The sequence below is a fragment of the Lissotriton vulgaris genome, chromosome 2_1, assembly GCF_964263255.1.
Source record: "Lissotriton vulgaris chromosome 2_1, aLisVul1.2, whole genome shotgun sequence".
Taxonomy (NCBI): Eukaryota; Metazoa; Chordata; class Amphibia; order Caudata; family Salamandridae; genus Lissotriton; species Lissotriton vulgaris.
The window spans coordinates 1,883,845,702-1,883,917,790 of record NC_141687.1 but is presented as its reverse complement, the minus strand read 5'-3'; the positions used below and the strand labels follow the sequence as shown (position 1 = coordinate 1,883,917,790).

The window sequence follows — 72,089 nt, the reverse complement described above, 5'->3', positions numbered from 1 at the left end:
GCTCTCCTCCACCAAGTGCCGCTCGCCCATCGCCTCCCCGGGCGTTGGCTCCACCCCCCTGCTGGGTGTCTGGACTCCCTCATCCCGGACCTCCCGACCTCCAAGTGCGAGGGTCCGGACATCAAAGCACCCCAGCCCTATAACTGGGGCAGCTCCAGAGCAGGAAGGCAGTTGTATCTTGGAGTCGAGAGACGTAAAGAGGAACTCATCCTAGGCCGACTACTGGCGCTGCCGTAGCTCTGTCTTGTGCACCATCGTCCTGCCTGTTGGCGCTGCCACAGCCTTCGCAACCTTCATCTCCTTCATCGTCGTCGGGACCTGCTGGCGTGGCCGCGGACCGTTGTAACCGTCATCTTCACCGGGACCTGCAGGCTCCGCCGCGGACCGTCGTTTTTCCTTCGTCCATCTCGGGACCGGCTGGCTCCGCCGCGGCCCGATCATCTAGAACGCCGAGCTCGAGGATTGAGAGCTATTTTCCACTCATTGGTAACAAGACTGTCCCGCTACCCCTTTTCCTAAACCAGAGACCAGAACCGAGGGGACCCCTGAGTCCAGACCTCCTTGTATCATATCATCGTAACCTAAGAATTGCATATAAAGCCTCGTTAAACTTCAACCTTGTGTGGTGTCCGTCTGTGGGGGGGAAGTTACTTGTCTGTACAGTCGTTGGAGACGGCTCTCCCCGGAGACCTCTCCCCGTAGTCTCGGCCGACCCTCCCGGTCTGTCTAACAGAACTACAATGTGAAAACATCTTGTTTTATAGCTGACCAATGAATGAACCCAATAGAATATCAAGTTACCTGTCCTTGTTCGAAACGGGCTGCATGACAAACACTCCTCCTGTGTTAGTGCAAGAGTAAAAACTGGGCGTAAGTGCCGCCCATGGTTTTTGGAACGTCAGATTGCGTAACATGACTATGAGGAAGAAGAAAGACAGACCCAGTTTGTGAGAAATATCTAATCTATCGTGAGTGTAAACAGAATTCGATAAGAAAAAAACAGGATCAAAACAGAAACATGCCTCTTGATGCGCAGTGACTGTTTTTCAAAAACATTACCACACATAGAATATCAATTCAATCCCACAGAACCTGGTAGTTACAACGGGTTTGAGAGGGCTCCTTAACATATGTGCAATTAAATGAAAAATACAAACACATCCATAGTTGTCATAGACCCAGCTCCGGAAAGCACCGGAAAGCACCAGCACAAATGAAGCACTGCCATTATCTCTTTTAAATTAATTACTGGAACATCAAAAAAGGGTGACTGCAAGTGGGAGCACTCATTTGTGGCCTTCCCTGCTTCACCCTCTGACCTTGCACATAAGGACTCAAAACCTCTGCCCCTGCAGTTTTCTACTGCTAAAACGGCAATAATTTTATCGCCTATCTTGATAATATGCCCCTTGTATAGTTAAATAAAACCATCACCCTTTATATAATTAGCAAAATGTGCATCTCTAAAAGATTCACAAGTGTCCATTCTGCAATAACTGATATATGTGTGTGTGTATAGTATATATATGTATATATATATATATATATATATATATATATATATATATATATATATATATATATAATATGTATGTATGTATGTATGTATGTATATATATATAAATATATATATATATATATCTATATATATATATATATATATAGATATATATATATATATATATATATATATATATATATATATATATATATATATATATATATATATATATATATATATATATATATATATATATATATATATATATATATATATACTAAAATACTAATTAATCCTGAGAGATTAGTATAAAAACGTCTAAAAGATATCAGTACCAAACCTGATAAAAACAAGCCTTAATACAAAGCCTAACTTTCACACTGGGCCAAGCTAAAATATAAATATTTTAAACTCTACCAAACCAGTATAAAATAGAATAGTAGAGAACCTGTAGTCTCTTTATTGTCACTCTTGGATCAAGACCCTAGACCCAAGAAGAAAAGAATGAACCCCTCAACCAATGTAGCATTTTCACAAATCTAAATACCAACACAAATCTGCAGGCTCTGACACTCAAGTAATGAACGTATGGGACTGCATAATCTAAAACGGTCTGTGTAAGTGAGGAGATCTCTGATTCAGTCTTGAAATATATATAACTATGAAATCTGATCTGCAATGTATGGAAATACACATATCAGACTCAATGTGCAGCTTAGTCTCTGGGATATTTTCTGAAATTGCAATTTTCTATGAAATTGGGCAACACACTTTGCCGAGAGCAATCACAGAAGAATAATATGTGGCATAGGTGTGGACCCAAGATTCTGTGGTAAAATGGCTGCTTTTTTCTGGAAGACATGCAGTCTGAACATACGTGATGTCAATGCTGTGCTTTTCGTGCGTTGTGTGATACATATTTTTATTTTGGCAGGTAATTGCTAAGACTGAATGCTGTGAGTTTGCAGTGAATTGTGTTGTATTTTGAGTGACTGCAGAGATACATGACTTGTGTTTCGAGTGTAAGCATAGGGACATAACAAAATACGGTCCATTGTGGTGACTGGCAAGGCTAGATAATGGAATTGTAAGGAAATGCAAATTCATTGAAACTTAAAGGGGTCCTTTTAGAGGTAAGATATTTTAAAAACATCTCTAAAATTACATTAATCTTGGGTAAGATTAAGAGTTAGTGGGAGTTTTTGGGTTTCAGGGAAGGGTGCTGTTTAGGGGTGAATGAGGATTTTTATGGTTCAGGTATGGGTGGAGTGTAGGGGTGTTGAGGAGTTTTTAGGGTTCACAGATGGGCCAAGACTAGGGATGATGAGGGTTTTTAAGTTTCAGTGATGGGTAGAGTTTGGGGAAGGTGAAGGGAATTTAGTGTTCAGAAATGGGTGAAGTTTATGGGCACAAAAAGAGTTAGGGTTTAGGAATGGGGGAGTTTAGGGTAAAGAGGGGTTTTAAGAGTTCATGGAGTGGTGGAATTTAGGCATCAAAAGAGGTTATAGCGTTCAGGTTATGGGCAAGTGAAGAATTTTAGGGTTCAGGGATGGGTCGAGTTTAGAGGTAGAAAGGAGTTTGGGGCTCAGGTATGAGTAGATTTTAGGGGTCAGGGATTGCTGTTGTATAGGCGTGGCGAGGTGTTTGTAGTTGCAGTCGTACAGACCAGATGCTATTAAGGATTCAAATACTTGGATTGGCAGGTGTGAATGTTGTCTCTCATCACCCTCATTCTGTGTCAGTCTCATTGAGTGAAGTCGGTACTGTTTCCAGGGGTGAAGAACTTCCGGGCAGCATTGTGCTGCATTCGTGCTGCTGGTGCTGTGGCTTCGAGGCACACAATCTGCGACTCCTTGCCCCTCCTGAGGCCGACACACCAGTGAGTAGGACAGTGTGGAACAGCTGAACACCGCGGAGCCCCGGAGTGGAGAGCCAACATCCTGTGCATAGAGCGGGGAAGGGGCTAGTGTAGCTGCTCACTGCGTTTGGTGTGGAGGCGGCTGGCATTAAGCTGATGCAGCTTGTACCTATGGAGGTCCGCTTCCCCCTCTTCCACCGCTGCCCCCGCCACGGCTGAAAATTCTATCTACGTGCCCAATTTTGAAGCACTACACATTTTAAATCCCTCCTCTACATTTTGTAAAGATATAACATTCCACAAGAGATACATTGATGACATCTTCCTAATATGGAGTAATACCGAAAACAGACTACTAGAATTTCTTGATTCCAACTTAAAATTCACGCACTCTACAAGTCGGGAGAGCATCACTTTCTTGGACCTGGATATAGAGGCACAGAGAGGCATTCTTACCACCTAGACTCATTTCAAACCGACTGCAAAAAAACTCACTTCTATGCTTCGAGAGTTTTCATCCTAGACCATTGAGATAAAATTTGCCTTATGGTCAATATCTCAGATTAAGACGCAATTGTATTTAAATCAGAGTCAGATTCACTCACCAAAAAAACTGAAGAACAGGGGTTATCCTGACAGAATCCTCAATAAAGCCCAAAAAAGAGCTAGAAACCAGAACCGGGAGAGCCTCCTAGAGAATACAGAGAAGACCGAATCTACCATCCGTTAACCTGTGTGACCACGTACAACTCAATCTCAAACAAAGTTACCAAAATTATCCAGAATAATTTGAGAATTGTCACATCTGGAAAACTGCAATGGGAAAAACCATTATTCCCCTACAAAAGATCACAAAACCTATGAGACAGCTTGGTATCCACATGCTCCAAGAAACTGACTCCAACCAACAATACGGTGATAAATGCATGGGGTCTACCAAATGTCGCTGGCCACTTTTTATGTGGCAATTGCAGTGTTTGCCATTTAACTAAGACTACGAAAACCCTAGACCTTGAACAAGGATAAATATGGCATATCAGAAGACATACAAAATGTAATTCAGCTAATGTGGTTTATCGAATTACGTACCCATGTCAACTTAGATACGTGGGCATGACCAGCGGAAAGATAAACACCCGGATATGCAAGCATAGGAGCAACATCCGGTGCAAGCGGAATACCACGAAATTGACAGACCATTTCCTAACTGTGGGACATACGACCAACGATATGACCTGAGTGGTCATTGAACAACGAGATGAACAAACTAAAAATCAGCAAGACCTACTTTTAGAAAAAGAGCAACGTAGGGTTTATAGACTCTCAACCCATACCATAGGTCTCAAGACAATGTCCCATGGAATACAATACAGAGAGCATAAACCAGTTCAACTCAAAAGTCCCTACCAGACATACATATATTTTTCTCATAATTCTTTGATATTTGCATGTAATACCGGTCCACATCATTATATTCAAACTAGTCTACTGGTCATCTCTGGCACACAGTTCATATGCTTAGGAAAGGGATCCATAATCATTATATCTTGCGTAATAATCACACTGGACTAACCACAAATACATCTTCCAGTGTCATGTCCGGTGCAGAGACCGTATACCTATACTAGGGATCCATTATCATCCTTACTGTAATCACCATATAGGGTGTATGGCGATTAACCCCAATGCATCTTCCATGTCTTTGGCATAAATTTTCTAAAGAAAACATACTAATTGTCAGTATGCCTTACCGCAATTGGTTTAACTCTGTTAAATACTAATACATCAGTCATGTCACTTCCCAGGACACACATTACCACCTATAGAGTGCGATGTCCAACTGTACATGCCTCTATTTCATTTTCCTGGAAGTCTTCCTGAAGTATATTGTATTTCCAAATGCGCAGGCGCATCCTCACAATGTGCCTCAGTTCCACCTAAATCAGCGCTCTAGTTTTTTGCGGACGTAAGGGGACTTGTTCTTCCTATCACGTGAGGACGTAACCACACCCCCCTCCTACAACAAGCATTGAGACCCACGATACACTGCACAACGGCGGGATACGGTCCACAACGTATGCCACAATGGTCACTATCCAGAGACAAAGGTGAGTACATGCGCCCGTTACTAGAACGCTGGATCCACGATGCGTGTGAATTCATTACCGCAACTTGGATCTCAGCTTTTATTACTTCCATAGGGTCCTGGAAGTAGCATTGTGCGACTGGATCCATGTTTTGATATACACACAGAGTTAAAGTGAGCCTGCAATGATGTTGTTTGTTAGTTTATCCCGTTTGTCCACCCATCTATGTTCAATGTATTTCCTTTCTTTTAAAAAACCACGCGCAAACCATAATCACTGGATACTAAGTTTTAAACTTCACCAAATGTGCCATAACATGAAACATTTGATGTATAAAAGTCTACAAATATTGATAACCATGCATAATTCTATAACAAGTATTTTTTGCAAATATCTTTGACTCGCATCTAAATATGCACTTCCCCGGCACATTGTAGCCACGCATGGTTACTGTTCAGATAGCTATTATGCATTCTATCACGATGTCACATGCATGAGGTCTTTTTTCCAGTCTTTATAGCCATGTCATCACTACTCTTCGCATGGAGGAGCACAAATACATAAGACATGCATGATACTAAATATGTTTGTATATAAATAGATATGTCGTATTGTACTTTTCCTTTACGGGTACTCCCCAAACAGGATCTGTAAGTAACAACATCCCACCACACTCACAGCACACTTTAGGGCATGCGCTGATATGTACACCACAGTGGCCTTCTAAAACTTTTTTGGTTACACACATAGAATTGGCCCAGAAGAAAGCCTCTTGAACACACCTTAAGGCTGAAACTAGTAGACCTACACCTTTTAAGGGACATAGAGGCACATTGTAACCTCATGCATATCCCCACCATGTTTTACCTATGTCCTAGGACCCTTCTATTAAAACCTTTACAAGGGTATTTCCTGGAGACATTTTTATCACTTATTTCCACTTCACATAGCACTTTCACTTTTCACACAACAACCTGCTCCACTGTAAATCAGGCATTGAAGCACAGCTGGTTGGCACTCAGCAATCAAGCTGGACCGCGATGATGAAGCATGTCACCTACTAGGTAGGTGGGGGAGGGGTTTCCTAAAACAACCATCTATTGTTTGCGTTCCTCTACGAAGGTACAGGTCAAGAACTATGACCCTAAACCTACTAAGGACTTGTCCGCGTTGTTTATTTCTCAGCCATGACATTAATGGCTCTTTATGCCAAGCATATATATATATATTGTGATTGCTACCCCCCTTTATGGCAATGAAGTGCTTTATGACGGGTAGCACACAAACTTTGCACCCACTTTTGGTGGATCTCCAGTGGTTTTTAGCTATTGGTTATTAAGATTAGCCTTGAGCATAATATAACATGTCATGCATTCATGTTACCTTATTTGTTGTAAATTAAGTTAAGAGTTGGGTCTGAGGTGAGGGCACAAACACTCCTGATCATAAAGCTTCAATGTACTGCAAGTTCCTCCGGGTCAGCCAATTTCAAGTGTTCCACAGAGTGGTGGTAGCGTTTGTAGTCACTCTGCAGTTATAGTTAGATTTACCAGAGGATAAGAATTCCTCAGATTTTTCACCATTATTAACTTTGTGTCTGTTTGTCGGATCTCCACAAAACGTTGCAGATCTATTCTTCCTTCTACATTGGCAGATGGCACAAAGTTTTGCAGCGATTGGTCAAAGGGTTGCAAAGATAAAAGAGAGGTCCCAAAACACATTTTGTCACCAATGCATTTCCAATAGACTTTTGTGACCCTCGTAGCGTGAAACGACTGAGCGGATTTATGGTATGCAAATTTTTCTTTTGGATATTACAGGTAAGGAGCGTAAGAATTTGTTATAATACTTTTTAATTTAGTGATATCTGTTGTTGCAGTATTTTTGCAGTATTTTGCAGAAGTACCGCTGTACATAGTGAAGACAAGTCATTATGTGAGTGGCTAAGGACTGCCTTTTCAAACGTTAAAGGCATTCATGTTTTTTTAGGAACATTTTGCCTGTGTTCTTTGTTTTGCCCTTAGATGTAGGTAAGTATTGTGTTTGATATCTTTCTGCTTCCTATTACCACTTTAGAAAAGTGGTAATATGTAGGGGAAAATTTTGATATGTTTTTATATATTTTTCCTTAAATGTACCGAGTACTGCAGTACTGTCTCAGGATTACTGTGGTACCAAAAATAAACAAAAATATAAATATGTAAAAAAACAACAACAGTGTAGTACTCTATATTTTTGAAGTATAGTGTACTATAATTTTGCTTCCATTGCTAACGTATTTAAATCTTCAGAAGAAAGTCTACGCAGTATCACGGTAATACCTAAATATTATTGTTGAACTTTAAAAAACTTTTAAAATGATGTGTAATTCTCCCTAAACTACTGTAAAAATATACAGAAAGTTATAAATAGATTTATCTACCCATTAACACTTTAATAAAGTGATAAGTAGGGAACAACAATAAAACTTAGAATTCACTTACATCTAAGACCCTAACCCAGAACACAAACACAGAATGCAAAACACACACAAGAAATGTGCTAAAAACATCATGGCTGCCTTCTACCATTGGCACACATAGCCACTAGCCAATGACATACTGCTTTATCATGTGCATGAACCTCGTTATACTGCAATCTTACAATGGTATAACCCTGCAGAATACATACCTAAGTATTAAAAGATTTTTAACTTTAACACTACTTAAACATCTTACACATACTACCGAAATTGACCATTTACACAAAATAATCTATCTTTCTGCGACATTACAACCACATCTGTTCACACACTTTGTGGCTATGTCTGCTTCAAATACCAAACTCCGCTGTATGCCACTTCACTCTATCCTATTACACTCTACGCTACTCAAGGTGACTCCACTATGTGGCACTCCACTCTACACTACTCCACTGTACCCAGTCAACTCTACCCCAGTCCACACCACCACACTCTCTGCTATTACACTACACAACTCCATTATATGACACTGTAGTGTACACCAATACACTATATGCCCTGCCACACTACGCTGCCCCGCTGTACGATATTCCAATGTACATAACTCCACTCTATGCCACTACACTCTATGCTGTTTCACTCTATGCCATTCGACTATATATCCCTTCAGTGTATACCACTGCCCTGAACACTATTTCTCTGTATGCCACTGCACTTTATGCCACTCCACTGTACACCACTCCACTATATGCCACTCCACTCCACTCCACGACACTTTTTTGTTCGATATTACACTTTACATTGCTCCATTCTATGGCACTATACTCTACTATATGCCAAACCGCTTTTTCCTACTGCAGTCTATTCTATTCCAGTGCACGATACTCAGCTCAATGTTACTCTACTTATCACTATTCCACTATATAACACCCACACTATGCCACAATGCTATATGCCAGTAACACTCAATGTTATTCCACTCTACAGCACTCCACGGTATACTACTCCACTGTATGCCATGCCACCCTATGCCACTCCTCTCTATGCAACTGCACTTTATGCTATTCCACTGTATTCCGCTTCAATCTTCAACACTCCAGTCTACACCACTCCACAGTATGCTATTGTCAGTCTACCACACTACACTATACCCCACTCTACTCTACAACACTGCACTCTACGGTATTCCACTGTAGAACACTCCTCCCTTTGCTACTACACTCTATGCCAATCCACTCTACACCACTCAAGTCTATGCTAGTCCCTTTTATGCAACTACACTGTACTTCAATCTACTCTATGCCAGGCTATTCTATGCTTCTCTGTTGTACTCCTCTCCACTCTACGCTACTACACTCTACGGCTCTCAACTCCACTCCACTGCCCTGTACCCGATTCTAGTGTATGCTATTCCATCCTATGCCACCCCAATATATGCCACTCCACTCTACACCACTCCTCTCTATGCTAGTCCAATATATACCACAACACTGTAGCTCACTACACTATATGCCAGCTCACTGTACAACACTCTACTGTATGCCACTCCACGCTATGCCATTCCACTGTATGAAAATCCACTGTACGCTATTACATCATACAGCACTCCATTTTATGCCACTCCACTGTACGATACTTGACTCTACGCCAGTGCAGTCTACCCTACCACCAAGTTCACTGTACCAAACTCCATAATACAGCACTCTAATATACGTTATTCCACTATCTGCCACTCCATTCTGTCACTACAATGTACATTAGTAAAACTCAATGTTATTCCACTCTACACCACTGTATACTACTCCACTGTATGCCAATCTACTCTATGCCACTACACTCTTCCACTACACTATTCCACTATACTGTACAACACTCCACTCCATGCCACTTTACAGTATGCTATTCCACTGTACACAACTACAATCTACCCCACTCCATTCTATTAAACCCCACTATAAGGTATTCTACACTGTGCCACTACACTCGACCCCACTACAATGTACACTATTCCACTGTATTCCATTCTACACTACTTCACTCCATGCCATTTCACTGTATTCCAATCTACTGTAACACACTCCACTGTACACCACTGCGCTGTACATCACTATACGGTACGCCAATCCACTCTACATTATTCCACTGCTTGCAACTCCGCTGTCCAGCACTCAAATCTATGCCCTTCCACTGTACACCACTCCACTGTATGCCACTCTAATATACAGTATTCCACTATAATCCACTCCCCTGTACACCACTGTACTCTACACCACTCGACTCTACCCCACTCCACTCTATACTATTCTACGTCACTCCACTCTATGCCACTCCACTCTATGCCACTCCAGTCTATGCCTGTGTACTCTATTTTTGTCGCTACTTTACTCCACTGTATGTAACTCCACTCTCGCCACTACACTCTAGGCTATTCCACTCTACCATACTCTATTCTACATCACTGTATGCCACTCTGCTAAACTTTATTCCACTCAACGCTACTCCACTGTACAACACTCCACTGTACACTATTTCACTCTATGACACTCCACTCTATGAAACTCCTCTCTGCTCTGTTGTACTGCTTGCCACTCCACTGTACAGCACTCCAAGGTATGCCGCTACACTCTATGCCACTGCACTCTACACTATTCCACTGTAGGCTGTTACACTCTTCCACACTCCACCCAATGCCACTCCACTCCACTGTACATTATTCTAATGTACACCACCAAACTGTATGTCACTCCACTTTACAACACTCCACTCTATAACACTTTTTTGTTTTAAATATATATATTTTTTCGTTTTACACACATTGTACGTTTGACATTTTATGCCTTTAAGTGCTTCAACCATTAACATTATATATATACAGTACATATTCCTTATAATTCATCTTCAATTGCAAGTTAATTACAGTGTATTATGACGTAGTAGGCCTTCAAAACAAAAGGAAAAAAAAGAGAAAAGTGAAATAAGGGTAACAACGAAAAGCGATCAACAAACATAAAATACAATTTAACTCCGGTCCAGACAATAATCAAATACGATCAGTACCAGCAGCCTTAGTACAGTTCCAAAGCCTCCTTCCATATAGGCTCCTAAATTTTTAGGCCTCGCAACCTACCCCTACTACCTTTCCGTGCATAGATGGGTTTCTCCAAATTATAAGCGGCCAATAAATTTGCCAGCCTAATTTGCATAACCGGTGGATTTTTATCCAACCACGCTCTGGCTATGGTCAATCTGTACACTGCCGTGGTCGTAAACATAAATTCCCTCTGTGGGTTATTCCCTCCTGGGCCTATCCCCATCAGTATCCAAGTAGGAGTTAGAGTTGATTGTATACCTAATGACCTATCCAGAAAGACCTCTATCTGGCAGATGCATCAACGAAAACACCTCCCGGTAAAACAGGCCGATACCGAACGCAAAACCAGAAAATGCTATGCATCAAACAATAAATCGGTAAAAAATAAAGAATCGCTAAAAAACCCCTGCGGTAAATTACCGAATCGCTAAACAGACAATCGGAATTACCGAACCCCAAAGCTGACTTCGGAAATACGGAATCGCCATTAACGAATCGCAATGGTATGCATGAAAAGTCGCTAATACCGAAAATCCCAAAATTCGCTATTTAGCATGAGCAAAATAAGGGGAATCACAATCAGGAGGTAAAGTAAACTGAAGGACAGAAAAAAAAATTCAAACCCCATCAGCAGGTGCTGACAATCAGTAACCCTTCATAAATGCCCTGGGAAAACCCACATGTCAACCAAAATGGCTGCCCTCTACGTGCTTGCTAGGAGGAGGAGGATCAACGCCCAGGCCCAGCGCAGGAGGATGATCCAGGACAGGATCTTCAGGGTGCGCATCACTTTGCTCGGGCAGAGCAAGGAACAGGTGTATGACAAGTATAGACTCAACCGTGCCATGATAATGCGCCTAATAGCAGACCTGGAACCATTACTGCAGCACAAGACCCGTAGGACCAACGCCATACCAGCCCATGTGCAGGTCCTATGCTGCCTGCACCTGCTTGCGTCTGGAAGCTTCCAGGGGGTAATAGCTGAGACTGGAGGCGTGTCGCAAAGTGCTTTATCATACTTCTTCCACCGGTTCCTAGAGGCCATGCTGACATTAATAAATCGCCACATCACCTTCCCCACAACCCCCCAGCAGCTGACCCGCACCAAACGGGAATTCTACCAGGTGGCACAATTCCCCCATGTCATAGGGTGTGTTGACTGCACGCATGTCCCCATCTGTCCTCCGTCAGCCACCGAATACATATTCCGCAACACGGAAGTCATATCATTCTATAAATGTGCAGGTGGTGTGCAATGCCAAGTACATCATTACGGACCTTGTAGCCCAATTCCCCGGGAGCTTACATATTCCGTCACTGTGGCCTCCACAGGCGCCTGATCAACGGTGAATTTGGAGAGGGACACCTACTAGGTACATATTGATGCATCATCGTACTCTCATACACTCCATGCCCACATGCATATTTGCAATCATGCTGATGACCATTCTCTCCCCATCCTGCAGGTGACAGCGCATACGCATTGCATGAATATCTACTCACTCCCTACCTCAACCCAGCTACACCGCAAGAGCAGCGCTACAACAGAGCACACATCAGCACAAGGAATGTGGTTGAGCGTACATTCGGCATCCTCAAGAGCCGCTTCCGAATACTGCACAAGACTGGAGGTGCCTTGCAGTACGACCCAGTGACCTGCTGCCAGATCATTGCTGTGTGTGCCATCCTGCACAACATCGCCACATGCAGGGGGATACCCATAGAGGTGGACGGAGAGGATGAACTACGTGCCCAGCAACCACCCCCCCAACACCGACAGGCGCATGTTCCCAACACAGCTGAAGGGCAACGGAGGCGGACATACATCACACAAAATCATTTCTGAGACAGGTAAGAGAGTGACTTGACAACAGGATCAGATTTGCAAGGGTTTAATGGGCATGGACACCTGACTGGTGCAGATATACGTAACACAAACATGCTGCTGCTGCAGTTAAAGTCAAACTTAAATTGTCCCTTCTCAGAACGGGTGATGCGTGCAGCACTTTAGTCTGGCCATGGTTACGTCACCAAGGACAGTGTGACTTTGCCACATGTTCACTTCCGTTTGCCGCGTACCCCCAGTCTCTTGTCCTGTCACTCCTCGGCTTCTACGCAATGGGAGTCTGTGGCAGTTGAATTGCGGCCACTGCGCCTCCTCCCGCTGGTCTCCGACAGGGAGATGCTGCTGACACTGGAGGCTGCCTCACTCCCCTCTTCCGCTCCCAGACTGCTGACACTGGCTGACCCAGGCTGCAGTTGCTCCACTGCAGTGGTCACCCTCTCAAGGGCCTTTGCCACATCCCCACAATAATGACCTAGGTCCGCTTGCAGGGACACGGACCTGCAGGACAGCACAGCCGTGCTGTTGCACAGCTTATTAATGGCCTTGTTAGTTGAATTCACTGCCAGCATGATCTGCCTGTGACGCCGGCGCTCACTCTGTTGGCCTGCGACTACGGCACGTGTCAGTTCTTGCAGGCAAAGCTTGATTTCATTGTTGCCGGCAGCTACGGCAGTGGTGTGCTCACGCACAGCGTCAGTCATGTTGCCTAGTTTGTTGCAAAGTTTGGTCATGGAGCGTTTCATGGCACCCATGTGTCTCCCCTGCAGGCGCTGGACACGCAGCATCCAGGTCTCCACAACTCCGTACCCTTCGGACAGATCGACTGGTCTTGCAGCAGCCCGACCCGGGGGCACAGCCCTCTGCCTGAAGCGCTGTCGTGCTGCAGTTTGGCTGGTTGGAGTGATGACAGCCTGGCGTGGAACATTTGGGGGTGCTGAACTGTGATCCGAATCCATCACGTGCAGGGAGGGAACATCTGCTCTGCGGCTCTGCGGCTCTGCGGCTCTGCGGCTCTGCGGCTCTGCGGAGTGGCCCGCACTGGTGGTGGTGGTGGTGGTGTCTTGGACGGCAAGGATGGTGGTGGTGGTGGTGGTGTCTTGGACCGCAGGGATGGTGAAGGTGTTGTCCGCCGTGGTGGTGAAGGGGAGGACATGGCTTCAGCTCCCTGTGAGCACTCCGCATCTGACAACACTGGCGTCTCAGAGATGACGAGGCGGGTACTGTCGTCAGAAACGATGGGGGATGCATCTGTGTGTGAAACAGTGCATAGTTATTATCATGGTATAGTATGTGAAAATAGCTGTGGCATCTCACAAGAAATTACTTTTTCTGACTGACATTTGGCCCTTTGCTGCTGTATTCATCTCTGGGCTCTGGCATGCACCCATTCATGTATTGACTACAACTCCCATGGTGCAACACAGTGGTGAGGGTATGTGTTTAGGGCAATGCTACATGTGCACTGGGTCTGGCATGGGGGATTGGGCAGGGACTTAGTACACTCTGCATTGTTACGCTGCCATGCTTCTTACCTTGTCCTCCTTCCGCAGCACCAGAGGTGTCCAGACGTGTGACCCCCACAACAGCTTCCGGTTCTATGGTGGCCTCCACTAGATCCTCCAGGGCTGTGTTAGGCGTCACATTGGATGTGCCCCCTCCTGTGCCAGCAGCATCCTTGACCCTCTGCGCAATCTTCTCGTTGGCCCCATAACGCAGGTCATATCAGCATTTTTTTAAGTCGTCGATGCTGCGGTGGGTGACTTCGCAGGCATTTACCTTGTCCTTGATGCGCAGCCACATCTTTTATTTTTCTGCCTCTGGCACCTTCAGCGACAACTTCCCAAACAGTCGGTCATTGTTGCTGGTCACACACTCTATTAGGATTTCCAGCTCCTTATCAAAAAACATGCGTTTTTGCTTTCGGTGTGTGTCCTTTCCCTGCTGGGGGGGCCTCCTTCTCCATCTTGTCCTGCTTGCCTTGTCCTGGTTGCTACTGGTTCTGTCTGGGTCCTCAGCTCCTGTGCTCTGCCTCCTCCTCTGTGCTACTCCGACCACTGAATGCAGCGTGGCTGTCCTACTTCCTGGTTGTGATGTCATCGGCCTGCTTCCTAAGTGTTGCGTAATTTTCCCGTTTTCGCTATTACCGAAATCGCAAATACCGAATACACTAATACCGAATCGATATTAGCTAACTCGGTATTTGCTACTCTTGCTGTCGTACTTTCGTAATTTAATAGTGATTTTTACCGAATCGGTAATTTTTACCGAATAGTTTGATGCATCGCAGATTGCATGTCCTTAATAGCGATTCCTTATTTTTCGCTATTACCGACATGTATTACCGATTGTTGATGCATATGCCCCTATATCTTTAATCAAAGTGTGTAATTGGGGACAGGTAGCGAAGATATGAACAATATCTGCCTCTATTGAGTTACATCGAGGGCAGGAGGTACCCGTTATGCCCCCCAGTTTGCTATCCTAGCTGGGGGGAAGTACAATGAATACAGAGTTTTGTAATGCCGGGACTGTAAAGGAGCTGAACACAGAATTGTGTGACTCAGGTCCAGTGATTCCTGAAACCTTCCAGGTTCTCCACCCAGTTTCTCGGCCCACTTATTACTATGTTTATATATATAATCAGTTTTCCACTTTACCAGACATGCATAGAAGGATCTAATCGTGCAGTCCCGCCTAGCTTTATTTTCTCCAGAATTTCATTGCTATCACATCCTGCTGGCCCACCCTGCTTATTACTAAAGAAGCTCCTAACCTGCAGGTATTTAAAAAAGTCCCTTCTGTCAATGCCATATTTGGATATAAGATCTATAAACTGTACTATCTTCTCTGAATCCCTCAGGTCACCAATCCGTGCAATCCCCTTCTCTGCCCATCCAGCCATTGTTGAGTCGGCGAAAACTGCTGCTGGGAAAGATCTGTTCTTGTACAACCTAGTGTACCTATTATATCTCCCTAATCCAGATTTTTTCCAAAAGGCGTTCCATATTTTGATTGCTGCATTAACCGTCTTGAATCTTGTCCTCTTGTAATATCCAAGCTCAGTACCGTTTAGAAAACAGTTTTCTGCCTCTGCTCCCAAAACTGCTGCATACACTTCCGTGGACATAGTTGTAACTCTTTGCTCAATACCCCCCCGCCAATCAGTCCCTGCATATACTGTTTGGCCGCAGCCAAATAATAAAGTCTAAAATCAGGGGCCCCTCACCCACCTCTCTCTCTTGGGAGAGAAATGAATCTATAGGCCCTCCGAGTCTTGCCGTGAGCCCATTTAAATCTATTCAAAATTATCTCTAATATATTAAACCATCTAGCTTCAAAAAATAAAGGAATAGATCTAAAAAGATAAAGAAATTTAGGCAGGATCAGCATTTTTATAACATTAGTGCAACCCACGAGAGAAAGGTGTAAATTATTCATTCTTTCCAAATCCACATTTACCCTGGAGATTAATGGAGCCATATTATTCTCCACCACCATGCCCAGGTTTGCCGAGATTGCCACCCCAAGATATACTGCTGAGTTAACCACCCTTATATCATTACAACTAGAGTACACATTTTCTACTATCTGGGTCTTAGATCTATTCAAACTATACCCAGAAACCTCCCCAAACAACTGGGCCTCAGCTTCCACCTCCCTAATAGCCAGTGACGGATTAGGAGTCAATATGGCCACGTCATCGGCATAGGCCAGGGTTTTTACCGTGCAGCCATTTACCCTCATTGGCGGAATCTCATGGTTACTTTCGAACCTACGCAGAAGTGGATCTAGATACAACGCGAACAGCAGCGGGGACGAAGGGCAACCTTGCCTAGTCCCCCTACTGCTCTTCACTGCTGCCGAATTCCCCCTATTGACTCTGAACTTGGCGGTTGGTTCATTATATAAAGCCGGTATATCCTTTATAAAACCTTCTCCAATACCACACCACCTCATAACTAGCCATAGATAGTCCCAGGAGACCCTGTCGAACGCCTTCTCTGCGTCAACAACAGCGCTGCCATAGGGTCTCCCAGGACACCTACTGCATCAAACACTGTGACCACCATCCTAACATGCTGTGTTGTACCTTTGCCGGGTATAAGCCCATGCTGTGAAGGGCTTACCAAATGCTCAATAATCCCCGACAGCCTCTTTGCTAACATTTTGGAGTACATTTTTACATCAGAATTCATTAGAGTGATTTGTCTGTATGAACCAGGCGCCGTCGGAGGCTTCCCCTTTTTTACAATCACAACAATATCCGCACGTCCCATGATTCCGGACTCGATTCCCCCCTTTGTGCCTGCAACATGATATTAAACATATCCACCAAAAGTACTCCTTTAAATACTTTATAAAACTCCACCGGGAATTGGTCCGGCCCCGCTGCCTTCCCTGAGGGTAGGCTGCTCAATGCCGCAATGAATTCCTCCAGATGTAATGGGACGTCTAAGACCTCCCTTTCTTCCTCGGGCATGGTTGGGGGGAAGGGTGTCCCTAATATAACTTTCTATATCCGCCAATCCCCCTACATTATCAGAGGCGTACAGATCTGTGTAAAAGTTCCTATAAACTTCTCTTACCAAGTCAGCATCCATAACCAGATTACCCTACGCATCCATAATCTTTTTAATATCAGCTGTAGCTAATCTCTGCCTAGTTCGTATGGCTAAAACAAGCCCCACTCTTTCACTTAACTCATACGTGCTTTCCTTTTTAACCAAATAATTATCTGCTGCTTTCTTGGCGATACCTTCTATGGCTTCTGCTTTAAGTGCTATAATTCTAAGAAGATGCGGTTCAAGCGAGTAGTTCTGAAGTATAGCTAAAGCTAATTCTTCTTCCTCTTTTAGCAAATTTTGCCGTACTTCCTCTATCTTCGCTTTCTCCTTCTTTTGTCTTGCTAGAACAAAGCTCAGTGTCTCGCCCCGCACCCCGGCCTTAAAAGCGTCACATACCACTCCCGGGGGTGCTGTCCCTCTGTTGATATCCCAAAAGTATTTAATCCATGCTTCCATGTATTCCCTATATGCCAGATCCGTTAATAGTGCTCTCTCAAAGGTCCACTGCATAATTCTTTTTTGGACCTGGCCCAACTTTAATGTCAATACCAGAGGACTGTGATCTGACACAATCCGGGGCTGTTTCTCTATCCGAGAGCCAGGAATCAAGGAGTTGGAAATTAAAAAATAATCCAGCCTGACCATAATTTTATGAGGAGCAGAAAAGAAAGTGCTGCCATCCAAATATGGATGTAACTTGACACACGGATCCTCCAAAGAATTATGAAACACCATGTCTGAAAGTGCTCTATACATTTTCTTTTTCCTCCCCAAGGGGCAGATTTATGATAACTGGCGCATCCCCAGGGATGCGCCAGTTATTTTGCGAAGCAGCTCCGCCACCCATGGTGCGCCGCATTTACAATGCGGCGCACCATGGTGCAAAAACAGCACAGATGCGTGACGCATCTGTGCCGTAAAGGTGGCGCATTGCTGGAGTTGCGTCGCAATATGTATTGAAACATCATTCCAATTGTTTGACGAGGAACGTCATTTATTGTATACAATGTCCATGCAGCCTAACATACATTGGAAAGACAACACAGGAAGTGAAAAAAAGAATAGCCCAGCATCAATCGAGAATTAGGTGTAATGTGTTAACAGCACCTCTGGTGGAACACTTTATTGAGAAATCCCATGGGCCCAAAGACATGAAATGGTTTGTGCTTGAAGTTATCAAGGGGTCAAAAAGGAGGACCAATGTAGATCGTCTGCTAACATTAAAAAAAAATAGATGGATTTGGACTTGCAAGACAATGGCACATGGACTAAATCAGTGTGTGGAATGGCACAGTTTAGCAACCCTCTAAAGGTCATTATGGTTTTGTCATAGGTTATGGTATTCTTTGTCTGGTCCCTAAGGTGAGGTCAGTGCCCGAAAGACCCTAACTTTGGCTTTACCAAAGTTCATCTTTAATGTATATGTAAATGCTTTATTTTATGTGTACAAGTTTCACTTGATTCATATACAGAAGTCTCATTTGTATATACTTTCTTTCATTGTTGTTGGTAGTAGGAGATTATGTTTTTAAATTTACCATTCCCATAGTGATTAGGATCGGTTAGAGATTCAGATCACCATTCCAACATGGCCTCCGCTCGCGAATGCGCGTTTGACTCTTTTGCGCATGCGCGAACTCCGCGTTCACTGGTCATTACCCTTCGGTATCAGTAGAATGGTGAACGCTAACGGAGAGAGACGAGGTTGTGTCCTGTCAGGAAGCGCAGTATACAAGTAAGTTGTAGCATCTGAATGCAAGCGTTATTCAGGAGTTTTCGACTTTGGGTTTTTATGAATACTGACGGAGGATGCCCCCCCCCTCTTTTACTTTGTAGTTTAACGGTATACCATTGGAGGCATATTGAGGATTAAAGGGATTGGAGTCAGATTGAAGTGCTTCTATGGCAGTGTGGAGGTAAGCTGGATATGAGCTATATGGCGATGTGATAGATGGTGAGGCTTGAGGAAGTTTGTATTGATAGGGCATATACATATTGTACGTTTTTGTACATTTGCACAGGAGCACGTGGGCATTGGATAGCCCTGGTTAAGATACCTCCGAACGGATTTTGAAGATTCATACTTTGTATATAGTGAGTATTGTGTGCATATCAGTATGTTCAGTCACACTGGGTGTGGTGACGGTTAATGTTAGCAGACAATCGATTATATTGGACACTAGTGGTAGGGTTTAATATGTTGTATATATTGTATATTTTGTAGATATCATGAGCAACACACAGTCCTGAGGATGGTCTTGGAGAGATTCTTCCGTTAAAGACCGAAACGTCAACGCCTACATACTGTTTGGGTTACAATTAATGATAACAGCATTCTCAATAAGATCTGATGAATGAGCTGACTGATGCTTCAGCAGCACGCTATGTATATATTGGTTTAATGCATATTGTACCAACGGTATTATACACTACCAAAAAGCTGGATTCAGTATAGTAGTGTTTTTGTTGCCTATTTTTCCTCTGTTTGTAAAAAGACTTGTGACCGGAATTTATTTCAAATATGACATAAAAAAACCCAAAAGAATCAGATACCACGTCTTGTATGTTCCTTATGAATCAATGTACATATTATGACTTGATAAAGAGTAATTAATGGGATAAAATAAGTCCTCAAGGTACATTTTTCTATTTAACTTTATGTTACCCAGTTCCTTGGGGAGTATTGGGTTGCCCTTTTTCTATTTACGGGCTTTACAATGTGACGCATCTGCCTAGATGCGTCACGTTGTAAATTGGTCGTAAGGATGCGCCACATTTACGCTGCAGTTGCGTGACGCAAATGTGGCGCATTACCAACATAAATCTGCCCCCAAGTATTTTCCCCCTGGCTGTACAAATGAGCTATCTGGATCATGTATATGAAGGTCACCACAGCTTACAATAGTCTCGGGCCACTGAGCCAATTCTGCATCCAGAAAGTGGAAAACATCAGGGTCATCCTCTGTGGAGCCATATATTGTAACCAACTTTAAATTCTCACCTTTAAAACCTATTTCCAGAATCACCCACCTACCCCATTGGTCCTCCTTCTTCCTTATTACCACCACATCCCTACTTCTCCCCAATACTGCTACTCCTCTGGTTTTTGTCCCCTGTTTGCTATTTGCTAAAACTGCAAACCCCAATTTCTCCAAAAGATATGACTTTGTTCCTTCTATGTGGGTTTCTTGTAGACATATCAGGTCTAAATGCAGAGTTTTAAGCAACGCCGCCACTCTCAGTCTCTTATTGACTTTGTTGAGACCGCAAACGTTAATCGAGGCAATCCTACAGGCCATTAAAATACATCGAAAACCTTGCAAAAAAGAAACCAGTTAAATAAGCATACACTGTAGCTGCCATGACATCCATCTACTAGTTTTATGTACCGTATAACCTGTGCCCTACACCAGATACCAATGTGCTGATTCAAACCATAGATACCAAAAATGTGTACACCTTTCCCCTTACCCCCCTTTAACCTCCTTACCCTTCCCACCACTCCTGACCCCTCCCCCCCATTACTGGCAAATAGGTAAAAAATGACCTATGTGTGACCGCTTTTGGATTGCGTCAATCGCATCCCCCTCCCACCTACCAGTCTGCCATGCTGTAGCACCCCGTGCCCCCTTATCCTGATGTCAGACAACCTTAATGCTGCGTTTATAACAAAGTACATTTTCAATTTAGACATCCGAAATGAGTTAACCCCCCTTCTGACTTTTGAGCTCATACCGGAAATGCTGGGCTTTGATCTCTGAAGGGAACATTCTTACTTTCCCTTTCATGATCAGCTTTTGCTTGACAGGGAAGAGAAGGTACGCTTCTGTGCCCAGTGACTGAAACAGTGCGATCATCTCCCTGAGCCTCCACCTTCTTTCCACCGTAACGTGGCAGAAGTCAGGCCTAGCAAAAAAGGTGGTACCCTCAAATGACCGCCTGCTGTCGGGTCTAGCTTTATCAATGATTTCTTGTCTTAGCAAAAAGTTCCCTACATTTACTAGAACAGCCCTGGGCAAAGGCCCCTGGCCAGCCCCCCCGCTCCTCGCTCCTTCTTCAGCGTGAATGGGAATCTGTGTGCCCGTTGTACCTCCTTCTCCCACAGCCACTCAGACTCAGGAAATGCCCCCTTTAACAAGTTCACCACAAATCGCATGGTGTCCTGCCCTTCTAACCCTTCCGCCACCCCCAACAGTCTAACTTTATTACGTCTCTGGCGATTTTCGAAATCTTCCAGTTTCCTCTGAAGATCCTCAGTTAGTTTTTCCTGTGCTGTCTTGAACGTCTGCCAGCTTCCAACATCATCCTCCAACTTGCCCGTTCGTTTCTCAACTTCCGTTACTCTGTCTGCTATTTTGTCATATAATTTATTCATTTTCCTCATTGTGTTCTGTATTTTCTTTGAGGTCTGCCTTGCTCTCCAGCTTTCCGACCTAGCCTCTGCTTGCATTTGCTTAAGTGTGTTAAATAAAAGGTCAAAAGGAGCATGTTGCACTGAAGACCCGGGAGGTGCTTCCATGGTGTTATCCTCCTCCTGATATGTCTGAGAAGTTGCGGAGTAGTCCCAGACTAGGCGTTTTTCAGTGCCCCCCGGTGACCCGGCAAGCTGCCTGCTTAATTTCAACAGTTTTTTCTTCTGAGTAGTGTCTTTACCTGAGGTGCTAGATCCTGAGTCTGAAATCTCATCTGAGCTCCCCTCACTGGTTCGCTCTGATTCCGAGTCCTCATTGAGGGAGAAGAAGCACTCCCCCTAAATTGAACCTCCTTCACCCCTGTCCAGCACTTCGTGAATCATGCCATTCCCCGCAGTGTCCTTGTTAGCCAGACTAACACTGCTGCCCCAGGTGTTACCGGGTTTCTGCATGGTTTTCATTTCGGCTTCCAGCATCATTATGGCCCCCATCATGTCCGCCTTCCCTAACTCGAGCAATCCCAGACCCACTTCTCCTACGCTTACCGTGCCTGGAACAGAGTCTTTCCTGCCACAAGACTGATCCGCTGCAGGAGCCTCCGTGAGTGAGACAAGATTGCTGTCTGGGTCGGGGCTAGATCGTTGCCTAGCATTCTTGGGCTCGGCGTTCACCACGTCCTCAGCGTCCTCGAGGACGTTCTTGCGGGCATCTGATTTTCCGCTGGGTCCGGCGCTTCCATCGTTCTGTCCTGACGTCTTCGGGGTGAATACCTCTGTTAAGGTAGGCTGTCGCAGAGCAGATTCTTTACCCTTTAGTTTCTCGCCGGCTCTTCCTGCCTTATCCGAGATCATGCTCCGGAGATCCGCTGGGCTGTCCTGTTTGACACCGGTGTTCATGCTTGTCTTCCCCCGTAGGTCTGTTTTCTTTTTCGATGGGGGAGCCACCGTTTTCCGAACTGCTCCGAGGGATCGTGCCAGCCCACCCGTGTTAACTGCCTCCTCAGCTGTTGTCACTACCACAGTAGCTTTTACTGGTGCCGGATGATCTGCTCTTTTGTCTTTTCTTGCCCCTTCTCCTGCCTCAAAGGCCGCGGGGGCATTTTATCCGCTTGCTGTTGCTTCTTTTTGGGTCCAAACGCGCTTATCAGGACAACAAACTGTTCTTTAATCCAGAGCGGGTCCCAGAGTAGCTTCCACTTAAGCTGCGCAAATTGCTTCCTGATAGTAACATAGCCCTTTAGTCCTGTATGTACCCAACACTCCGAGGCCATCAGGGGGTACTCAGCATATCCGATTCTTAATGCATATACAGCTCAAGGTGGGAGAGAGGACGAGTGCGACTGCTCACCACAACCCAGCTGCTGCCATCTTGCCCCCTCCAAATGTATCTCCTAAACTCCACTCTATAACACTTCACTCTACACAATTTCATTGCACGCCACTCCACTATACATCACCACACTGTACCGCACTGCACTGTACAATGCTCCATGCCACTCCACTTTACTCCACTCCACTGCACACTATTCTGCTGTAGGCCACTCCACAGTACCAAATTCTGTTCTAGTCTACAACACTATACTCTGTTAAAGTACACTTTACAAGACTCTCCTTCACTGTACTGTACCATACTCCCCTCAACAACAGTAAACAGTAATACAGAATACATTAACTATAACTCACGAATCCTCCATTCACTGCTCATACCCTTTTATATTATATCACTAATTCCATCTAAAATTATATTAGTTATAATAAAAGTTATGATACTGCAAATCATATGCTTTATGCGAACACAGGTCATGGTGAAATGAAATGAAATATTAGCATTTGTAAAGCGTACAGCTACCTCCAGAGAGGTGTCCTGGCGCTGGGGGCCGTTGGGAAGATTAAGCAAGCTATTGCCCAGAGTCACATGGTACTGGGCTAACCTGCCGCCGGCTATGGAACCGTGAGCCCCGTATTCTGGAGTCAGCCACCCTAGCCTCAGCACCACACTAGGATGACAAGTTACAGTTAATTTAGTGTGGCTACAGAGTTGAATACACTATGTATAGAGATGCTCCAGTTATAATAAGTTTCTTAAATTATAAATTAAAGGTATAAGTATAATTTTAAGAATTCTACCTTTGCTAATAACTCTGCCCCTCTCGTATAGTTGACCTAAAATGTTCTTCTTTCCCATCCGGTTATGGTACAGCAGGTCATAAGCTTTTAAAGAATGCTAAAAGTAAACAAATAATGCAACCACATGAGACTTTTTACGGTAATGATTATCACTAACAATCCCTCCTTTGATGTCCTCCTAGTTACCTGATATATCACTCAGTTTTCACAATCATCAAATTTTGGGGGATTCTAGATCCATTCCCAGAAACACTTTCACAGCTTTGTGAGCAATACAGGATGCAGACTAGGTGAGAGGAAATAATAATGAAAGTCTTAATAATCCAGGGAGGAAGTTAACTCAACACTGCACATTTCCATTCTGTTTACACAACTCCTCAATTTTGAGGAATTTCAGAGTCCGGAGTACTGATGCATAGATAAAGATTATCCAGTAGCTATTACTCCAAACAAGTTATGTACATTATACCTTACAAACTTTTATGAGCAGTCCACTGTTGGGTGAATGTGCTGTGAACCTTTGTTTTTTCAGGCCCTCAACATCCACATGAAGAACAAGGATGCAGGCATAGATGCAGCAGTCGACTATGGAAATTTGGGGACTCCAGGATGCTTGTAAAGAAAGAGCTGAAGCAGGAATTTAAAAATATTGGAACCAGGTCCACCCGTAAGTGCATGGGTCAATTTTATTTTATTAAAAAGCCCAGAGAGACTCTCTGTCATGGCTATTAAACACTGAAGTTCCAAGGATCTAAGACCTTGAGGTGCACAGATGTCTGAGACTTCTGATGCATGGGACACAGCCATAACAACTGGACCACATACCGCCCGTCAGAATATCCTTTCCTGGTCACAGTTGTGTCAGTGTGCATTCTACTGAGCCGTGATGGCTAGTGTATGGGATTTACTCCAGGGCATGACCGAGACAATGGAGTAAAAGTTCCTGTGACTAACTCTACTCACATTTTGAAGATGACAAAAGTCTTCGCCACACTTTACCGGCTCTCAGAGCTGGAGGTGTGTGTAGAAAGTATCATACGCTAAGACTAGTGTCCTACCACATCTTACAATAAACTACATGTTGATCCAGCCACTGTACACATGAATCCAGAGACAGCTACCAAAGTCTGGTAGGGCCAAAGCAGAGTTTGTCAGTAAGCTGATAGAGAATCCCCAAGAATTGTCTTGGCATCCCATTCTCTCCCCCTTTCAAGTGTGCCCCAAGTGTTATATGTGAACACAACAGACCTGTCAACCAGCAATTAACAATCAAGCAGGATTTGACACAGTAGTCTTTTGCTGAGCTCAAACAAGTCATCCCTGCCCTTTCATGTCAGCCTGTCAACCACAGTGACCTATTGCAAACCTCATGGGAGGACTTTCAAACCTTATTCATACCTTATTTAGGCCTACTTCAGGCTGGGAGAAGCTGAACAATCAATGCAAATTATCCTCCATAAACTTTAGGAAGGCAAAAGGAAAGTTACTTTTCCTTGCTATTTATTAAAAATACAACTTCACCATTAAATTGGATTTTTAGCAACTATTACATTATTTTTCACACCGAGATACAGCATCAGTTTTTAATATTGTTTCCCAGTGATTCTCTATAGGTCAGCCAACCTTCTGACAGTGATAATAGCTTTTGGATGCTACTCACTGTAAGGACATGTTAACATTAAGAGCTCTATTATGATAATAATAATAATAATAATAATAATAATAATAATGGGTCTTATAGAGCGCAATGGTGACGCACAACGGCGTGTCCCCGCGCTGAAATGAGAGCGTGTTCAGAGGGAGTCCTGCGGGGAGGGCCGCTATCTGGTGTAAAGATATGTAAGATGTAAGTTGGAAAGACTCCGACCGCATCATTGCTTTCAAATCTGAAAGCCTTATTATGATGAAGGCTGTCTGATTTGAAACCACCCGGTCAGACTGGCTTTCGATGGGCTCCAGGAGGCTATTGGTCAGCCAGAGGCTGCTTATAATCTCCTGTGTATGGCGTTTAGGCCTTAGGGATTATGATGTTGTTTTCCCACAAGCTTTTCATACCGCACTTTCTGACATGAAAACGCGTCCTGGAAAGTGACTTTGGGAGCCCCTAGCAGGGCACCTTTGCCACAGGCTGGAGGTCTAGGGGGCACCTATGGTGTCCCCCTGTTAATCCCTGCACAACAGGGCAGGCACCATCATGTGTCTACCACACAGTGCGGGGATTAGCAAAAACACCCCTTTCTCTATTGTAGCTTGTGCTATGGCCGGTTTATGGCTGTAGCACAAGCTACCATAGAGAAATGGGAGTGTGTGACCGCACCATGTGCAGTTATATCCTAATAATACGGTTGGGACGCTGACCGGAGGTCGGTCGGTCCCGATTTCGTATCAGTGTCGGGTGGACGCAAGTCCGCCCAACATCATCCTACAGACGCCCTGCCTTGTGGGCTACATGGCCTACATAATTGTGACAGAAGAAGGCCTGAAGTTATGTTTCCACTGCCACTGTAGTAGATGGGGAAATAGGTGCCTCAGTTCACTAGTGATATTTAAATTAGAGGTCCTGAGTACACCTTTTGCCATATACTAGAGATGTATTCCTAAGTGAAATATGCTATCTAGAATTATGCCAATGTCACTGTGTTTAAAAGGGGGAGCATAGGTACTTACTGCTGGTTAGCAGGAGAAAAGGTGCACAGAAGTCTCAAACCATCAAAATGATAGAGTTCAGCAAAAGGCAAAACCATCCAAGTTGACAGAGCAGAAAAGGTGGATTTCTTACATCATGTGTATGTCATGTGTGTATGTGTGTGTACATGTAGAGTTTGCATGTAGCACATTTGTGGCAGTAGGATAGAGTTGTGTTCTGTTTGTAGGTGATGGTGGATATGTGTGGTAGTTGGGATAGTAGGGTATGTAGATGTGGTTTGGTTGGGTTTGTAGTGGATGCTGGTACCTTAATCTGTGCACAGTGTTGTGCATGGTCTACATTTGTGTGAGTGTGTTGCTCTGTTTGTGGATGTGGATGTGGATGGTGTGGGCTGGGTATTACTAAATAGAAAAAGGGCAGCATTTCTGGCCCTAGTTCCGACCAGTCTCGAACAGGCTAAAACAGGCAACTGCCATTGTCCTCTCTACACTTAGCCTTGACGCCCGGGCTGAGACACCCTGAGCCTGGCCTTTTATAGCCCTAGTAATCAGGTGACCCCTTCAGCCAATGGGAACCCTAGCCCTAACACTATCCAATCATAACACTAGCCCTAAAATCTAGAACCAATAGGAGACTAGGACCTTTCAGCCAATCTTAACCCTAGTCCAAGCACCCAATCAGTTCAGAAATCCTGATCTCTACATACAATAAAGGCATTAGCCCTAAGCATGGGCGAATTTTGCGAATCTCGCGTTCGCGAATTTGCGGATTTGCGAACTCGCAATCCGCAAAATCCGCGAATTCTTGCGAATTTGCGGATTTTTTTTTTTTTTGTGTTCGCAAGGATTTCTGCCAGTTCGCGAGGGTTTCGTACCAGTTCGCAATTGCGAACTTACATTTCGTCGCGCAACGGTCGCGAATTATGTTGTTTCTACGTCTGGTTCATCATCACAGGTTCCCAGCACCCTCTGTTTCACCACTGCAACCCTCTGTTACATCAATGCCACCCTCTGGTTCATCATTACTGTAGATTATGGGGGGGAAAAGCAAGCACACCAGCCCTGCTTCAACTGAGATGAATTAATTTGGGGTTAGTTTATTAATGTGTCACTGTCTGGCACCTGCTTCCTTATCTGTAATTTTGCTTTCTGTTGCAGTGCATTTTTTTTCCCCAGGACCTTCTTTGTGGCCTACTTGTAGCTATTGTATGAGCCTGCTGTGAGGGTCAGAGCAGGGTCATACAATTGTTGCAACTAGCAACTGAATTCTGGAGGGGCCCCAGTCAGGAAGCACTACCGGGAATTGTTACTAATGATGAGTTTGAACTCTTGCCCCTGCCGAGTGCTTTCACTTTTGAAAAACTCGTTTTTCTGCAATTTCGCGGGGTTCGCGGGGTGCGAACACTCACAAGATCGGATTCGGAAGCCGCAAATTCGTGCGAATATGCTATTTGTTTTTTTTGCGGCGTGTTAGTTGGCAAGGTTTTGTGCGTTTTTGCGAGCCGCTCGTAGCGCAAGACGCGAAGTTACCCTCGCGGTCGTTCAAGGGCGCAGCCATCTTGTTTGCCTGACGTATTTCCGTTTCCGGGCGCGAAGTGTAATCTCGCAAAGTTTGCGGCTTGCCAGTACAGTCTCGCGCGTGTTCGCAAGGAAAATCTCGCGCGAACTTACCCGCGCGGTCGTGAACGGGCGCGGCCATCTTGTTTCTCATTCATTGCTATGGTTCTGGGCATGGTCTTTGTATCCTCTGTCAATCTCTGCCATCCTTTGCTTGTTTGAAGTTTTTTTTTATCTATTTTACTTATTATCTATCCCTCTATTTTTCTAGCCCTATATTTTTGTGTTTACTGCTACTTTTGGTTAATTTTAAACTACTTTTGTAAACTCTTTTCTTTTCTTCTCTTCCCTATTCTATTTTCTTTATTCCTTTCCGCCCAGACCATGGTGAAGGGAGCCGGGAAGCATCCCGAGAAGGGGAAGGGTCCCGCACCCCGTGTCCGGCTCCCGTGCGGGCGTTTGAGGGGGGAGCTAGTGATGCCACGGGAGATCTTTACCCCGGAGGAGGTGGCCCAACTCATTTTTTATGTTCAGCGCCGCCTCCCCAGGACCATCATGGGAGGCGGCAAGATCAGTGCCGGGTACGGGGCCCGGGAGCGCCAGAAGCGGTGGGAGAAGGTGTGCCAGGCCATTTACCACCACTCTCGGGTCTGGCGCACCTACAACCAGGCCACCCACCGCTGGACGGATGTCCTGACCCGTGAGCGAGATCTGCTCGACCTCCTTGGCCTTGAGATCCCCGGGCTTGGTGAGTAGTAGTAGCTATGTCTTTACTACTATGTTTTCTCCTGCTGTGTTATTATATTGCAAATTTTTGTTTTTTACCAAGAGCAATAATGCTGCTCATTACATTGTAGGTACATTTTATTTCAAAATCTTCTGTGCATTTCAGGTACACTGCTCTCCTTCTCAGTAGTGTTGCTACTATGCTTATTTGTTTTAGATTTTGTGTTCATTTCATTGGCCTGTGAAATTATGTATGAGTGTAGTTGAAAGAACTGCGCAATGCTACACACTAAGGTTCAGATTTTTAATTACCGGCGCATCCCTGCAAAGTTGCAGGGATGCGCCAGTAATTGTGCGTCACGCCACCATCACCCATGGTGCGCCGTATTTACAATGCGGCGCGCCATGGGCCCAAAACGTCACCAAAGCGTTACGCATCTGTGCCGTAAAGGTGGCGCATTGCTGGAGTTGCGTCGCAACGATGGTGCAGCTCCATCAATTCTCTGGGGTGCCCTATCTCCCCAATGCTGCGTCAAGCCGTACGTCTGCTTCAAGCAGGCGCAGGGTTTGAGTCACGCATCATTGTCCTCAAAGTGACTGATTGAAATCTTGTAGATTTCCCTCAGCCACTTTTAGGATGCGTTCCTGCGCAGGAACGCCCTCCCTTGCGCCGGAACACCCCTATTGGCGCAGGGCTTTACAACGTGATGCATCTCCCAGATGCGTCACGTTGTTAATATACGCCGCACCATTGCGCCTCTTTTGTGCTGTCGCTGCGTCACAAAAGTCACGCAACAATGGAGCAAAAGAGCCGCAAGGGCCTTATAAATCAGCCCCTACAGACTCAAGTCCAGTCCTTCCTTTGTACACATGGCGATAAGAAGAAATAGTGGTGGTGGATTAATAGTTTGAGTATTTTAATGACTGGTGAATGTAGTAGGAAACTTTAGTGTTGTCGCTGATCTTCAATCACGATGGACTTTGGCTGTCACTTTGCGTGCTGCGGACTGCTGCCTGCCAATCCTAGGCAAACCTTTTTAGTACTTTGTTTAGTGAGTTACATAGGGTAGTTTCCAATTCGACGGTCCGCAAATCAAGCAATACTAAAGTAATGACGTAGTCGACCACATGAGATTGGTCAATAATATATCCTGTGGAGTCGTTCCCTATTTGCTATTTCGCAAAAATATTTTGTTACTTTGTTAGTTCTTTTTTAAATGTTTGATTTGGTTGAGAAATATCATCCATGTTTTCTGTTTTTCTTTCTTTCATGTTGTACATCAGCTTCCCCCAGGGGCAAGAGGAGGACACAGGAGGAGGAGGAGGAGGGTGCTGTTGTCGATGCAGGCCAGGACCGGGCAGTCGAGGGCTCCTTTGCTGGCCCCAGTAAGTTTTAATTTTAATATAGAGTACTTATTTTTTCCTAGCGTTCCTCATTCGATTTTTTCTAAATCGTCTTTGATCTTCTTGTAGACAGGATCTAAATTCTTATCCTGCCTCGACTATGACTCCGTGTGGTATTACTAGATTATTCTTATTAGTCTGTCTGTGTAGCTAACTAAGATTGCACATTTGGCATTTCCATTGGACTCCCATTCTAGTCAGCAATAGCTCTATGCACTGAGTGTAGTCCTCTGGGATTGTCCATAATGTCTTTTCAAGTATTCTAAATGTTTATGCTTTGACCATTGCCAACAATAAAAAGGTGAATGACCACCACCAAGAAATAATAAGATACTACTTTACTTTTGGTTTGGATAGGAGGACAATCCATTCGACTACTGTTGCAGGGACAAATCTGCACAAACAGAACTATGGACACTAAATAATGCATCGCTTAGCTTATCAATTATAATAGGTGCTGTAACTGTTAGACTTTCCACATACCTCAGTGATAACAGACTTTGTAGTTGAACCCCCAATCTCCTTACTGACTAGATAGTGTGGCAGAGTCATTTAGCTCCCAAAGTCAGCGATGGCAGAGGCACGGACTCATGCTTGCAAAAATTCGAAAACCTTTAGCTCATCCACTCTAGTCTGGAGGACCAAAAACCACAGAGTCTATTTAAGTTTAAAAGCTTTATTAAAAGTAAACACATTTATTAAATTCAAGTTTGTCATAAAAGTGAACGTGTAACTGAAAATGGAAAAGTGCTTAGTGCTGACGATTAGTTGGACACATTTCTTGTGGTCGAGCCGAGCTCTCACCTGGTTTGAACTTGATCCTGCTCGTGTTCTTAGAAGTCAAGGTTCTGTCTGTTAGGAGAAAAAGTGGTGCGTGTTAAAAAGTAAAAAGCAAACATTCATCAGTTGTGCCAAAAAGTGCAGCAAGACAACAGCCTTCCCTGGAAAAAGGGACATTTTTACTCTAGAGTACACAGTCAAAAATTATTAAATTGTACACTTTTTTTCACATTTCTTTCTTCCTCCTAGACCAAATATTATATAGTAGTGAGTGGTGTATTCTAACATTATTAAATGTACTTTGTAGGTGGAACATCTGGAGACGGGGCCAGCGCGGAGGTGGTGGCATTGGACGAGGAGGACAACTCTGGGGAGGAGGCGGTGCAAGTGCCGGAAAAGGACATGCCTGTGAGGGTTCAAACGGTGGTGGCGGGCAGAGGTAAGCTATACATTCCTTAGTCATTGAGATTGAAGACTGCAGAGTGTGCTTTCTGCATGGGTGTATTATAAAAAAAGCAGGTAGTAGCCTCCTCTAAATGTACTTCGACTTAGCTGTGAAGTTTTTGGCGAGAAGAATCCCAATCAGATCTGAGGTGAACTTGATGGATGGGATGAACGAAAAGCGAAAGAAGGGTGTAAGTAAGTGTGGAAGCACGAGAAATGTAATGATGACTGGCAAAGAAGAATGATATGTGTTTGCTTGGTCCCCGAGGTGGCTGGGAAGGTAAGAAAATGGTATGGTGCATGGCTGGGTGAATGATGAAGCAAGGATGGGTGGAAGGAGAACAGCCTGGGTGGGTGAGACAGAAACTGTATGTGTGCAATATACTTTGAATGGATGGATGCCTGGATCATTCATGGTACTATCTGACTCTTAGATAGCATATGTGAATCTAGAGAGAGTAGACGGTCACTGGATGAACTAAGTGTTACTTTGAAGAGCATGTAACACCGCACCCGCACGTCCGTTCCAGTGTAGGAAAGGCAAGGAAAAGAAGTTGTAACGTTGTCCAAAGACTACCATGAATAGTAGCAGTAGTTTGTATTGCAACTGCAAGCACAGCATATATCCAGTTATTACGGTGGACACTCCCTACCTCCCTTAATAACTTTAGTTTAGTAGTAGTACGTCATTCATGTGTGGGGGTATCACTGTTCACTCAATAATAAGCAAAGCACCTAAAGTCATCCCATATGTCTTCAAATACATCCCATGTGAAGTGATAGATAATCAGATAATTTAGCTTCTTCATTTTCCTTTTCTAATACTCATTTGCACTGTAGGGTGAAAGCTAAATTAATTAAGCAGTAGCCCTTTTAACAGAGTATTCTCAGTGCCACCCGTAATAGAAAAGTAAGAGCTTCACCACCTGCATGTACTGGACCGGTACAGTAACGCAAGTCTGTCTCACTCACCATGGTGTGCGTCTGTTTTTCTCGGGTGCAAGTTCACTGCGCTGGCATTATGCCGGCTTGCATAAGATAACGTACCAATTTTCCTAAACAAGAGAGAAGAAGAAGAATAAGAGTGGTGTACTGTCATAGTCGACTGTAATAGAAGTCCATAGTGCTCGTAGAATTTGTTCCTTAAACTCCCACTAATGTTAGAGCAAGGATGAAGAAGTCGGAGGTTACATAGATACTGTCCTCAATAGTTATGCACTGTGCTTTCAATTTGCTACTTGTACTGTGACAACTTTCTGCTCAATCATTTTGTGTTAATCTTAAGGAGCATTGGTTACAGACTATGTCTTTCTTTTTTCATGTAGTTGCTCCTTCCAAATCCAAGACACCATCAAGGAGGAAGGAGCTGGCTCGAATGGCCCGGCAACGGAGGCTGGATGCCACTGTTGCTGAATATCGGCGGCTGGTGGCCCTGGAGGAGGAGGAGACACAGTCTGGAACAACAACAACGTCCACTGGGACAGCTGCATCCTCCTCCGTGCGGGCTGCCAGCCAGCGCAGTGCTCCAGCGGTACGGAGCCGGGCTACCAAAGCCAAACACCACCGCCCAGCAGCAAAGAAAGCAGCTGCCCCTCACAGGATTTGCAAGGCACACCGGCGCCGCTTATCCCTCAGACTGTCCTACCTGGAGCAGGAGGTCCATAATTATAAGAACGTGGTGGAGGGCCTCCGCTTCGAACTTGCCACCCTCCGCAAGGAGCATGATGCCCTGGCTGCTAATTCCAACAGCACCCTGCCATAGTGTCCCTTGCCCCTTTTTTAGAGACTTTTGGGGGGTGGGAATTGGGAGTTGTGATTTTTGGGGACTTTTGAAGGACAATCGTTGGGGTTAGGGAGGGTCTTGCGGGAGATTCTTTTGTTAGGGCTATAAAGATATACTTTTTGAAACTTTATCTGACCATACCTGTTTTTTACTGCTTTTGAGTCTGGTGGGTGGGGGTTTAACATAACAGTAAGTTTGTTTTCCTGAATAGTCCTAGGACTTTAGTAGTACTACCGTCAATCAAATCTCTCGTCTCTCCTAATACTCCATTATACTACCTCCAACCAAACGCCTATCTTACCTGTAATTTCTGTTTGCAAGTAGGGCTAGGCCCAGGGCTGGCTCCACGGGAAACAGCAAATAAGGTTGGCAATCCTGGGCGGATAAAATTTCCTCATAGCGGTGGTACTAGTGGTGTGACACAGTGGCAGTTGCTTGCCTATGAAAAAAAAGAAAATGAAATCTGGTTTGTCCTCCTGAGCAATACAAAGGTACAATACAGAATATAGCAGGTGACAGAAGTACACTAGAACAGTGCCACGTTGTAGCCTAACAAATGTTAAAGTATAACTAATTCGGTTGAAGTTCTTTGACATTAGCCATGGGTCTTTGTCAAGCAGAGTAAGAATATATCCTCGGATTTCTTCACCAGCCTGTTGCTATCACCTTATCCTCCCCAGCAAGTGTGTGGATTTATTGCTGTAATTTAGTCACACATCAATCAAAACCACACAGCCCGGGGGAAGAGGGTTAGGGTTTGAAAAATGGATGGGTACGGGGGTTTTTGGGAAAGGTTTTGGGAGACAAGAAAAAGTAGCACAGCATGGACGAACAATTGTGAACATAAACAAATCTTTGGGTACAAACCTATCCATCAATCTTTGAAAGTGCATACACTACTGCATGCATGTCAGTTAAAAGTAAGTAGTACTTTCGACAACTGTGGAAGAAAGAATGCGACAGTACAGGGCGTGGGTGGAAATATTGATAACTATATTCAACATAAGGTCTCTGTAGCCAGATACCCGAGAGCCTTGCTGGTCACTATAAATCCATTCACAACAACACTCAATGGGGTTGGTCTGGAAGGTGTCAGGTTTACTCCCCGTGATCCAGTCGATGCAAATATGGTTCCACCTCCAAATGTCACCAACACCCAGAAGTGTAAACACAGGGTGTTCGAGGCATTAGGCGGGGGAGAAAAATAACAAACTAAAATAAAAAATGTGGGATGGGTAAAGGTAGGGTCAGCAGGGAAAGGATACCTGTAACAGAAGACAAGACAGGCATCAGTGAAGTGCTGTCCTAACATACAAGGGTACTCTCATATAGTCTCACTAAATAGTCTGCAAGTCTCCCGCCTACTAATGGGAAATGTAGTTTCATAGTACGGTAGGCGCTTAGGGGCTGTGTAACCTGACAGAAGGTATAGTAGATAGAAAAGGAGAAATTGCTTTTTTTCCAGGTGTCCCCTCACTCACCAGGGTTGCCCCTTGGTGACATGCTTCATCATTGGGGCCATCCCAGTCCTCTACGGGCTGGGGCGTGCTGCGACTTGCGAATTACGTAGGAGCACTTACAAATGACTATGTGTGGTGCAGATGTGATAGTGGAGTGGACTAAGTGATGTGTTAAGGGATCAATGTAGAAGCCGAGAGAGAGGCAAGAAATGCAGTCACAGTCAGAGAAAAAGGCAAGGGATACTGTATCTATGTGGTTGTAGTGGTCCTGTTGGAAGTGGTAAGTAAGTTGCCCGCAGAAAAAAAATCCTCCTATTAGCGGCACTCCTCCATTGCAGCCGACGCTTCGTCCATCGATGTTGGTCACCAGAAGACACCCTGTCCACTGCCTGCCTGATGCTGAATTGTGGCTCGCTACTGTGAAGCCTGACTCCATCCTTTTTTCCCCATTGCAGAGACTGAAACCCAGCCTGTAATTATTCAACGAAAAACAGGAAGTGATATAATATTACAACACCACTGATAAATAAATATAAGGTATGTAGGCTGTGGAGTGCAAAAAGTCACAATTTGTTTTTCCTAGTAGACAGTACAATGTTTTTGAAAGTGCGTACTCTGAGTCACCTTTTGAAGGATAAATAAGTATGGGCAAATTAATGTAGCGGATCTTGCCCCTCAAGCTAGGTGTACTGTAAACTGTGTTTTAGAACAAAATTAGATCTTCCTAGCAGTGCTCCCACCCAGACCCTTACTAAAGCCAGTCGCAAAAATGTAGAAGACCCCCAATCAAATCTCAAAAAACGAGGCCTAGCAGAAAACTGGTGACAAAACTTACTTTGAAAGTAAAAGTAGGCCGAAGTACCCTAATTACCCATTACCCACCGTGGATTGCATTCAAACCACTTGCAAGCAACCAAGCAAAAGTAGCCATAGCCAGCATCGCTCCAAGACTCGAAATCCCCCCCACTCAAACACATGCAATAGAAATACTGCTAACCCTAACGAACCCTAAGTTAAGAATAGTGGCAAAGGCTTTCTTTAACTATGCCAAATCCCCCCTTTCCCACCATGGATTTTCTTCAAATGACTTGCAACCAAAATTACACATTCTCACGAGTGCTCTAAGACCCCAGAACTCAGTTTGAAAAATCTAGAACACCCCGAAACACATGCAATCCTGCTGCTAGGGCTAACCCTAACGAACCCTAAGTTACAAAAAGTGCCAAAACTAAAGGCTTTTCCGCGCGGATTTTGTCCCAACCACTTCTACCCGGTATTAGACCTTCCCAGGAATGCCCCAAGACCCGGCAACCCACCCGCCAAGAAGCGTAACACCCCCAAACAGGCCAAAAGCAAAATCTCATACTTGCAATATTTCTGGGCCTTCGGTCCAAACGCGCTGCGTAGCTAGGCCATAAGTCGGGGTTGGCACGACGGATTTCCTGAAAAGCAAATGCAATCATGATTAGAGTGTCCCAGCAGTGCTCCCAGACCACGAAACTCACCCGCAAACACCAGGAAGCCCCCCAAACAGGCCCCCGAAAACGCTACATAGAGCAAAATGTCAGAAATAGCCAAAAAAAAAATCGGCCTGGATTTTGTCCCAACCACTTCTACCCGGTATTAGACCTTCCCAGGAATGCCCCAAGACCCGTCAACCCACCCGCCAAGAAGCATAACACCCCCAAACAGGCCAAAAGCAAAATCTCATACTTGCAATATTTCTGGGCCTTCGGTCCAAACGCGCTGCGTAGCTAGGCCATAAGTCGGGGTTGGCACGACGGATTTCCTGAAAAGCAAATGCAATCAAGATTAGAGTGTCCCAGCAGTGCTCCCAGACCACGAAACTCACCCGCAAACACCAGGAAGCCCCCCTAAGAGCACCTCAAAGGCAAGCAAGTCATCAAAAACACAAAAAAAATTCCGCCTGGGATTTGGTCCAAAACACTTTTATCCGGTATTAGAGCTTCCCAGCAATGGCCCCAGAGCCGTCAACCCAGGAGAAGACGAGTAGAAGACCCCCAAACAGCCAAAGAGCAAAAGTACAAAAATGGGGACTTAGTCAATTTTTCACAAATTTCCCAAATCACTCCGCGCGCGCTCTGCAGCTAGGCCCTAAGTCCCCTCTGCCACCATGGATTTGCTTCAAACCTCTTGCAAAGTAAAGTATATATAGCCAGCAGTGCTCCCAGACCACGAAACTCACCCACAAACACCAGGAAGCCCCCCAAACAGGCCCCCGAAAACGCTACATAGAGCAAAATGTCAGAAATAGCCAAAAAAAAAAATCGGCCTGGATTTTGTCCCAACCACTTCTACCCGGTATTAGACCTTCCCAGGAATGCCCCAAGACCCGTCAACCCACCCGCCAAGAAGCATAACACCCCCAAACAGGCCAAAAGCAAAATCTCATACTTGCAACATTTCTGGGCCTTCGGTCCAAACGCGCTGCGTAGCTAGGCCATAAGTCGGGGTTGGCACGACGGATTTCCTGAAAAGCAAATGCAATCAAGATTAGAGTGTCCCAGCAGTGCTCCCAGACCACGAAACTCACCCGCAAACACCAGGAAGCCCCCCAAACAGGCCCCCGAAAACGCTACATAGAGCAAAATGTCAGAAAAAGCCAAAAAAAAAATCGGCCTGGATTTTGTCCCAACCACTTCTACCCGGTATTAGACCTTCCCAGGAATGCCCCAAGACCCGTCAACCCACCCGCCAAGAAGCATAACACCCCCAAACAGGCCAAAAGCAAAATCTCATACTTGCAACATTTCTGGGCCTTCGGTCCAAACGCGCTGCGTAGCTAGGCCATAAGTCGGGGTTGGCACGACGGATTTCCTGAAAAGCAAATGCAATCAAGATTAGAGTGTCCCAGCAGTGCTCCCAGACCACGAAACTCACCCGCAAACACCAGGAAGCCCCCCAAACAGGCCCCCGAAAACGCTACATAGAGCAAAATGTCAGAAATAGCCAAAAAAAAAATCGGCCTGGATTTTGTCCCAACCACTTCTACCCGGTATTAGACCTTCCCAGGAATGCCCCAAGACCCGTCAACCCACCCGCCAAGAAGCATAACACCCCCAAACAGGCCAAAAGCAAAATCTCATACTTGCAACATTTCTGGGCCTTCGGTCCAAACGCGCTGCGTAGCTAGGCCATAAGTCGGGGTTGGCACGACGGATTTCCTGAAAAGCAAATGCAATCAAGATTAGAGTGTCCCAGCAGTGCTCCCAGACCACGAAACTCACCCGCAAACACCAGGAAGCCCCCCAAACAGGCCCCCGAAAACGCTACATAGAGCAAAATGTCAGAAATAGCCAAAAAAAAAATCGGCCTGGATTTTGTCCCAACCACTTCTACCCGGTATTAGACCTTCCCAGGAATGCCCCAAGACCCGTCAACCCACCCGCCAAGAAGCATAACACCCCCAAACAGGCCAAAAGCAAAATCTCATACTTGCAACATTTCTGGGCCTTCGGTCCAAACGCGCTGCGTAGCTAGGCCATAAGTCGGGGTTGGCACGACGGATTTCCTGAAAAGCAAATGCAATCAAGATTAGAGTGTCCCAGCAATGCTCTCAGACCACGAAACGCACCCACAAACAGACGGAACCCCCCCTAAGAGCACCTCAAAGGCAAGCAAGTCATCAAAAACACAAAAAATTTTCCGCCTCGGATTTGGCACAAACCACTTTTAGTGCTTCCCAGCAATGGCCCCAGACCCGTCAACTCACCTGCAAAGAGGTAGAACAACACCCCCACAAGTGCTGAGTCTTTCTTCATTGGGCGTAAACCAGCCCTCTGCTTTGATGGAAATAGGAGTCTGGAGGAGGAGGATAGAGGAGCATGTTCTTCTGAACTTGTGAACCTGAGGAATGCAGACTGCGGCACCTTCAAATAAATTAGCAAACAAGTGAAGACAGTTCTGCTGATGGGCTTGTTTTTGTGATTATCTGATTAAAGTTTGAATTATATTAACTGTGCACAACAAAGAAAGACAGACACACAGGAATAAAAGTGAATAAGGATGAAAAAGAAAGTTATTGATTCGTTGTCTCATTTTCAGGGCTCGAAGTCGGTATCACGGTCCAGGAATAAGAATAAGGCTTCGTCATCATACTCTGCGAATTCAGCCAGGGTGAGGTCAGTGCCACCTGACAGAGTAGAAATTCCCTCATCTATGGTGCTGGCCACCTCCTCTTCATCCGGCACGCTCTCTCGTACTCTTATATCTGGTGGTATGAGGTGCTGATTCATCTTGATCATTGTTAACCTCTCCACATTTTTGGGCGAGAGGCGGCTCCGTTTGGGAGTTACAATCCCACCAGCCGCACTGAAAACCCGTTCAGAAGACACACTTGCGAGTGGGCAAGACAAGTAGTTTAAAGCCAGGTTGGTGAGCTGTGGCCACAATTCTTTTTTCCCATGCCAATACGCCAATGGGTCAGAATTAACATAGACCTCTGTGGAGTCATTCAGATAGTCCTTCACCATCGACTCAAGGTCCTCCTCCAAGGTTCCTCCACTTTGCGTAGCTCTTGCTGTGCCTCTGACCTTTTGAGAACCAAACCCACGCAGAGCTAGCCAATCCTCTTCAGCCTCCAATGTTTCTGTTGTCTTTCGTGCAGATGATCCGGTTGCCGGTGTCTTTAACGGCTGAGAGGTCACTTGTGCCACAGCCACAGGTGCAGAAGTGGATTGTTTTGACTGGGGATGGCCTGCTGATGTACTGCCATTTCCTTCAATTTCCAGCCGTTCTGTTTCAAACTTCTTGGCTGACAAGGCTAGCCAACGTTTGTACTTTGTAACATCTTCATCACCAAAAGGAAAGAATGCTCTGCCTGCCAGCGCCTTTTTGTAGCGTGGATCCAGAATAGTAGCACAAATGTAATGCTGTTCTGAGTGGATCTTTTTAAGACGTTCATCACCTTGTAGGAGCTCTAATAATTGCTCAGCCAGAAGCAAAGAGTCTTTCTTTTTGTCATCTTTTCCAAACACAGAACACACCTCCTTCAGTTGGTCCTCCAGCATGTACAACAATGGGATAGCTTTTCCCAAATTAGAGTCCTCCTTGCTGACTGCACGCGTGAAGACCTCAAAAGGACGAAGCATGCGTGTTAGGCTTTCAACTATGTTCCATTGCGGCCCACCCATCCTCAGCTCCTCTATACCCTCTTTCAAGAAATATTGATCGAGTTGCGTATACTGCTCATACAGACGCTCAAGCATGTAGAAGGTTGAGTTCCAACGTGTTACCACCTCCTGGATGAGTGCTTTCACTGGCATTTGACATTGATATAGCATGCTCCTCAGCTGCTTGCGGGCCTTAAAAGAATGCCTGAAATGCTTGCAAATTTTTCGGCAGTTCTCCAATACACTGTACGCTGCACTGCGTTTATTACCCAAGAATTTTTGGACAACCAGGTTTATACAGTGCGCCAAACACGGCACTCTGAAATAGTAACCGTCCCTCATGGCCTTAACTATATTGGAGCCATTGTCCGTGGAAACATAACCAACCTTGCGTTTTAGTGGGGACAGACAGTTAAGGACCTTTGTGTTAAAGACATCCAAAATGTTTTCTGCTGTGTGACGTTTCTCCAAACCAAACATGGCTAGTGTTGCATGTTTCCGAGCACCTTTAAAAACAATGTTAGTGTCAACACCTGAGTTTAGCTTTGCTTTAGCCCCTGAAAAAGAGACCCAGTGTGCAGTGATGCACATGTAATCAGCGCCTGCGCCACTGGTCCACATGTCTGTTGTCAGATGTATAGTGTGAACAGCACTCTTCTGCAAAGCTGCCCCAATCACCTTCAGAACATCTTCATGTAGTCCTGGAACCGCAACTCGGGCAAAATAGAACCGGCTAGGAACCTTCCATTTAGGGCAGAGCGCTGTCACTAATTCTAGAAAACCAACCCCTTCTACAAAAGAAAAAGGGAGAAGGTCCAGAGCTAGCATTTTAGCCAGCTTAGTGTTATACAGACGGGTCATTGGGTGGTTGCGTTCATATTGCGCTTCTGTAAACAACATCTTTTTAATGTTGCCCTGGACCAATGATTTACGGGATGATGATGATCTCTTCGACCCAGTTACGCTCGCTGATGAACTTTTCCGCATTGATGTCTCACTCTCTCCCACACTCTTAGTGTGGCTCCCATGGGGTGTGCTGCTGACATGGGAACTGGGTGTAAGTGAAGTGTTTGAATCGTCTTCTTCTACCTCCTCGTCATCAGCAGATGACAAATCAACGTTTTCATTACGTGCAATTCCGGCTTTCTTGACCGCCTCTAGGTGCGGAAACCATTCGACAGCGTGCCTTCTCTCAAGATGACCTCTCTGGCCTCCGGTACCATAGTTAGAACCAAGCTTACCACGACTAAATCGAAGCTTACAAAGGCTACAAATGGCTACGTTTTCCTTTTTTGGGCAAACACTAAAGAAGTCCCAAACTGGAGACTTGAAATGTCTTCGGGGGCCGGAGGAGGCGGCGATACTGGTGGTGGTGGTCCTGCTGCTAATGACAGATGAAGTGGAGGATGTGGATTGCCGAACTTCAGTACGTTTTGCACTTTCACCACCACGAATTGAGGTCGAGGACGAGGTGGGTACCTTCTTGCGAAGAAATATGGAAGCGGTAGGTTTTGGTGTACTACTTAACTCCAAATCTAATAATTCCATTTCCATTGCCTCCTCGCCGACATCATCATCACGCTCAGCAGCTTCTCGGGATAGGGTCAAAATGTCTCTTTGCTGCATGCCCGGTGGGGCTGCAGTGACCTTTGTGATGACTGGCTCGTCGTCATCGTGAGAGGCTTCATCACCAGCAGTATCTGTCACTTCTTGTTGAGCCTCATCACACTCCATAGGTTTGAGTTTTTGGACGACCTTCCTTTTACGCTTAGGTTCCGGTGTCAGATCATGGTGTGCCTCACTGTCAGACCGCAGTTGTGGTTCCCAAGCTGGATCGTTATCATCAGAAGGAGGTGGGCTTGAAGAAGATGTAGACACCCCCCTTGATCTTTTCCTTGCTAGGGATGTGGAAGACAATGAATGATCATCAGGAGGAGTGGCTTCCAATGATACCTCGGCTTCATTGTCGATTTCCTGATGTGCCCCTACTTCGGGAGGAACAACTATTGTGGGCACTTGTGAACCTCCATGCACCTTTGCTTGCGCATCTCCTTTTGCTGCCTCTCCTTCCACATGTACTTGGGCGTGTACTTGCACATGGTGTTGTTGTTGCGGCTGTGTTGATTCAGGGACATTGCTGCTACTTTCTTGCGATGAGCCAACATCACTGGTCGATGGTGATTGGAGAAGTACACTGACTGCCTCTGAAGCACTCAAGGGCTTTGACTTAAGTTGGCGTGGTGGTGGAGGCACTGAACCCAATGGAGCAGGGGTGCTGCTCCCAGCTTGGTCCCCAGCAGAACCTGCTGCAGCAGGCGTACTTTTTTTTTTGCTCCCAAAAAACGTGGCGGGTGGCACACCAGCCTCCTTGGTACCTTGCTTCTTCTGCTCCTTACTAGCAACTTTCTTGCTAGAGGAGCTACGGAGAACTTTCTTTGGGGGCGGGGCCATCTTCTTCAGAGCAGGTCAGAGAGCAGGCCGCAGTTGCACGAATTGTAGAGTTGTCTGAGGCCAGACGTGCTGCATACACACACCGCTGCAGGACTTCTTCCTGGCACTGGTGGTTCTCTTGAGTCTTGTGCACCTAAAAAAAATGGAAGACAGAGGAACATCAGTTCAGTTATAGAGCACAAAAAAAAATCGAAAAACACTGCAAAATCAGCACAATCCCAATCCATCCATGCCCTCCATAATGTTTAAATTCAAGACAACCCACAGAAAGACTAGGCCCATGCAAGACTCACTAGTACCCCTGGGCATAAATAAAGGTTGAAAAGTAGGCAAAATGGTTGGAGGCCTAACAACAAAGCCTGCATTCAAAATGGCCACTTGCCTGCCAGCACATGGCCAGTGCCTGTAGCTGCACTCAAAATGGCCACCAGCCACATGGCATGTCCCTCCCCATGAACACACCCAAAAATCGAAAAACACTGCAAAATCAGCACAATCCCATTCAATCCATGGCCTCCATGATGTTTAAATTCAAGACAGCCCACAGAAAGACTAGGCCCATGCTAGACTCAAATACCCCTGGTGAAAAGGCCACAAGTACAGGCCCAAAAATCGAAAAACACTGCAAAATCAGCACAATCCCATTCCATCCATGGCCTCCATGATGTTTAAATTCAAGACAGCCCACAGAAAGACTAGGCCCATGCTAGACTCAAATACCCCTGGTGAAAAGGCCACAAGTACAGGCCCAAAAATCGAAAAACACTGCAAAATCAGCACAATCCCATTCCATCCATGGCCTCCATGATGTTTAAATTCAAGACAGCCCACAGAAAGACTAGGCCCATGCTAGACTCAAATACCCCTGGTGAAAAGGCCACAAGTACAGGCCCAAAAATCGAAAAACACTGCAAAATCAGCACAATCCCATTCCATCCATGACCTCCATGATGTTTAAATTCAAGACAGCCCACAGAAAGACTAGGCCCATGCTAGACTCAAATACCCCTGGTGAAAAGGCCACAAGTACAGGCCCAAAAATCGAAAAACACTGCAAAATCAGCACAATCCCATTCCATCCATGGCCTCCATGATGTTTAAATTCAAGACAGCCCACAGAAAGACTAGGCCCATGCTAGACTCAAATACCCCTGGTGAAAAGGCCACAAGTACAGGTCCAAAAATCGAAAAACACTGCAAAATCAGCACAATCCCATTCCATCCATGGCCTCCATGATGTTTAAATTCAAGACAGCCCACAGAAAGACTAGGCCCATGCTAGACTCAAATACCCCTGGTGAAAAGGCCACAAGTACAGGCCCAAAAATCGAAAAACACTGCAAAATCAGCACAATCCCATTCCATCCATGGCCTCCATGATGTTTAAATTCAAGACAGCCCACAGAAAGACTAGGCCCATGCTAGACTCAAATACCCCTGGTGAAAAGGCCACAAGTACAGGCCCAAAAATCGAAAAACACTGCAAAATCACCACAATCCCATTCAATCCATGGCCTCCATGATGTTTAAATTCAAGACAACCCACAGAAATACTAGGCCCATGCAAGACTCACTACCCCTGGGCATAAATAAAGGTTGAAAAGTAGGCAAAATGGTTGGAGGCCTAACAACAAAGCCTGCATTCAAAATGGCCACTTGCCTGCCAGCACATGGCCAGTGCCTGTAGCTGCACTCAAAATGGCCACCAGCCACATGGCATGTCCCTCCCCATGAACACCCCCAAAAATCGAAAAACACTGCAAAATCAGCACAATCCCATTCCATCCATGGCCTCCATGATGTTTAAATTCAAGACAGCCCACAGAAAGACTAGGCCCATGCTAGACTCAAATACCCCTGGTGAAAAGGCCACAAGTACAGGCCCAAAAATCGAAAAACACTGCAAAATCAGCACAATCCCATTCCATCCATGGCCTCCATGATGTTTAAATTCAAGACAGCCCACAGAAAGACTAGGCCCATGCTAGACTCAAATACCCCTGGTGAAAAGGCCACAAGTACAGGCCCAAAAATCGAAACACACTGCAAAATCAGCACAATCCCATTCAATCCATGGCCTCCATGATGTTTAAATTCAAGACAACCCACAGAAATACTAGGCCCATGCAAGACTCACTACCCCTGGGCATAAATAAAGGTTGAAAAGTAGGCAAAATGGTTGGAGGCCTAACAACAAAGCCTGCATTCAAAATGGCCACTTGCCTGCCAGCACATGGCCAGTGCCTGTAGCTGCACTCAAAATGGCCACCAGCCACATGGCATGTCCCTCCCCATGAACACCCCCAAAAATCGAAAAACACTGCAAAATCAGCACAATCCCATTCCATCCATGGCCTCCATGATGTTTAAATTCAAGACAGCCCACAGAAAGACTAGGCCCATGCTAGACTCAAATACCCCTGGTGAAAAGGCCACAAGTACAGGCCCAAAAATCGAAAAACACTGCAAAATCAGCACAATCCCATTCCATCCATGGCCTCCATGATGTTTAAATTCAAGACAGCCCACAGAAAGACTAGGCCCATGCACCACTCACTACCCCTGGTCAAGGCCCCAACAACAGGTCAAAAATCGAAAAACACAAAATTTTACAACAAAAAAAAAATCGAAAAACACAGAAAAATCAGCACAATCCCAATTCATCTATGGCCTCCATGATGTTTAAGTTCAAGACAACCCACAGAAAGAATCAGTTCACCCACCACTGGGCAAAAGGCCCCAAAACAGCCCAAAAATCGAAAATCCCAAAATTTTAGTTGCAGCAACTGTAATGCCCCAAACAAACTTACTTGTAAAATTTCTAATCCAACAGTGATCCAAAGAAAGTCAAAAAGGCCTCAAATCCAAAGATCCAGCAGCATCCACAAAAAGTAATCCTTCCAGGTCCACATCCAAATGAAAAGTGACCAGGAGATGGACAAAGCACTGGGAGGAGCCTGCTGAACAGGAACAGGAAGTTGAAGACTATGGGGCACTTCCTTCCTCCCACCCCCCTGCCCCCCTCCCCAAAATGGACTCCTCGCTAAAAAAGTGCAGGCAAATGTCAAACTAAGGAGTTATTCACATAAAAATCATCATTTCTAGAAGGTTTATGCTGCTTGCTGGTGGATTTCTTGCGCAGAATTGCAAATTTATATTTTCGCTCGCCGCATCTCAAATCTCGCAATTGCGAAGTACCGCGAGACGTGATCTCGCCGTACTCGCGTTGACAAGCTATCGCTGGCAAGCCGCGATGACGTAATCGCGCTCGCCAATTCCCGCGGGATCACACAGCAAGATCCAAAATGGCGCAGCACTCGCAAACTATCGAAAAAAACAACTCGGCAAACGATGATAAACGCCGCGCGCCGCAAAAATTGTATCACCAACGCCGCGCGCCGCCAAAAAAATCCGCTGCGTGCGAATTTGCGGATTTTGCGGGAAATCCGCAAATCTCGCGGATTGCGGATTTCCCGAAAATCCGCAAAATCCGCGAGCGGAACGGATTTTCCGCCCACGCTTAATTAGCCCTACCAGTAGTCCCAAAACAAGTAAATGCAAACAATGGGACAGGTAGCCCTAATCCCTACTTCCAATAGAAATCCTAACCCTACTCTAAGTCCCACACCTAGTCCAGCAACCAATCACACCAGAAACCCTATTCGCTACTTCCAATTTACCGTCTAACCCTAGCCCTAGTACCACCCTATTCCCAACAACCAATAACATAGGAAGCCCTAGTCCCTACTTCCAATAGAAATACGAACCCTAGCCCTAGTTCCAACCCTACTACGGTTGAATCACGGACCTAGAAACCAATCAGAACCCTCAAATATCCAACCAATGAGGACATTAATGCTAATCCAATAGAAACACCAGATACAACCACCAATCCGTGTAGACATGTACCAACCACTAGTAGACCATATAAGGTCCCAGCGACCTCAGACAAGGTTTGCTGGCCAGGGAGTTGGAAGCTGCTTCTCCTGTTCAGAATCTCCTAGGCGACAGACAGGCTCAATCCACACTTTGGACTTCAGCAGGTATGGGCCTCACTAACTTGAAATCTAACAATACTGTCAGAATAAAACTTTACTCCCTCTGTTGACCCAAAAACGAAGTGCACAGGCCCTAGTAAACGCAGTTTAAACAGCTCACAGAATCACCCTCTGATGTACAAAATCCCTGTTGCTGGAGCGGGGGGACGCAGGGGGATGGTTTCACGGGCTTGTGAACACAAAATGGTGGCTGGGAGTGCACTGTTTTAACATACAGGTTTTAGCACAGAGCAAAGGAGAAATTTGGAGGGAAAACAGAATTGTCACAAAGGAATGAGAGGGACAAAGAAAAGAGGTTGGACTGCAAATCCCACAATTCAGCACGTTAAATGGAAGCAATCATGGACAGGGAAAACCACAAGTTTAAAACACAAAACAGGTGATAAAATATGCAATTACAGGCAGGCTAAAACTACAATTTTAAACTGTAACAACCACAGGTAATGACAGTAAACACAGAAAGTGAAAATCTTTTTTTAAGCAACCTTTTGTCTTGGAAAGAGACAGCACTAGTCTGTCTCCTTACCACTTCCTGGACTCTGCTCACTGCAATCTGGGGCACAGGTAGGCTGCAACTCACAAGATAGAGGAGAATGATTTGGGGTGCACCCAGCAAGGCCTTAAGGGGCCTGGGCAGGTGTAAGAGGAGGGCTCAGACTTGCCTGGTAGCTGAATAGACAATGGTCTGCTGGCCTGGGGGTGAATGCAACTGCGCCTTGCCTGTGTGAGCCTGGTCCAACTGGGAGGCCAGAGCTGCATGTCACCACTGTAGGCTGAGAGGCTGTAACTGTACTTTACCACTGTAAGCCTGTTTGCCCTGAGAGTCCGCAACTATGTCATGCTTCTTGGACCTGCCATTCTGCATTCACCCAGCAACTTCAATACCTGTTACAGTCTCAATGGTTTCCCTCCCACTGGAATCTAGGAATAGGACCATGGAGCAGTCGCGCAGTCTTCATTCACCTGCCCAAAGGATGCAGGCGGTGCTGCAGGGTAGTTGCACTGGCTTAGCCTACACAGTCTCGGGTGCAGTGGGGAGTGACTGGGCAGCCTAGCATCTCCCCTCTGTGGCTGTGTTCAACACTTCTTGCTAGCTACATAGTGCATGGGTATACAGAAGCAACCTCATCTCCCAGATTCTTAGGAGAGCTTGAGGGACAGAGTTATGTGTAGACATATTCGAAGGATGTTTGGGGCCATAGTGCCTTATACAGAATTTTCTTTTGAGCATGGTGGCTTTGGTTCCAGGTCACATCCTAATTTTCTTTTTCCCACTATAAAAGTCATTTTCACCAGATTCTAGTAACTAGAGTTTTCTATTTGCTTCACGATCTCCAACACATTAGGTATGCTTTTTTATCCTTTTTTCTTTCTTTTACTTGTCCTGCTCGCTTATCCACAAGCTTGTTGGCACGGTTAGCTCCTCTTCTAGGTCTTCCATTCACTTGTATTGCCCATGAGGTTTTTATAAGCCCAAGGTTTTTTTACAGCATGGCAGTTTCTTTTTGGGGACACACTTTAAATGTGTTGACACAGCATCACCTGGCATTTGGACCACTGAAAAGGATTGTTACCTTTGGGTAATATCTTGTCAAAAATCGAAGACCGGACATGGCACTTTGCAGAAGGTAATATCAATGGACTTGATAGCATCACAGAGAATCTACTATGACAACAGAAGATGTGGGCTGCGCTCGTTTTGCCGCTTGAACTACAAGGACCATTGCCTGGCATCACAAGGCTTCACATATGACTAGAGCAAAATGACTGAGACTTGAGCTAAGGAAGGCCCCTATGCCAGACATCACAATGCTTCACCCATGCCTGGAGCAATATGACTGAGACATGCACTAAGGAAGCAAGAGCAAGGACTTGAGTTTTATCCCAAAGCAAGTCAAGGATAAGAGCAAGTGACTGAGTTTCACTTCAAGGCTTCATGGTGGCAACTTTAATGTTATCTGCACCTGTGCTTAATTCATGACTCTCCCACCATAAACTGGGGACTGTACCTCTGGAAGGGAGGATAACTCATGTTCTGAAGAACCCAAACCAAGGATATAACCCTGGGTTTGATTACAATAAATTAATTGTGAGGCTGTTCGTTTTGCTGTAAGATAAAAGTACCTTCTTTTAGAAAAGAATATAAGCATTATGGCGGATAATACATTGTTGCGTCTATTGGTTAACTGATAAGCTGTTTCCCTCCACACTAACTCTCTGAAAAGGATGTGACAGTTTGCACTGTCTACCCTGAGAGTCATGTATGAAAACGGTTGTACTTTGTTCAGTTTGTAGAGCCTGAGGAGGATAGACATTAGTGGCAAATTAACTCAATCACCACAGTAAGGGCGTAGTAGGTGGCCGCCTGAACTGGGGTTGACACTCTGGTAGTGGTAATTACTGGTATAGAGCCTCTCTCAGTTTTTGTTCATGTGCGTATGGATGTGTATTGTAGAAAGCATGATATGTCACTTTGAATTCCCTACTTCCTGGACTCAGTGGGAATTTGTTGCAGCCCTGCCCCAGCTGCAGCCCACACGGGAAGTGTGGTGCCATTGCATGTGTCACTGCCAGGGTGTTTAACCATTGTTGGAGCCCTCTCAATAGCAATATCCAATGCACCAATCCTTTTGCCTGATCCCTCTCATTATTATTATAAGTGAGGCCTCACCGTTATAGCACAGGGGCCCGATTATGAATGCTATCTGACAGAGCTCTCTTAAATAGTGACCATCTCTACCACAGCCAAGGTCCATATAGCATTTCTTGATTCCTATATCCCCCGAGAAATGTTTACAAATTATTAGCCATACAACTCATCCAAGCTATCAAAAATGATTTGCAATGAAATATTGTGCACAGATGTAGGCTCACTGAAGTTTCAAATAATTGGTTTCATAGTATTTCAAGATTGGCCAGAGTTCAGCCAGAGTAACCATCCGATTTCTCTCCCATACCTATTCCGCTAGTGACTTCTTCACAAAGACAGAGTCTACTTTCAATGGAGATTAAAATATCTGTATAAGTTGTGAAGTTGTTATACCTCAGTCAGTAGTGTCTCACTACATCTAGTTTTCGGGATAACTAGATATCAGTTAAACAATTATGTTGTTTTCCAGTTCTCCTGTGATATCAAATACAGTCGCCCATTTTCTGTACCCAGAATCTTAAGGACCAAGTCTAGACTAGACACCCTCCTCCACATCTCTTCTTTAAATTGCCCAAAAATAATCTGCCCATCATATAATTATGGCGCTGTTGGAAATGGCCCTTTTTGCAGGTTTATCCCCAAACTTTTTGCCTTCTTCCTCCTCTGTTTTTGACTTTTTTGCTGGCTATAAGACTGTAGGCACTTTACCACTGCTGACCAGTGCTAAAGTGCATACGCTCTGTGTAATGTAATGGAATTTGGTTTCCCTAATTCTGGCTTAATTGATTCACTGATAAGTCCCTAGTACAGTGCACTTCATGTTCCCACGGCCTGTAAACCAAGTGCTATTAGGGGGCCTGCAGCACTGCTTGCTCCACCCACATGAGTAGCCATTCAAACCTGTCTCAGGTCTGCCACTGTAGAGCCTGTGTGTTCAGTTTTAATCTGCCATGTCAATCTGCCAAGTTTGCCTACTTGCCAGGCCCAAACCTTCCCTTTTACTACATGTAAGGCAGTCCTAAGTTGGGCCCTTTGTAGCCCCATGGGCAGAGTGCAATGTATCTAAAAGGTAGGACATGTATGCTTGAGTTTTACATGCCCTGGTAGTGAAAAACTGCTAAATTCAATTTTCACTTCAGCAAAGCCTATCTCACCCTTAGGTTAGCATTGGAGCTGCCTTGCAACATTTTACAAGTGTACCTTCCTATTGGGAGCAGGTAGAAAATTGGAGTTTGGTGTCTCTGGATTCGCAATTTAAAAACACATCTTTTAGTTCAGTTGTTTTTTAAATTGCTGGTCTGAAAATCCCACTTTTAGAAAGTTTGCATTATATTACTTTAACCATTCTGTGCATCTGCCTGTCCCTAGAATACATATCTGTGTCAAGGTGACAGCTGGGCTTTGTGAATACCTTCTAGATAGCCAAGCACTAAGGAAGCTGAGGTGTGTCCTGCAGTTCCTGATGTCCCATCACCAGGCTGATGGGTCTTCCTGAGCTAGAGTGGTGGCAAGAGTTGACACTTACCCTAGAATAGGGCTGTGCCTGTCCCCACACAAAGAGCTGCATACCCCACTGAAGTATGTCTGGAGCCAAGGCCAGAAAGGGTGGGTTCTTGTGCACTGCAAAACCTTTCCTTGAAGTCTCCCTACTTTAAAAGGCTAAAATGGGTATAAGTACTGGACCTCTGACATCATACACTCAACGCACTTCTGGACTGAGGACATTCTGCCAGGAAGAAAAGCTGTTGTGCTACCAGGAGGGACTGTCACTTTGCTGCTTGCTTTGTTGTGTTGATCTGCTGCCTGCTTCTTCTTGTCTGGGAGTCAGAGGACTGGACCTTACTGTCCGAATCCTGCTTTCTAAGGTTCTCCAAAGGCTTCACGCAGCTTGCCTCCTGTTTCTGAAGTCTCAGGAACATCAAAGACTTCACCTGCATCTTGTGCAACCAGCACCTGGGCTCCTCTGCTTTGAGTTCTGCCCTGCCAAGTGGTGCCAAAACCAGTCCTGGGCCCTTGAAGGTGAATTTAGTGCTGCAATCAAGAATTGATGTCGCAATGGAGAAGCGTCAGTCAGAAGCAGCGCTTTTCTTTTTAAGCACTGCATTTTTTATTTAATCTTTAAAAATGCATTTCGTGAATTGTGTATGTTGGGTTTTTGTCAGTCTTATCTTGTTTTGGTCTTCTAAATATTGGCTATTTCCTAAATTAGAGTGGAGTCCCTATTGTTGTTTTTTAACTATGTTACTGTGTTTGTGTGTGTGTGTGCGCACAAATACTTTGCAACTGGTCTCTTTAGTTTAGTCTGACTGCTCTGTGCCAAGAGGGTGAGCACGGGTACACTTTTAGTGTGTACTACACTTACCGTGACTAGAGTGTGGTTCCCTACTTGGCCAGGGTGCATCCCTGTGCCAACGATAGTCCCCATTTCTAACAGGCCCCATCATGTGTTAGTATAACATTGAGTAGTTCACCATCCCTCATGCTGTTATTGATACCTCCCCATCTGAGCCGTGTCACAATCTATTGATTTGGAGACCCCACAGAACCACAAGCTGTAGGAAAAAATGATGGCATATTCCACTCCTATACTCATGCAACCATTCATGCAAGGTCCGGCTTACAACCTATTTCCAGACAAGGTATGTGTGCCGGGCATGGTTTTAAATAAGGAAGGGATTCTTGTTCTACCTTATAACTAATCAGACAAAACAACAGTGCTGTACGACCACGCAGAAATAGCATTTTAAGTTAGATTGGGTTTTTATAAAAGTATCTATTATGAGGCCATTGTGTAAATCTGTTATGTCTTGAGCTTGGTAGGATTTATTCTAGGTACTGAGGTCACTTTCATTTGAAATGTTATTTTAACATATTTCTGCTGTTGATTCTTCTGCAAATATTCCTGATGAGCTGTGCAAAGCATCTTCCCGTGATCCTGCAACAACATGATAATCATTTTGCACGACGTAAGTATGCTACACTGCCTTAGGAGCTACATCGACATTGATATTTACTCTTGTGCGTATATGAAGTGGAATTAGAAGGGAAAAAACGGATGCCTGCAAAAAAGTATCCTTGTCAGTGTATCCTTTTCAGCCATTTTCTCCTCTGGGCTCTGATGCTTCCCCATGGCCTGAGGCATAGCTGTCTCCTCAATACTTTCTAGCCCCTGTAACACAGAAACGAAAAGACAATGTTTGCTTTAAACATAAACCACTCGTGACTAAGGACCAAAAAAACGTACTCGCTCCCACAAGGTCATTGAAAAATTAGGCCTGACATAAGTCAGAGCCACTAGTGTATTTCTGAAAGTCCCCAGCTGTCTGCAATTTGCGCTAACATATGTATGCTATTTCGCCTTAGCTGTAAATGTGCTTTCCAAAAGCGGAGATGGATGGGTGTGTGGGTGGATGGAAGGATTTGTAGTCCAGTGGATGTGTGGATACAGATAAAGAATACAGATAAATATTATACATCTTTATATTTACTGCAAATGTGGATACTTAAAGATTCTAGTGAATATTTTAAAGGGACCTTGGAATATATAACGAATTTCACAGGACCCTTTGACCGTGTACATCCGGGAGTTGCCACATGGAGGGCCCGATTCACAGAATGAACTTAAGACTTAATCCTAAACTTACTACTATTTTGGTATTCACAGAATGCACTTACTACTTTTGGCATTCACAGAATGAACTTACTACTTTTGGTATTCACAGAAGTTAGGATTTTGTCTTAAGTTTGTCTTAAGACAAACTTAAGACAGACTTAAGACAGACTTAAGACAAAATCCTAACTTCTGTGAATACCAAAAGTAGTAAGTTCATTCTGTGAATGCCAAAAGTAGTAAGTGCATTCTGTGAATACCAAAATAGTAGTAAGTTTAGGATTGAGTCTTAAATTCATTCTGTGAATCGGGCCCGGAGTGTTCTTTGGCTAGACACTTAAAGTTAGACACGCTTTATGATGACCAAATACATTGTACATTTGGCCAACTGTTCCAAACTTATTAGCAAATGAATACTTCAGTGAATCTCTTTTTAACCGGGTTTCCCTCAACAGATCTGCATGAAAACTGAACATATTTCTAGTAAGGTAAATATGGTAAATGCCAACTAAATTGCCAGCATATCCATCAAACACCCCTATAATGAAAGTAAAGTAATATGTCGCTCAAAATATCTCTATGATTAACCAGCTCAAAAACACTGACCCCTTTTTGTAATTTACGTATCTACAAAACAACTACACACATTTGCACAAATACAGCATAGGCACACATCTGAGTAAAGTTCATGCCACATTTGGTGTAATTCAATTCAGTGTTTTTGCCGTAGTTAAAAACTTGGGGCCACATGCATCAAAATTAGGGATTGTGATTCCTAAATTGCGATTTTTAAGAAATCGCAATTTAGGAATCGCTTTTCCTTATACATGTAGGAATTGCAAAAAAATCGCGATTCCTACACATTGGTTGGGTGAGGACATTCTTTATTTACACATTCATTCCTATGGGCCTAGAGGCCCATAGGAATCAATGGGAATTGCATACGCTATTTGCGAGTACCAAATAGGTACTCACAAATTGAGCATGCAATTTAATGGGTGCAAGGTTGCCAAAAAGACACCCTGATGCATCCCTCAAACTGCAATTTAAAAACATGTTGCACACACACACATGTCCCAAAGGCATGTATGTGTGCAACATAGAACTTTGAAAAATACACTTTTGTGCATTTTTCAAATTTCTCGCAAATTACCATCACCTTTGAGTTGATGGTAATTTGCATTTCTTAAATGTGAAATCACAATTTTTTTTGCTGCATTGCATTTAGGGAATTGCATATAAGTGATCACAATTTAAGTAATAGCAAATTAAGCGATTACTTAAATAGCGATTTTTGCATTTGGGATGATGCATCCCAAATGCAAAAATAGCAGTCGTGAAGGGGCAGATTCTGTGAATCCGCCCCTCTGCGACCACTATTTTCAATGATGCATGGGGACCTTAGTTTTGTATTGGAATTGGTTGGGTGAGGACAAAATTTGAATGGAGCACACTAAAGTCAGATGGGCAGATTTACAAGGACTGGCGCATCCCTGCATATCAGCAGGCATGCGCCAGGTAAGATGCTTCACGCAAGTTTACCCTTGCGCCACAACAGATGCGCCGCATTTACAATGGGGCGCATCGTGGCGCAAGAATAACCAGATGTGTGACGCATCTGATGGTGTAAAGGGTGGCGCATTGCTGGAGTCGTGTCTCAAGCACAATGCAACTCCAGCAATGCCCAGGGGCTGCCCACACCTATCATGCTGCATCATGCCTTACGCCTGCTTCAAGCAGGCACAGGGTTTGACGCAGCGGTGTCGGAAAAGTGACTCTGTGAAATCTTGTAGATTTCACTGCATCACTTTTCCGAGGCTTTTTCTAACTGAACGCCCACCCTGCATACATTAAACCTAATGCGTGTTTAATGTGGGGCAAGGCTTTACAACGCGACGCATCTCCCTAGATGCGTCACATTGTAAATAAGGCGTAACATGGCGCATGGTTTACGTCACCGCTGCATCACAGAAGTGACGCAACGGTGGCGTAAATGTGTCGCAAGAGGCTTGCAAATCTCCCCCAGAATTTCTTACCTTTTTTATAAGAAAACTAAAATTACTCTACATGTTGTGTTGTTTGACTGTGACTTTTGTGGAACCCCCGGAGTACCTCTTGTGGACGTGGTTGCATGGCATGTGGAGCGCTCTGGTGCCTATGGCCCAAAATGTTATCAGCCGATCTCACTCTTAGATTCAATCCTGAAGGTGGCTGGAAGAATGCTACTTTCTAGATTGAAGAACTGGGATGAGGATAAACAAATCATGTCAGAGACCCAGTTTTTGAAAAGGGGTAGGAAAAGTCGATCAATGTCTCAATTTGAGTCTCCGTATCGGGAAATACATTTAGCAAGCGAAGGCCTTATTTATACTGCATTCATAGACCTTTCCAGTGCATTTGATTTTGTGAACCACAACAAAATTTGGAATATGACAACTATTTTGGGCATTGAGTGCCCCTTACTTCATTTTTTGAGAGAAATGTATTTGAGTGCTAATCCCAGAGTTTGGTTTGGGATTCATGTGGAGTACACACAGGAGTTTACCATTGGCCATGGAGTAGGTCAAGGCTGTGTGATGACATCTTTTCTCTTTACTCTTTAATAATCTGAGCATTGTTCTTGAGGAAGTAAGAATGAACATTCAACTAACTGGACAAAGACCGATACCCGCAGTTCTGAATGCAGATGAGGCATACTCGTGGCTTGTACTCCCAGAGCGTTCAATCTTTGATTGATTCATTCATTAAATATATCGCTATCTTAGACTTTAGTGTGAATCTGTCAAAAACCTTCATTATGAAATGTGGTCCAAAGGCAGATAAGTCTTACCAGTTTTAAGTAGGGGCTATTAAGGGTGAAATTAGGGGTAGGCAGAACTCTTGCAGTTTTAGTTCGTGGAATTCTGTGGAGTTACCTAAAAACTGAGCTTGATTCTGCAGAGTTCTGCAAGCACCGGAATTCCGGTCCGTCACGCTGCTCTCACTGTTTATTAGCACCTGGAACTTGTTCCACGCTGTAAAATCAGTACAAATGGCACCTTGTGGCGCACGAGAGCACACTGCCTCTTTCTGCTGCTCAAGTAGATTTTCTTTTCAAGTGGCAGCTTTCTCAACGTGAGCGTTAGCGATCGGCCGTGATTGCCCGCATCCGGAAATCTCGCCTGGAGGTGGTCTAGTACTCATTAATGTTGGCAAGCCGCCTATGAGAAAAACTCTGCCAGATGGCGTTTGACGGACGTTTTGCCAAACTCACCACTTTGCTTAGAGCAGGCAAAACTCTGCAAACTGCATTGATGGAGCGGAGTTTACTGCTAATCGCTACTTAAAATTACATGCACTATCTCCTACTTGGGATTGTTGTTTGATGTTCGGGGTACATGGATGGTCAAAGAAAAATGCAGATAAATAAACCAACTGCTGCTTTAAATACAATTTAAGTAAAATTAGGGAGGAAGCCCCTTGAAGAGCTGTGTACTATATATAGAGCAATTTGTACCACTTTTTGCCCAATATGAGGCAGGCGTTTGGGGCTATGCCAATTTCGGAAAACTACTGTGTGTAAAAACATCTGCCTAAGAAGTACATTTCCATTTCACAAGGAATTTTTCCCTATGTTTGAGTCAGAATTTGGACCCAGCCTGAGGCATGTTTAAACAGGAAGATTATTAATGAATATTTATTTTTGATCAGGCAGATACAATTTCATGGCTCAAATATGTTAAGACCATGTGTGACAAGTTAGGTAGACCGCATAATTTTATTGACCTTTCCTCCCTATATGGTTTTAGGGAGGCGATTAAGCACATGTCAATGAATTTGTTGGAGGGTCAAATGTTTTACCAGGAGTGTGGAAAGTCTAGTGTTTTAAATCATCAACTGGTGTTAACCAATTAGTGTATACAATGTTATCTGGACATGTGCATACCCCTCAGCATAGATATGTTTGAACCGAATTCAGATGTAATATCGTCCATCAATTTGTGTCCTTCCCTTGACGAAATAACTGGTCCCCCACCCTTGTCAAGGGCCTGTGTGATGGTGTTAGTGAACATTGCACATTACTTTTGGTTTTAATTGTATGATGTTCCCTGGGGACAATTCATAAAGCTGATGTTGTGACAGTTCAAATGTATACAATGAAGAGCACCTTTGCTTTCTTATACAGCAATTGTACTCTCTTGAAATCTGGTCAGCTGTGGCCAAGTTTTTATGTAATGCTATAATAATACACAGGAATATTAGTGGATAATCGATTAAAAGGAGTTTTTGTATGTTTATATATTTTTCTTTAAGGATATCTTAGAAAGGTGTTGTTATATCGATATTTTCCATACTGTTTTAACATATGAAGATTTTCGATGTATTTACTTATTTATTTATTTTTCCTTTTAATAAAGTATATTTTTTATTGTTGTCATTTGATGGTTTTAAGCTGAGACCGAACAAAGCTTATTGGTATTGGAATTTTTGTTGTTGTTTGGGCAGAATAGTATACATTCTGTCTATTTTGGGGTTAAGGGTTAGATAGCTCTCTTTCATCCAGTTTTGAATCTTAAGATCCTAGAGGTGAATCGTCTGATAATGTTGTGGCCTTTATTTGCATATTGGTGGATAGAGACACTTGGCTCTACTTATAGGTTAAATAGTGTGGGGGTTAGAATGGATCTTTGTGAAACCGAAAAGTAATAGGAACTGGGTCAGAGACATTGCTGTCAATTTTCACAATTATGGGCCAATTGGAGAGGAAGAAGGAAAAAGATTTGAGTCTTTAAGTCGAAGCAGTGATCATGAGAGGGGACCATCTGGAGTGAATAATTGTGTCAAAAGCTGCTCTAAGATCAAGTTAAACTAGGGGCAGGATTCTCCAGCATTCAGTGAATATCGTCCAGGATTTTTAACCATGCTATTTCAATTCCACAACCCACACTGAATCCAGATTGGTGTGTTATCTGTAATTTTTCATTATTAATGAATTCTGTGAGTTGTGGAGGGATGTAGTTTTCAATAGCTCTTAAGGGAGGTTGGAGATATTCCAATATTTGTATGATAGATTTGCATCAAGATTGTTTTTTTTTAGCCAATGGATTATTTGGCAACATTTGAGAGAGTCAGAAAAGCAACTTTGTGTGAGGGAAGCATTAATAATTTAGCACCAAACTTCTGTAAAAAAAAGTGAAAAATGTGCTTCGATTAAAGCTTATGGGGTGAGATCATAGAGGTAAGGTATGGTATTGATGTTTTTGACAATGTTGAAAAGGTTATCTTGTGTGACCAGTTTGACAACACTTCAAATGTTAGTTGACTTGGTCTTGATCATTGAAGGAGCATCTTTGGGTGAGGCGGTTGACTGAAGTGATAAACGTTTGTTGGGAAAGTTCCAGAATGCCTTGCAATTGATGGCAAATGTGTCAGAATGGGGTGTCCCTAGAGGGGAAAAGTTGGAATGTGTGTATTAGACGAGAGTTCTGGTTGAGATCCAAGAAATCAGAAGAGAGGTAATTAGGAAGTTGGATTTCGTCTGAAGAATGAACTACTTATATATCTTTCTAAGTGTTTTCAGCTTTGTGTGAATTATTGGTGAGGATTTCCTTAATTTTTCGATTTTATGTATTTCTTTTCTTTTGGAGTTCATATATTAGAAATGATTACGCGTATAAGTTTGAAGAAGGAAGATAATAATTGATTATGTGTTTCGTTTGTGGAGGGATGTATGAAGGTTGGGCTAAATGTTTTGAGTGGCACAGTATGGAATTTGGTAATCGCTCATTGTGGGTGCCTGATGGTTAATGTGTTGTTTCATGATGGTGGGTGCATGATGCTGGATGTCTGTGTGTGTATAATGATGGCTGCTTAAATGGTAGTGGTGTTGGTGTATTAACATGACTGTGTAGTTGTCTGATAGAGGGTGTGAGTGTGTAATGTGCAGTTGTCTAAAGGGTGTGTGCAGGTGCATATTATTGGTGGTGTGGACATGTAATGGTGGGTGTGTGGCCCCACTGTGCTGCTGTGCACTCCACTTTCTTTCTGCACGCCTGTGTTGCTTGCGACTCCGCTGGCCATCTGTATGCTTCAACTTACCATCCATCTCCCCTCAGTGCGGTGTAGCCCTTCTCTGCACCATACACTCTTGTAATATCTGTTTGCTGCCCCACAGTGGTCCTGCAGCCTCTAATGTGACCCTTCACCCCTTTTAAATCTCTGCATGCCCCCTGTCTACACTCTTTGTGCCCCCTATAGCGTTTTTCGGTGTCCTGCACCCCATGCACCATTCCGTTTGTGCTGCACTGCCCTACCCTTCTTCTGAGTGTGCCCTTCTGCCACCTACAGCTACTCTGTGTGCTGCCCTACAAATTGGATGCCCCTCTGTGTGCCTTCTGTCTAACTCTACAGCTCCTTTGCGTACTCCCTACATCTGCTCTATGTGCCCTAGACCAGTACAGCTCCTTTTTTAACACTAACCCACAAGCGGATCCTCTTTGTGCCTCTTCATCTCTCCTGCATCCCTTCTGTAAGTTTCCCACCTCCATTGGATGCATTATGTGCCACCTTCTTCACTACAGCCATATGTGTGTCAGGGACACTCACGTTTTAAATCAGAACATTGAATACTTCCTGGTCGTGAGCCTTGGAAGGGCAAACGAGGGCCTGCTTGGTAATTTATAAAGGTACTCTATAAAGATTCTTCTGGTTTCATTTCTACACCTGCATCTTCAAAGCTGAGAGTGGTTGCAGACACTGAAGTTTTGGAAACTGTTCTGCATATCTGTCTCACATGTTAAGTGGAATTCTGTGTGTATGACATTGTTTTGGGTGACCTCGGTATCTTCTAAAAGTTTGACATCGTCTCTTGTCTAAGTGATGCTGTTATAACACCCTGTAACTCCTGTGAGCAGCCGTGTTTTATTGCAATCATGGACGAGTGAAATGTGTGGTATTATACAGATGTTGGCATCTTAAGATGTAGCCACAAAACAAAAACAACTACTTCCAGAGGGTTAATAACAGAGTACACTGAAATTCAACCACTGACAAGTTGATGAAAGTAAAGTTAGATTACAGTCCTGTACTGTAATTGGTGTATCTGCAGCATGCATGTTCTACACTGTGCAGTGATTCCAAATTTGTTTTGCCTGGAAGCTGTACAAAAGAACTTCTAATTATGTAGCAATTAACCGCCTACTCCCAAACATTCATTTGGAAGACAATTAGATTTTTTCAAGGCTTCTCTCGAGCAACTGTTAATTTAGCACATACCTCACCTTAGCCTACCCCAATTTTCAGAAGTTTCGCTAAATAAAAGCATAAGATTCATCAAGGGTCTAAGGTCATAGTTTTACCTTTTTTTCCTTTTTTCGTGCCTTTCCTTGTAACTAGGCTCGCTAGAGGCTCTCGAAAATTAAGGCATTTGATAATCATAGCAAATAGGTACATTAACATTACTTGAAATGCCCTTTATCTGACAACTCCCCTGGAGCAATGGATGCTCTATCACGAAACAATTACTAATGGCAACAACTGATTTGAATTGTTAAATCGTCGCTTACCTCCTTAACTCATCTGCTGATAGTTGTATTGTGCATCTGCTACTCAACCATTATTCACTATCTCTCAGAGCAGTGTTTTTTGGTGGGCAGGTGTTTACTTGCATGACAAAAAACATGCCCGAATCAAAAAAACAATACTCTCAAGTATCTAACTTGTGCTAGCGGTTTCCAGTGGGTACTTGTACTCATTTTTGGGGCTAGGCTTTTTTAAGGAAGGATAAATAAAGGGAGAAATGAGGGGGGAAAGCATAAAGAAAAATACAGAGCAACAGTGACAAAGGGAGATTCGTATGAGTGAAAAATAACCTGCAAGATTGAGATAAAAAACAGGAAGAAAGAGGAATGAGGTGGAATCAAAACCTGTGACTGTGCTGCGAGTGGCACTGAGAGTTTCCCGCCAATACGTCTCGAGCGATCTACATTGATGAACCACAGATAAAAAGACAAAGCGATGAAACTGGTTCTAGGATTCCCACCAAAGAGATTCAGGCATCCAAGATCCATGCTACTGATGTAGCACGATTTATAAAAATCATAAAGCATGACTCATTCACAATTTAAGGGCACGAACAATTGAAAGTACACTTTGCACATGTTAGGGAGAGTGGCTCATGAAAATGAGACAAGGGTAGTAGCAGCGCCATAAAAGCATGCTTAAATGTGAGATGAAGAAAACTTACATACAAGACAATGCTAATACATATAAACAAGTTTTACTAATCAATTTCTAATAAACATGTTGCTTATTAATGTATAATGATGATATTTTGATGTTAGGTGAAGTGGCCTAGGGTTTTGATGCTTTGTGTCAGTATGCATCATTTAGAAAAGTCAATGCAAAAAACGTTTTGAAATGAAGTACAAGCTCAAAACTCTGTAGTTATACAAGAGCTTCTATAGTTTATGGAAATTTCAAAAAATGTTTGTAATATGAGTTTAGGAAACGATGCCCCTATGTGAATGTTGAGAAAAATTGTGGTAGTAGGGTATTCCTATTGGTAGCTATTTTCATGTAATAATGATTTGTGAATGTTCTATATATACTTTCTTTTGAATTGATTTAATTACATTATATTTGATGTTGGTTTAAAGCTCATTTCATTTAAAGGAGCTATGCTAACTTAAAGGCCTTTACTAAATGCTTTTTTCCAGTACTGACTGTCATATAGTTACTGCTTACCTATATACCGTGTTAAGTTAGCATGAGCTTATTAAATGTTTAAACGCCATTTTACCTTTTTGCTGCTTCTGCACACGACACAGAATTGTTGCTTTAGCTTTCAGCCTAGAAGAGCGTTGTGATTTATAAGAGAATAATATGTTATTGCTCTGATAACATTGCTTAGCAGACGGCGTCTGTACAGTGAGTGCTGAAGCCTTGAAGGATGAGTAAACACGGTGGTATTGTAAGGTCTGATCTTCGCACTTCCCTAGACATAACATAAATGCAGCTGCTGGCAAAACTGGGTTTAGGCGTGTTTTATATTGCTCTGCACAAGAACAGATAAACACAATTGATGGTCCTTCGCAGGCAGAGAGCTGGTGGAAGACAATGTGATCCTCTGCCACTGAGAGATTGAGGTATGGGGTCGCCCTGCTAAAGACCAAAGAGACCTTCTTAGATATAATATAATATGCTAGTTAGGGAGGGTGAGAATTAGGTGTTGTTAACTCCTATTCATTTCAACATGTTAGCATGTTGTCACCTTTTGCATTTTATGGACTAGTAACTATGCTGATAACATTGCTTCTTATAATATGTTTGCTTGTATTATCTAAGATACTGCGTTTGAGAACCCGGCATTAGTAAATAAATATTTCAAATATGCATGTGTCCTCATTTACTCCACGTTCTGGTTTGAAATGACTATATAACGAAAGAGTGTCTATGTGTTCCACCGACCTGAGGTATTCTAAGATCATGTTCTGGTTTGTCTAAACATTGGGAGTTTGTTATGACCAATGAGACACTGTAGCTAGCTCGGTATGGGGATTTTTGGGCACTAAGGTGAGTTTTGGGCCATCCTAATTCACTGAGGTTCCAAATCTCTATGTGCAGTTCTGTAGGAGAATGGAATCCCTGCTACATGGCGCCCAACGTTTCTGGTGGTCTTATATCATGACACTTGAGTAGTATGTCATTCAATCCTTGACACCTTCACTGTCGTTTCCGGAAAACGGTGGTGTCGGAAAAACCTACCTGTTTGTGAAATAGGTCCTTTTCAAGCTTGAATCTTACTAAATGGTTTCCATGAATTGCTACCCAGTTGTGCTACAAAGTTTGCTTTGTCCTTCTGTATTTCTGTGCCGTTATGGCTGCCGTGGACATTCCACAGCATAGTCGCATTGCGGTGCGCAATCATTTGCTGAATTACAATGTCACAGTGGATGGCATGGCCGTGATAATGGTGGTGAGTGCGGAGTGCGGAGACAGCTTACCCATACAAAATCTTTTATTCGTGGGTGACGTTTCTGGCTGTGGATGGCACTTCAGGTGTGTTCCACACTTACACTCCCTCTCCTGTACCGAATGAATATACACCGTACAGGACACAGGAGATATCTATTGATGTTTGGCAGCATAGAGTTTGGTTTGGTGGCGCCCTCACCCATTCTTTAACCACTCCGCTGTCTATTCCAGGCGCTAATTGGCCTGTTATGGCTGGATTTACGCCTCATCCTCTGCATGGAGCCTGTAACGTGGCAGAGTTGAGACGACTACATGTTGTCTCCATTAGCGTTATTCGAGCTTTGGTGCAATACATAACCCACAATCTTCCGGGTGGGCCCCCGGGTGGTGTGGCGCTTTTGGCTGGACAGAGCGGTATGAAGCTCAGTCCCGTAATGGTCAACGCTGTGATGGGCAAGCGTCCCCAGTATAAGGATGATTTTCCTTTCTGGCGTGAGAAACACAGGATTATGACGATTAGTTTGCCCAAAGACTTGACCCCTGTAATCGCTGACTGTGAATCCTGGGGTAAGACTTTTGCGGCGGTCTATGCGAGGTGTTACAGCACTCTGTCTATGGCTGTCCAGCCTACGGTCATTAAGCGTGTTCAAGATGACCACAGACCTGGGGCTGCGGTTGAATTGGGTATGTGCCTGTGTGGCACCTTTGATGTGGTTTGCGATCTCATTCTTGTGAATGTCAAGGGGGATGCAGTGAACTTTCAGGTGGCCAATGCTTTGGCGGCGATTCCTGATGCTGACAAACCCCGTCAGTTAGCAAAGATTATTGTGGCGGCTTATAAGACCGTGGGTCGCAATAGTAGGGGACTAAAACCTTTTCGACTAAAGAAAAAAACGCAACCCCAAGGGCAGAAGTCTGAAACGGACGTTCAGCCCAAGTCCAAAAAACAAAATTGGCCCAAAAAACAGAAACAGGGAAAGCAACAGCAACAGAAACAGGAGTCTCGTCCTGCGTCTCCGTTGCCTGCGCCTACGGAACGTGTATATGACATGCGCGATCGCGCGACGATTAAGACACCTGATCGATTTCAGGTTTCTGACCAACGCTCTCCTCGTTCCTTTCAGGACTCATCTGTCTCAGCGACCGGTGGAGGAGGAGGCGGACGGGGTCGGGTGCTCAGCAAGGACGTGAACAGCCCCGCCCAAAAGAAGGTGCAGGAAAGCAGGACAGCTCTACTCCGAAAAGACTGCAGTTTCAGAAGAAGAGAGTCGCCGCCTTAACAGCGAAATATGCCACAGATAGTGAGAACGCGGCTTCGGAATCTGACATGGGCTCTGACCTTGCTGGACAGCGCGGCGGAGATTACCATAGTGCGGGAGGCCCTGCGTCCACTACTGAAGGTGACAACGACTGATCGTTATGTTGTTATCGAAACAGCTGATACTAGAGTTGCTCCCCCTGACAGACTTTATGAAATAGTCTTGCTTATTGAAGGTGACATACAACGTACCATAAAAGGGGTATTTTGGGAAAATCTTTCGTCTACTTATGACATTTTGCTTTCGGAGGCTGACTGGCCCCTACCTTTTGTTCTCGCAGCTCTGCGAGGGGAGGAGGTAATCCTCCCCAGTCTCGCACAGACAGTCTCGAAGAAGCATGCGCTGAATTTTGCAGAAGAGTGGGCTAAGGCACTGGCGCCGGCTCTGTACCGTACACACTGTGGTTGGGATAAATTTTCCCCAAACCACGAAATTCCTTTACGGTCTCAGCCGCAGCCTCAACCTCAATATCCCATTCGACGTAAAGCAAAAGCTTCCGTCGCGGCTATCCTTGATCAATTGGAATATCAAGGTGTAATTGAAACATGTGTTTCACCTATGAATAACCCTCTTTTTACTGTGACCAAGCTAGACGGTTAATATCGTTTGGTATTGGATTATCGGCATTTAAACTCGCATTGCCGTACCTGTGCAGTACAGAATACTCACGGCTCTGCTTTGGTGGATAGTCTTGTGCGTAAGCATTTTAAGACCACGCTTGACATTCCAATGGTTTTTATGCCCATCGATTGGATGGTCTAAGTTCCCAGTGGACCTCCTTTACTTGCGGCGGTGTGCATTAACAGTTTCGAATTTTGCCTATGGGCTACAAGAATAGTCCTGGGATATTTACTGCCAGCATAATCTCTCTTCTAGAGAGAGTAGACCCGGATGCATGCTTGTATGTGGATGACATTTATCTTACTGACAACGAACTTTGGGAGCATCTGTGTCGCGTTGACCGCTTAATTTGTAGCTTTGCAGACATGGGTTACAAATTCAATTTTGCAAAATCGCACATTGCAGAATATACAGTGTTGTTCTTGGGCTACGAGCTCAATGATGAAGGTAGAGGTTTGGCTCCTCACTTCTTGGAGAAATGCGCACAACTGCGCGCTCCGTCAACTCTGAAAAAATTACAGTCTTTACTGGGTTTTCTCAATTTTGGTAGGACATACATTCCGGAATATGCCCAGCGTATCAAGCCTTTGTATGCGTTGATACAACCAACTTTTACCAAATCATGCTGGCTGCCTGAGCACTCAACTATTCTGCAATCTTTGCAGGCTGATCTGCTCGCTTCTAAATTCTTACAGACTTGTGACAACCACACCAACCTGGTGATAACAATCATCCCTGGGACGGTGGGTTTCAAGTACCTTACTTTTAACGAAGGAGACACAGTACCTATTGCTTACAAGTCACACTTGTACACTTTGGCTGAAATACGATTTTCCACTGTGGAGAAAGTTTTGACGGCTGTAAAGATGGCGATTCTCAAGGAACGTGCTCTGTCACAGGGAAAGCGCATGTTGGTTGTTACCCCGTGTCCTGCCTTGGAGGCAGTTACGAAAGCCAGTGTACCAAATTCGAAAGCTTTGCACCCTCGGTGGATACAATGGGCTGCTTCCTTGACGTCCTCGGATGTCACGTTTATTTTTGACGCCTCATTACGGTCGCAGGAGTATTTGCAGTATGAATTTGTTCATCCAGCTCCTTTAGCTATGCGGCCTTTGGAGGATTTCTATTGCATCATTTACACTGATGGTTCAGCGCAGGTTGCGCATGGCTTTAAACATGCCTACGTTTCCCGATGCGCCATTGTGGTCGGTGCCATGGTGAACGATGAGTTCAAGTGCAGAGTCGTGCATACACAGACTCCAGGGGACTGCACTGCACAATTGGCAGAACTACGGGCAAGCTTTTGCTTGCGTTGGAGTACGCGGATCCTAGTGTGACGACTTTTATTGTGAGTGATTCCTATTACTGTGTCCAGTCTTACAATGAAAACTGGTTCTTTTGGATGCAAAATGACTTTCGCGATTCCAAAGGTAGCACGATAAAACATAAAATGATCTGGGTTCGAGTGGCTGAGCTTAAAGAGCGGTTGCCACTTGTGTTTGTAATTCATACCATTGGCCACCAGCGTGTTGGAGTTCACGCTGTGGGTAACTCTCTTGCTGATGAAGCGGTGAAATCAGCAGTATCTACATATTTAGTTGCAGCAGTTACACGGTCCAAAAGTAAGATAGATGATGACATCTTGGCGGCGGTGGCTGCCACTGAGAAGGGAGGTAAAATTCCTACGGGTTTCCCTTCGAAATACACATACCAGTTAAGTCCCGATAAGGTTCCTTATGTGAAACTTCCTGGAGTCGGGGATCGGTTGATTCCTAACTCTGCCCGCAGGAATACCTTGATTACAGCGGCACATGAAAGTGTGGCGTCTGCGCATGCGGGCGTCTCGGCCACTGTTTCACAGCTACAACAACGTTTCTGGTGGCCGGGACTGTACAAACAGATGCGCGATTATGTCCTTGAATGTGATATTTGCCAGCAGATCAAGCCTTCGACTGCTGCGCGTCTGCCACAGACACAGTTGTACATATCTAATAAGCCACTAGGTTGTGTTTATTTAGATCACTGCAGTCCTTTTTTTTCTGATACTGCGTATAAGTACATCTTAGTAGCAGTTGATTCATGCACACGCTTTGTGTGGGTCGGGCCCCATCGCAGCGCTGATTCACGGACTGTCATAAGAGATTTGCGTGTCTTTGTAGGGATTTTTGCCTGTGGTACCTCCCATTGGGATCAGGGTCCGGCTTTCGCCTCTAAGGCATATAAGGATGCCATGATTTCAATGGGGTCCAAGTCAAGTTTTCGGCTTCGTACAGACCTGAGGGTAACAGTGTAGTGGAACGAATGAACCATGACTTAAAGCAATCATTGACAGCTCGAGTTATAGGCACTGGCAGAAACTGGCTGGCCCATCTCAATGGCGTGCAGCGTGCTCTTAATAATCTCCCTAGAAGGTCTCTGGGTGGGCGTAACCCGTACGAGATGCTCTTTGGTATCAAGATGTTTGTCCCGGACCTTGACGGGCTAGACTGCGTGGCCCAAGCCACAGCCTTTGAAGTAGATGAACATTGCAATGTTTTACAGGATCTACAAAAGACGAGAGACAGTCTTGCAAAGGAACACTTGCCCTCCACATCGGATGATGCGTTGCAGATCCCGGTAGTTGGCTGGCTACCCCAAGTTGGAGAACTGGTTCGAGAGCAGATCGATAACAAGAAAGAATTTGGTCCTTCATATCGGGCTCCGGTTCCAGTGCTTGGAGTGAAGGGCACAAGAACAGTCATTTTACCACCACTTCCAGGTCGTAAGGAAAACAGGATTATCTCAATTGACAATGTCAAGATACACAGAGTGGCCGATACTTCTTAGCATGACACCGGCAAGGGCTATTTCAACTAGTGAAATGTTGCTTTATTTGCTCTGTACATGTGTACACCACAACTTTCCTGAATGTTTCTTCAACTTTCACAGTGACATATTTGTGTGGGGAAAAGAATTTTGTCTATTGCTATAAGATAATTACTTTGCATCTTTTTACCAGTACTAGCCCTATTGTGGAAATTGAAGAAATTGATGTACATAAACAGCATTCATTTCCCTTCTTCTCCCACTCCTCTCCCTGTGAGCACCATGAATACCGTAAACTATTGACCGTATCACTCTGCCAGTAAGAGCCCATACCTATATGCATATGCACAGCCATTCTAGGCACCATGGCCTTTTACCCATTGGAATCCCCGGCTTCCCTCCTGCGCGTATCTTACACCCCCTCTCTCATGCATAGACCATGAAACCCTCTCCCTCTGCGCGACCCTGCTGTGAAAGGCAACTCTCCTGCTTGACCCGCACAAAACCCCCCCATTCCCTCTTGAAGAGGCATCCTTCGCCTTAGCTGACATAGCCCTCCCCAGCTGCACCTGACTGCCCCCGCTCTCTCTTGTACGGGTCATAAGATCTCTCTCTCTCTATGTGACTCTGTCCCCGTGTCCACCCTGGCTCCCCCTCCCTTCTCCTCACATGGGCAAGCCGTAAACCTTCTTCTTCTGCAAGACCCTGTCCTTGAGAGCCACGGCCGCGCCTGACCAACACCTCCTTTCCTTCCATGAATGCCCCTCTGTTGACAAGCCTTCCCTCCGCGCTCGATTGCCCACGCAGCATGAATACCACTCCTTTGATGACCCCTTCCCCCGAGTCCGGCTGACCACACATGTCCGAGGCCATCGCCTAAGCCAGGAGATACCATTTACTGCCCTTATTGTATGAAGTCACTCCTCTTCAAAGGACCCACTATTGATCCTAGCCACCCCACCCCCTGGGCTATGATCAGGCGCACACATCCTAAACAGTTGACGGAACACTCAGCTGCGTGATTGCCCTCCCCTCTTATCAGCAGGTCAAGGGTCCCTATTGTGAACATATGTGGGGTAGGATTGACACGAGGATTATAGGGATGTCTTTTCCTTTGCGTCACACTGTCCTGATTGTACTATCAAATGTTTTGTAAGGTATAAAAGAAAGAGTCTCAGCTCACTTGTTAGAGCACCTCCTGAAAGACACCGTGTTTCGTGTCCGAAATGACTGGCTCTCCTCATGAGAATTAAACTCTGTTCTTGATTCCTGCTTCCAGCGCCCGTCTCTTTATTTGGTAACTATTCAACATGGGAACTAAGAGGCGGTTTGCGCCAGCGGCCTGGGCATCGGTAGTAATCTGGGCTCCTGTTCCACAATTGGCGTCCCAACGCGGGGTCCATCAGTGACATAAGGTTCGGTAAGAGAGATCCAGACGAAGAAGCGAACATCTAAAATGATCGGAGTATACCTGCCTTGAGAGGGCCCTAGCCCGGCTGCCGATCAAAAGAACTTCGCCAATTCTGAACGGACCTCTCTTGAGTGACCTATTGTCCTGACTGGAATCCCACAGGAATGCTACATGGAGTAAGAGAACGATCGGGCGCTGGAGGAGGAAGTCGAAGAACTGTCCGTATGGTCCGGTCCGGGTAAGATTAAGTAGGGTGTTTTTACGCCTGATTGGTAGGGTGGTTCTATCCACCTGATTGATTGATTGATTGTATTGGAATCGGTATTTGTATACTGATATTGTTGGTATTGGTTCATTTAGCTTTGAAGGCTACTTGACATATTGGTTCTCTTCTGGAGAACGAGACATTCTCTGTTTGCAAACAGCGGCAAATAGGAACGTCGTCCCTCTTTGCAGATCGAGAAGGGTAGGTAATGCAGACTTTTGTCCCCGTTGTAATCCGTCATGCCTACCTTTCTCCCCACTGATTGTTTGAAATCGATTAATAATCGATTGTTGCTCTTTGAGATCTTCCCTGTCTACAAACTGAGACGAGTAGAAATATTCTGTCTTCCTTTCTGGATAGCGAAGGGCAGGTAATGCAGACGTTTGTCCCCGTTGTAATCCGTCATGCCTGTTTTTCTCCCCACTGATTGGTTGGTTGCCTGGACATTGTTGTTCCAGGAATTGTTTCGTTTGAGGTATTTTCTACTTGCAAACAACGTGGAATAGAAATATTCTGTCTAGTCTTTGCAAGTAGTAAAGGGTAGGTTATGCCCCTTTGTGAATTCGTCAGTCCTACCCACTCCCCACTGTTTGGTTATTTGGGGGGTAGCTCGCATGGTCCGCCCAGGAGACTACCCTTATGGAGGACATATGCTCCCCGCTCATGGGCCATTTAGTGGAAGTAGACCATCTGGTCCGTCCAGGAGGCTACCCTAGTAAGTGGAAGTACATCGCTCGGTCTGTCCAGGATGATACCCTAATGAAGGAATATATGTTCCCCTTTTGATCGATAATCTAGTTCCACCCCGGACCATTTATTGGAGGGAACTCGTCTGGTCCGTCCAGAAGTACCCCCTAGTGAAAAGGACACATAAAAATATGAAGTGATCACCGTTCCCTACTAACAGAAAGCTTTAGCTCGAAACACGCTAAGGAAGAGAAAGAAAAATAAAAAGAAATCAGGCTAAGTCAGTAACCCCCTGATGAGCTTTTGACTTCACTAAAAATAAGAAACATTAGAGATAGTTCGTAATAAGAAATATAAAATGGCGAAAAAGTTTGACAGCATAAAATAGCCACGAGGTAGCTAGGCTCTACTGCCTATTCCTGCTCCCAACATGTCTGCCTCATTGCCCGCCACGCCCAAATAACGGTCACATGAAATAGAAACAATTCAATAGGTACCTACCCCCATTCCGGAAGCTCCCGAAGTGCAACAGGTCCGCGGTTACGCCCATCCGGAAGGCGAGGCCTCGAGGCACGAGGGGCTCGCCTGGCCGCGGTCAGTAGGAGATGATGTTGGGCAGGCGGTCCAAAGAATGACAGGGACCTCTCCATCCCTCCTCTTCTGCCGCCCTGCAGGCCACGGGGAGAGAGGGGGCTGTCTTGCCTCGGCCACCGACCACCCCTCTCTCTCACCCGATCCGGCTTTCGTCGAAGGCCGAAGCCAAAGCGAGGATGGCGGCATTTCTTTGTGCTATAATGGCGGCAACTACACCCAATGCCTGACAGTTGCAAGTAGTCCCGCCACATGCCATCGCCTGCATAGTTACAGGTAGTCCCGCCACATGTCCACCCCTGGAGAGTTGGAGGTAGTGCCGCCACCTGTCAAAAAGGAAGGGGGGGGCTGTCTTGCCTCAGCCGCCGACCACCCCCCCCATCTTCAATAGCCAGCACGGCCAACATCGAAGCGACGGAGCCGAGGAACGGCGCGGGGTCGCTGGAAGGGGGAGGTGACGCGAACGAGCCTCCCCCACCTCCCTCCAGGTGGAGGCTTCCAGCGACACCCCAATGCTCTTACTTAAAGAGGGTCAACATCAAAAAGCGGTCTTTTGCCCAGGACGGGCACGCACCCCATGCCTTCTCTCCTCAACCTTGAAGATTCTATGAGAGCCGGGGGGCACCCCGATCCCTCCGCATGGGCGCCCCCGCCCCCTCACTGGGAACCACGACATCGGTGCAACTCCTGCCGGCGCCAGCCTCGGATGGGAAATGGCTAAAATACAGCCACGGCACAGACTTGTTCAGTTCCGGAGGAACACCAGAATGACCCGGTAGGAAAATTGTTGCCGCCCTCCCCACTCTTTGACTAATGGTCCATATTGTTAGAACTGTTAACCACATGATTCAAAACTTTTTGAACTTCCAACGGAAGGTTCTGGTCCAACCACGAGTCATTGGAGATATTCTGACTGTGCTGGAACTCGCCTGACCCCACCCAAAATGGCGCCGACACAAAATGAGACTTTTTGAATCAACTTTGTTGCACCCTGACCACGCAGCTTTTTGCCCCGAGATATGTATGTAGTTTTCTTGGATAATGAAAGTAGATACGAAGGATATTGAGTATGTGCTTGGACAATGAACTGACTTAGGGTGGGTACTGATTATGATTTGGAAAATGAATTGGTGTAATTTAGGTAAAGAATGAACATTGGATAATGAATTTATGAATTTATTAAAGATGAATTACTGACATGCATCATGCTTGCTCTGTAGGGAAGTTTAATACGATTTTATTGCACTGCTGCACTTTATGCAATGAACTGCCACCAACTTCGTTCTTCTTATGTACAGTTTCAATCTGCTTCGTAGCCGGCCCACTGAGTTGTAGGCCTGTATTTGTACCTCAACACTTTTTATTAAAAGTATTTTGAAAAAGAAAGCATGGTTGTAGCAGTTGCATTAATGAGTTTTGGATGTCTTACTACTGTGAGCGAAGAATAAGTATGATGAAAGATGTAGATCAAAAGGATCAGATATTTAGCAGCTACATTATGTATCACAGGCAGCCAGAGAAGTGTTTTAGACACCCTTAAAACGACACCACAGAAATGCCACCTGACCGTCACCCTTGCACCCGACAAAGAGGGTTACGACCAAGTAACTCATGTAGATACGCAGATCGTCAATGATTATCTATCTGACATTACTGGTCCCTCTGGGCTTAAACGCCGAGATGGTAAAGAAATGCAGTACGTGGAGATAGGTCGAGTATGTGGTAGGTAAAAACATTTTCGGACTACTGCATGCTGATGTACTTTGAATGCTGCCCCCCACCCCTTCT

The 72,089-nt window shown here is 44.7% G+C and overlaps 1 protein-coding gene across 1 annotated transcript; it reads left to right on the top strand.

Moving 5' to 3' along the window:
* The first annotated feature begins 24,556 nt into the window (after nt 1-24,556).
* LOC147733469 (uncharacterized) lies at nt 24,557-33,266 on the top strand. The gene is made up of 4 exons (XM_086956530.1): nt 24,557-24,614; nt 30,161-30,262; nt 31,368-31,499; nt 32,830-33,266. The coding sequence occupies exons 1-4, from the start codon at nt 24,557-24,559 to the stop codon at nt 33,264-33,266; spliced, it is 729 nt and encodes a 242-aa protein (XP_086812656.1).
* Nucleotides 33,267-72,089: the final 38,823 nt, after the last annotated feature.

Coding starts and splice junctions, on each gene's coding strand:
- LOC147733469 (XM_086956530.1), top strand. CDS start 24,557: ATGCTTGTAAAGAAAGAGCTGAAGCAGGAATTTAAAAATATTGGAACC. Junction 24,615..30,160: donor TATTGGAACCAGGTCCACCC/GTAAGTGCATGG, acceptor GTTGTACATCAG/CTTCCCCCAGGGGCAAGAGG. Junction 30,263..31,367: donor GGGCTCCTTTGCTGGCCCCA/GTAAGTTTTAAT, acceptor TGTACTTTGTAG/GTGGAACATCTGGAGACGGG.